Source organism: Prunus dulcis, chromosome 2 (genome assembly GCF_902201215.1).
Source record: "Prunus dulcis chromosome 2, ALMONDv2, whole genome shotgun sequence".
NCBI classification, from domain to species: Eukaryota; Viridiplantae; Streptophyta; class Magnoliopsida; order Rosales; family Rosaceae; genus Prunus; species Prunus dulcis.
Genome location: NC_047651.1, coordinates 1,394,134 through 1,456,018, shown reverse-complemented (window position 1 = coordinate 1,456,018; position 61,885 = coordinate 1,394,134). Strand labels below are relative to the sequence as shown.

The window sequence follows — 61,885 nt, the reverse complement described above, 5'->3', positions numbered from 1 at the left end:
TTCGTCCTCAGCTTGCCGAAGCATATACAAGTCGTCGGCAGAGTATAAGCGATCAGTCTGGATCATGAAATGGTCCAGGAACGTCTGCTTGAGACTATCAAAAGAGTTGATGGTGCGGGGGTGGAGCCTGTAGAACCAATTCAGGGCCGCGCCGCTGAGGGTGGAAGGGAAGAGGAGGCACATGCCTTCATCAGTGAGGCCTTTGCACCCAAGGGCAGACTGGAAGGAGTGGATGTGGGTGAGAGGATCCTCCGTGCCAGTGTAGAAAGCGATGCGGAGTGGCTGGATATCTTTCTCCTGGTGGTAGTGGAGGATACGCTCAGTAAAGGGCCCTGGCCGTGGTTTCGCCCAGAGGGGTTGATGGCTGCGATGTTGCTCGCTTTCCAGGCGCCGGACCTTTTCGAAGAGAAGCCTCATAGCCGGGTCGGCATGAGGAAGAGTTTCAAGTGCCAAAGGCCCGGGGGTGGGATAGACAGGGGCTGGGGATTGTTCCCAATCTTCCAGCGTCTCAGTGTGGCGAGTTGGCCAGTTCTCTGAATTATAGAATTCCCAACTATCTGAGTCCCCGACACCTTCTCCGTTAGGTACGCGGACGGGGGCTGGCGATGGGCCCAGGTGTGCCACCCTTGGGTCCTCGAGGTTGACAGGGATAGGGATCGGCCTTGGCTGACGGTCCGAGATGCGATCCCGGCAATCTTGGTAGATCCTGACTGGCTCATGAGGCCGGTCCTTTGGTGGGGGAACGCAAAGGGGTCGTGACGGGGGTTGCTCCGGATGAAGGTGGTCTTTTCCCTTGCGGAGCCTAGAGTTGGCCGGGGAGCTGTGGCTGGAATGTGCTGGCTGGTTCGGCTGAGGATTCCCAACGTTCTGGGTCAGGTTTTGTTGGGCATCCTGGGCATGAGCCCTCTCCTGGTTCCGCTTTAGAACACGAAAGTCATGCTCTAGCTCAGCATTCCGGGTATGAAGATGCTCGTACTTCTCCGACATCTTAGTCATACTATCACGGAGGCGCTCCACTTCTGCCTGGAGAGAGGCGTCTCCCGGAGATTTCCTTCGGGAAGTACCCTCGCGGGGGGTCTGGTGCTGGGTATCGTGGCTATCCTCGGTCGGCATAGCAGGATGTGGGGTGAAGAAGAGGCGACGGGGCCTGAGGGGTGAAGGAGCCAGCTGGGCTGATAGAGAAAGAAGGGATTCAAGTGTCGAATTCCCACAGACGGCGCCAAACTGTTGATGCTCAAAATGGCTCGGCCACTATTTGAGTCCAACTTAGTGATTAGAGGTACTAGGTCTTCAGCAGGGAAGAGGGCTGAAGCCCTTGGGTGAAATGGATTGGTAAGACCTGCAGAAGGTAAAAAGAGGAGAAGCAACCGTTAAGCTTCGGACACCGGTGTGGTGCCGGCCGAAGGCTCTCCGATGCCTAAGTCAGTTACAGGTAGTAATTCTGGCAGAGTAACAGTGAAAGTAGGGGAATGGTCTCTCCGTTTTACCTGGGTACTGTTCCCTATTTATAGGGAAGTGAAAGTGGGAGCTTTGCACAAAGTTCCAATGTGGGACTTTGTGCAAGCCGTTGTGGTGGCGACACGTGTCCTGGAGATTAGGTTTGGCATTTGGGAGCTTCGGCAGGTGTCTGGCACCTCGGAAGTGTGTCTTCCTTCGGCATGGGAGAAGGCGTGGTTGCCTTGGTGCTAGTCGCTTTGATGCTGGGTCTGCTCGACCTTGGAAGTGTGTCTTCCTTCGGCATGGGAGAAGGCGTGGTTGCCTTGGTGCTAGTCGCTTTGATGCTGGGACTGCTCGGTTCATTATGGTGTAAACATATAGTTGACCTATTTGAGTGGAATTAAGAGTTCAGTACCTTTGAATACATATCAAAAAATTACAAATTACTATAGTTTGATAGTATAGAGCCCGGGTAATGGAGAAATTTTTATATGTTCCGTTCCGGATACACCAACTAGTTAGTGTACCATTCAATACACATGGAACATGTGAAAATATTTTATTTTATATCCTATGTGTATTGGACAATATTTCCACGTGTCTATGTTTTTCAGAAATTGAATGCTCCACGTGTCTTTTTTCCAAGTCATAAAAATCAAGTTTGGCAAAAAGACTCAATAAGAAAACTCAGCTCCCAAGGAATATTTGCATTCATTTCTGCAACTGGGAAGCATGAAGCGATATAACTAAGAAACTAATGGGTAAGTGTAAGAGTAATTTCATTTTAATGCTTTCGACTGATTTAACTATACAGGTGGGGGTGGCAAGTCTAGTAGAAGCCAAAATCCAACACAATCATCCGAATCCAAGTCACCCTGGATGGCAAGGAAGTGCAAGCCTCCACAATACTTTTTTGCTGCTTCCCAAGCTTCAGCTTCACTACTTGTTGCAGGGGTTTTATTGTAGGTAGCATAAATATGTTGCCCAGAAATTCCAACACAGAAAGAATCAACCGAGCCTGTGCCAAATCGACTTCAATTGAACAAACTTCCAACCCATTCATCCAAGCTGCAACAGTTTATAGAAAAATGTGGTCATCATCCTTTATGGTTAGAGGAAGGCCAGAAAATTGTATAAGACACAACAAGAATAAGATAACAGATTCAAGGAGAATGTATCACAATATCCCATGAATGAAGGAACCAAGTTTCTCTTATAAAAAGATTTGGTCTATGTCCATTGTGGAGGGACCATTTCATACATGTAGGATAGTGTTACCTAGTCAAAGGACCTGACATGGTGTATATTAACAATCTGGACCACGTGTTCAATTTAGAATTTTATATTAACAATTTAGCTATTTGCATGTGATGCTTTCTGTACACAGAAGAGAACATCTATATATATATATATATATATATATATTCGCAGTGTATTGAATAATCGTAAGGAGAAAGAAATTGCCATGATATAAGATGGTATTGGAGAGAATATATGCACCTGCTAGTGGTTTAGCACGTGAAGATGCACAGATAAAGTCTTACCACTAATGTAGTCCAACATACCTCAACACAATACAAAGGGCATTTCTTTCTGGTGAAATTTGGGCATTTCTTTTGTTTTTAAACAAAAGAAAACAAGCAACATCAATTTTTCCAAAAGAGATAGCTGGCTAAATGCCAATAGAGGATTATGTTAGGTACCAATCACCAGATAAAATTCATGCAAATCTTCAGTATATTTCGCCAGCGGAGAAGGAAATAACAAGTGTATTTGAACATTTCAAAACAAAACAAAAGAATAAAGAAGAACCTTCAACTCTGTACCGGCCCTTTAAATTCTCTAGGCTATTATCAGCTGAACTTTCTAATTATTCATTAAATAAAACATATATGATAATTAATATAATTAAATAAGTCTAAGAAATTACTTAATTGCAAACATTAAACTAAAGAAACTGATTTTATATAAAACAAATAAAAAACAAAGTCCATAAAGTAATTTAAAATAATTAATTTAACAGGACCCTAACCAAATTCCGCTTTGGAATTCGAGTCGAACCCTGTGCATGTCCGACACTTGGCGAAGGTCGGACACAAATGACCTATTTACCCTTCTATTTGAAATTTTAACCTTGACTCCTACCGAAATTTCGGCAGAGTCTCCCCTGTATTTCGTTCAATCCCAAAATTTCCACCTGTCAGAACGAACAAAAATAACCACACAACCAACTGCCATCACTTCAATATACAAGCCAATAATTCCAGTCCCACTCTAGGGCAATATCAGAGCAGTCTAATAGTATATAGGTAAGTTAATCGTTTTACACACCATCGCTTTTGTACCAAGAAGGTGCGGATGTCAAGATGGCCCGGTGGTGGATATCATGTGCATGCTACAGCCTGGGGGCCCAAAACATTTGAAAATGTGAGTGGACAAAAATAAGGGTTCATAAAATATCTAAGAATATATTAACCCTCATTGTAAAAAATATATAGTTGAGTAAAACTAAATCTCTAAACTACCTTGAAGCAGATTAAAACCAACGCGATTACATATCTATATATAAATATGTGCAATCGTATTCAAGAACAATAAAACTTGCATGAAAGTATTGAAATTCAAAACTTGCATAAAAACACTGAATTCAAACCTGCATAAAAGCAATGTACTCAGAACTTGAATCAAAGCACTGCAATCAATCAAAACTACCACTCGGATGTGCCCCTGTAATTCCATCAATTCCCCTGGCAGGTCTCGGCGACACACAGTCTATCCGAGCCTCAAACTGGCAGGATACAGGGGACTATAGTCAGCCTGATCCGCTGGCAAGTCTCGGTGACACAAAGTCAACTCGAGCTGCTCTGGCAGGATTCAGGGGACCGTAGTCAGCATGATCCGCAATCCTGGCAGGTCTCGGCGACACACAGTCAGCCGAACTGCAAATCCTGGCAGGTCTCGGGACACCAAGTCAGCCGAGCCGCAAATCCTGGCACTCATGGTCCGAGCGTCCCCGAAACTCGTGAGGCAATGTCAAGTACACTGACAAAACTGAAAATAGACTAGATGTCCGTAGACATCGGTCTAACTGACGGTAATCACCATAACTGGGTACATGGTGGTCTTAAAATAAACTATTTTTAGAAAAGTCTGAAAAATAACTGAAATATGCAAATATGCTGCTATCTTATCTGATACAAGACTTAAACTCTGTTTTCCATATTCTTTTCGCATGTGCAACTAAGCAGCATAGAAATACCGAAATGTTACTGCACAAATTATGCTCGGAAAACATTAAATAAAACTTATTCAAGATCAAATAATGAAATTCATTCATATAAACTCATTTATAAAATCATTTATATAAACTTATTTACAGAAAATCATTTCTGAAAGAAAGTCCACTCACTCCTGGTCCGAGTTAGTTAGACCTCCTGAAAGTCTCTCCTGCGGGCCTGCCTAGTCCAGGGTGCCTGGGTAAACCATCATGAATATTTAATTAATAAAACTGTTCGGTATAAGATTTTTAAGTAAAATCCTGACCCCAGACTTCTAAAAGTGCGTGCACTAACTTTAAAGTTATTTTCCTGCCCACTTAGGCATTTCAGATATTTAAAATTGTCTGAAAAGACTCGAGACTTTACTAAGCGATAAACTTCCACATTGGTCGATACGGAACCCCGTGGGGTCCACGACCTCCAATTACCAATCTGAGAGTTCCTTTAAGTTCCTCACATTTAGGGAATCATATCCTGCAAGTTTGGTCTGAATCTGACGATCGGATTGTCCCCGATCGTGAAATCATAAAATTTCTAAATCCTAACCCCAGGGTTCGCAATTTCGGAGTATCCGGGACTCCGATTCACAATCCGTCGAATCCTACACGATTCTTAAATTATTTGGGACAACATATCCGAAATTGAGCGTGATCCAACGGTTCACCAATACTGAACCCGGAAGTCGCATAATATGGAAAAACCGTTCGGGGCTCAAACGGTATCCAAATTGAGATCCGCGAAATTCTACGCGCTCGTGACAACATAAGGATCGCAATAAGATACAGTGCCACTGCACCACCCTCACCCACGCGCCCCAGCACGCTCCGGCAGCGATGGGTGTCTAAAGCGATTTTGGCTCGCCGGAAAAACTTCAAACCACGGGTCCAAACTCCTACCCTAGGTAAAACACCATATTTGGAGCCAATTTTGTTCTTGGACCTACCCCAAAAAGTGGTCGGAAGTGGCCGAAAACGGAGGCTGAAAATCGGCTGAAACTTCAATTCGAAAACTGGGTTATCTACGGTCAAAATTAATGCAAACCCATCCAACCATCAGCTAGAGCATGGAAAATATGTAGGAATCCATACCTTACTCGACAAATTTGGAGAAGAATTGAGGGAGAACGAGCGACTTGAAGTTCACGTGAGCACCGTCGGTTCCGGCGCGATTTCCGGCCAGCGCAGGTCACGTCGCCGGTGGGGAATGGTCGGGGAAGGAAGAGGACGTCGTCCCGGTCGTTTTGGTACCAGCCCCGTCCACAGCCGTGGTCGGTGGCCGGAGATATGAAGGAGAGAAGGAGGAGGGGCGGAGAGAGAGGGAGGTCGGCGCGAGGAGAGAGAGAGGGCTGATCTGCTTTTATAATTCTAACTTCGAAATATTTACAGTTATGCCACTGAGACTCTTTTGACCATAACTTTCTCGTTACAACTCCGATTCGGGCCCACTACGTGTCTATGAACTTATTTCACCGTGCTCTACGCAACGGTGTAAGTGGAATTGTCAAATTCCTTCTCGATCAAAAAGTCACCTTTTTCTTAATAAAATATTTCGAGGGCGAAATTGTCTTTTCGCAAAATAAAATAGTCCTTAATTATGAATTTTTGGTTTGGATTATTACATAATTACTATGTATTAAGTAATTTATGAAATTAGTTAAATATTTAAATACTAATTAATTAATATAGAAAAAAATTAAAACATAATTACTAATTTAAGTAATTAAAAAAGGCTAAGATATTACTTAATTACAAAAAGAAACCATTTTGTGCTGTATAGCCGCGCGGCTATACTGTTAAAATATTTGTATATAGCCGTGTAGCTATACTATTAAAATATTCGTACCCACCCTGCTGTACTATTAAAATATTTGCATATTTGTGAGAATAATGATTTAATTTGTATATGTTATGATTCAAAATTTCTTTTCTATAACATCTTATAGCCCTTTTTTATAATTCTTTTCTGGGTTTTGTATATCTTGAACGTGTCTATTCAGCCTCCAGAGGCTGGCATTCGGGTCGGATTCGCAACGAATCCGCTGGAACTAAAAGCCAAGGACAGCACCCCTGGAACTAAAAGCCAAGGACTTTTAGCTCTAGCTATGAAAAAGTAAGAAATTAGCTTTATTGATTCATACCTCTCCTTCAACCAATTTTCAGCTGATTTTGAGAAAGTTAGTCCTTTGAACAGTTTATATGTTTGGACTATCTACCTAATTTGGTGTTTAACAATAACAGTTACCTGACATTTCTCATCTCTTGCTCTATTCCGTATTTTTTTATGCCATGTAGTTGTTTAATTAAGAAAGCTGAAAGAATAATAACTAGCCAACTGTATGTGAAATTCATTGGCTACTGATCTTTGTTCTGATTTGGGACCTTTTGTTATTACTGTGTGGCCATGTTTGGTGCCTAGGATTTGATTGGATTGGATAACTCACGAGATTCAAGGTATTTTGAAGGAAGAAATGGAGGCCATCTTTCAAACTTGGTCCAAGTTGGATGTAGAATATGGATTAGTTATGAAGAAAACCTTTTAACTTACCACACGATGAAAAATCCTTCAGCTCTACCGTCATTTCTTATTTCAACATACCTTGAATCTAATAAGGTATCCAATCCAATCTTAGGCAACAAACGTGGCCTACGCCTCTGAACTTTTTGTAGTGCACTATGTACCAGGTCACTTTTAGGTTCTTTGATATTATGGCATCGTGAATTTCTCATGTAATTTTCCAGAATTATCATTTGTGTCGTAACTTGTTATTGTCAACTGTGCCTCTGCAGGATCGCTAAGATCTTCAACTTGTGACAAAAGCTGGCACGTTAGACTCAAAATAGCTTGCCTGAGAAAAAGAAGATTCAACCTTGTAGATGGCATTTCTTAGGATCTCATGTTGTTTTGAGGAGCATTCCAATTTTGATTACAAAAATTAAATTTATAGGTAGTGTTTACTATAGGGAACTATAGGGATCTAATGCATGGGGCTAGTGGCGAGTCCTTCTGTGGTGCATCAGCTGTACGGGTACAGCCACTCACATCATAGGCACGTGATGTTTTTTACACACGCTCGTTCTTCAACTTGCTCTGAACTGTCGCTCGTCCTACTCCTCTGTATTGTGGAGCTGGATAGTCTCGACGACGCAAACCGGTGGCAGAGGACGGGTCGGACTCGCTTGAATCGTCTCAGAGCTGCGTCGGCCTTTCGGACCTGCGATCGTTGTGTGGTCATGTGAAGATGCGTTAGAGTTGTTGGGTGGTGCTGCGTTCACGGCAGCAGCGGCGGCGGTGCTGATATTGTTGGAAAACGTCATCGTCGTGGAGGCTTCGACTTCGCCTTCGGCGTTCGTACAAAACGTCATCTACTCAACAAGATTGCCATCTTCTCCAATTCCTACTGCCCGTATGTTATTATCTCTCTATTGCTTGTTCATTTTGGCTTTTGTGATAAATTTAAGGTATTGGGATTGGAAATTCATAAAGCAATCAAATGGAATTTGAGAATTGTGAGTTGGTCAATTTGATAATTATGAGAAATATTTAGAGTGTTCATGTTGAGGAAAATATGAATCCATCATCTCAAATGGGACCTTTTTACTAATTTATAGATTACTTTTCATTTTCATGGATTTATTGCATTGTTTTCTAATTCTGGGAACTAAATTGCTGCGTTTCATCTACTAAATCTTCAGCTTTCTGTTATTGAAATAGTTCGCAAGTTGAGTAGAAATGTTTAGAAAAAGAACTCTGTGCATGCCTGTGTGTGAATTTAAGTAATGTGGAAATGAGGGGTTGTGGATTCTTCTTTGAGGGTCTCTTGCTTGGTGAGAATTGTAGAGACAGGGAAAGGGGAAGTGGGTAGACAGAGCCAAACTCTCACCCAGAAGCAGCTCCTCATCACTTTCATGTGGTACAACAAAATTTCAGGGCAAAGCTTGACCATCAACGTTGGGGACAAAGACAATACCCTTTCACCATTCAAATTCAACTTCAATTCACATGCATCTGGCTGGGAGATTTTAGTTCCCACGCATCTGGCTTCTCTTGGTTGTTGTTTCTTTGTTTTTTCTCTCTTATTTTTATGTTTATTTAGAGCAACAAGTTTGGGTTTTGTGAATTTTTCTTCCTTCAAACAGACGTTACGAAATTGCATACATATATATATGCAATTGCATATTATAAAATGAGAATTGTACATAGATACTACAAGATTGCATACAGGATTGTATACAGGTATATGAACGAAAAAAGTTAAAAACAAAAAGAAGAGTGGAATGCAATTGCATATTGTAAACTAAGAATTGCAAACAGATGTTACGAAATTGCATACATATATATGCAATTGCATATTGTAAAATGGGATTGCACATAGATGCTACGAGATTGCATACAGGTATATGCATATGGATACTGTGAATGGAGAATTGCACACATGTGCTATCAAATATGCGATATATGCCCACAAAAACCATTAACATGGCTAAATTGATCATTTAATCATTGAACTTAAAATAGGTTGCCTGAGGAAAAGAAGATTCAACCTTGTTGATGGCATTTCTTAGGATCTCATGCAGTTTTGAGAAGCGTTCCAATTTTGATTACGGAAATTAAATTTATCGATAGTGTTTAGTATGGGGATCTCATGCATGGGGCTAGTGTGGTCCCAGTCACCTTTTTTTTTTTTTTTTTTTCTCTTCCTCTTTTGTTTAAAGCTCTGTGAATTTTTTTACTTTTCACATTTTTTTCATTTATGAGTTGAATACCTTAATATTGTACTTTATTAACTCTTTTTTTTGTATTTCTTTTCTCAGTTGGAATATAAATTATTAAGTTCTAAATCTTTAATAGTGTAGATGATGAAATTAGTATTTAATTAATTTAAAACATGAAAAACCCCGTTGGCAATTCAGGTAAATTTGAATTTTAGATTTTAGCAATTTGAGGAGCTATTATATACCATCCTTCCACTGCTTTGTTCTTGATTTTTTTTTTATATTTCTAAAAGTCATTTTTGATCCCTATAGTTTGCTACTTTTATCACTTTGGTCTCTGTCGTTTCAATTTTATCAATTTTATTCCTATAATTTTAATTTAAAGCAATTTAATAACAATCATCAATTTCTGTAAATTAAAAAAAATATTAACTTCTGTTAGTTGTAGATGAGCAATTCGGTCAACAACCTATTAAAAAATTCATTCATTTAAATAAAATAAAAACTCTCTCTACCTCTCTCAACAACGAAAAAATCAATTAATATGTTTAATTAGAAAAACAAAAAACAAAAAAAACAAACAAAAAACAAAAAACAAAAAACAAAAATCTTCTTGTACTAGCCCGCATCCTCACACCCCCACCTCTCCACACCCACCTACCCCAAAATTCAGAATTTACAGAGCCCTCAGATTTAGTAACAAACGCACACTGAGTTAGTGAAAGAGAGAGAGAGAGTAACAAACCCCCACCCCAAAATTCTTAAAATTACTAACTTTTCCCGTTATCTTAGAGCATTTCCACCAGTTGCCTCTTGTCATGGCAAGATTAGCCCTAGGATAGGCACTATTCACGTGAATATATTTCCAGCAGTTGGGGCTTGCCATGGCAAATACTATTCATTTTTTTGTTTTTTTCACAACTTTGTTTACTTAAACAATTAATTTGGATAATATTTTCGGATAAGATTTTTTGGTTCCTACGTGTCAATACTATTCATATCGGATAAGATTTTCGGTTTCAAATTTCAGATAAATTTCAAATTTCAGATACATTTCAAAATTCAAATTTCATATAAATTCAAAATGTCAAATTTCAGATACATTTCGGAATTCAAATTTCAGATAAATTTGAAATTTGAAATTTCATTTGAATTTCAAATTTCAGATAAGATTTTCACCCTCTAAGATTGCGCCACGTGTCATATCTATCTGTGTACATTTTTCTATAAAATCAGAGGTTCAGCTCATACCTCCCACACCAGTTCTTCTCTACATTTCCATTTCTCAAATTTTAGATTTCATTCTCCATTCTCAATGGCAGACATGGAAGAGGTTTTGGAGAGGCAAGAGAGAGAAACTAGAGAAAGAATGCGTAGACGAGCTGCAAGCAAAAGGGCGCAGAGAGAACTAGATGAGCAACTTGGCATAGCAGTTGCTTTGCTGGAGGAAGAAAACCAGGGTCGCCGTGGTTCACGAGAAGGCCGTCGCCCAAATGTGGACAGACATAGACATTCCCGGGGTAAGAATCTTATGGAAGATTATTTTATCCCACAATCTCTGTATTCTGATGTTCATTTTCGAGGGAGATATAGAATGCAACCCCATTTGTTCAAAAAAATCATGCATGATATTTGCAATTATGATGAATATTTTGTTCAAAAGAGAAATTGTGCTTGAAATTTGGGACTTCTTCCAGAGCAGAAGTTCACAGCTGTGATACGAATGTTGGCGTATGGGTCATCTGCTGATCAGGTGGATGAGATTGCTCGGATGGGGAAGTCCACTGTTTTGGAGAGCTTGGTGCGATTTTGTGATGCAGTGGAAACTCTGTACACCAGAGACTACCTCCGCAGACCTACGCCCAGGGACCTGCAACGGCTTCTCCAAAAAGCTGAGTCTCGAGAATTTCCTGGCATGATTGGTAGCATTGACTGCATGCACTGGCAGTGGAAAAATTGTCCAACCGCTTGGCAAGCGGACTACGGAAATAGAAAAGGGCAGAAAAGTATCATCCTGGAAGCAGTTGCTGGTTTTGATACATGGGTTTGGCACGCCTTCTTCGGAGTTTCCGGATCTCAAAACGATTTGAATGTCCTAGGTCAATCCCCGGTGTTCAATGATGTTTTGAGAGGTGAAGCCCCAAATATCACATATGAAATTAACAATACCATCTACCAGACCAGGTATTATCTAGCTGATGGCATATACCCGAGGTGGACAACATTTGTGAAAACAATTCCACATCCCCGATCCCATAAGCAAAAATTTTTTGCTCGCTATCAAGAGGGGTACAGAAAAGATGTTGAGAGGTGCTTTGGTATCCTTCAAGCTAGGTGGGCTATTATCAGAGGCGCGGCACGTCTATTTGACGAAGAGGTGCTTAGGAGTATAATGATGACTTGTATCATCCTCCATAACATGATTGTGGAAGATGAATATGATTACGATGCTGATGACGTGTATGAACCAAATCCCATGGACACGGCCCTAACACGAATTTATGAAAAACCAGTGGGGCCAAATGGAGAACCAATGCAGCATGAACCGTTGGTTAGAGATGGTAGTTTCATGCCCCGTATGATTGATCGCTACACGGAGATGCAATCGTCCTATATTCATGAACACCGTCAAGTTGACTTGATGGAGCATTTATGGGCGGTGAAAGGCAATGAAGGAAATGAAGGTGAATGAAGTGAAGTGAAGAAGTTGTTTTTAATTTATTATGTTTATGTTGTATTTTTAGTTATGGTTTGTTTTTTTTATACTTTATTATTTTTAGTTGTGGGTTGTTTATTTTTTATGCTTTGGTTGTGGGTTGTTTATTTTTTATGCTTTGGTTGTGGTTTGTTTATTTTTTTTTTGCTTTGGTTGTGGTTTGTTTATTTTTTTTATGCTTTGGTTGTGGTTTGTTTTTTATGTATGGAATGTTTTGAATAAAAAGGAATTTTGTTGAATATTTTCTTTATTGACTAAAAGAAAAGCAATACAACTAATAATAAAATAAAATACGTGAATTAAACAAAACAAAAAATACAATGAAATCAAAGGTACATGAATTAAACAAAACAAAAAATACAATGAAATCAAAGGTACATGAATTAAACAAAACAAAAAATACAATGAAATCAAAGGCAAGTAAACTAAGACAGAAAGGCAAACAAACTATTTTAATGGTTTCCATCATTTAACCAATCCGTGTTGCTAGGTCCATCGTCACGAAAAAGTCTTCGTCTCATAACATCCCTTCGTTCTAGCTTCCAAAATTGTTTTGTTTCAGGAGACATATGGCTTGTATCCATGGCCATGGTTTCCCGATCTTTTTTTTTCAATGTTTTGTTCGCGTACATACTCCCTTTCTTTGCGTACATACTCCTTTTCTTTTGCATATTCTACTTGAATAGCCATATCGTGCTCTTGTTGTTTCAAGTCCATTTCAATTCTCATGGCTTGGAGCTTTGAAAGTTCCTCCAAAAATTTAGATGCATTCTTGCTAGAATTACTCCCTCTCTTCGCCTTTGCCGCCTTCCTCCCAATAGGCCTTGGCTCCTTTTCAATGGGTGAGTCTTGACTCATCGGGGAATCCATAGGTAAATCCGATGCCCGCGTCTCATGGAGTGGAGTCTCGTTCAAGACTACCGTTGGACCCGTTGGAATAATTTGGAATCTGTTACAAGTCTTCATCACCTCCCAACAATGGGTATGGTTGAAACTTTTCTTTCCCTTGCCCAGTAGCACCAAACCACATTTGTGCTTGTATAATCTATCAAAAAAAAAAAAAAGAATTTAATGGTAATGGAAATGCAAGAAACATATTGTATTTGAAAAAAAAAAGAGACATATTAACAAAATATATAAATTGCAAGAAACATTTAAATAAAAATTAATATGACATAGAAATTAATAGAAGAAAAATGGCAAATAATTTACCTCACTGCTAAGATTTTCTCCGCTTCGATGGTTGTCAATCGCTTTTGCTAAAGCATTTCTCCATTTCCTCAACTCTTTATTAAGAACTTTCCACCTACTGGATAATGTCATTTCTGTACGTGTAGAACCAATTGCCCTTTCACAAAATGCTTGATGAATTTTTTTTTTCCATATATGAGAAAATTTAATCTCATTGCCCGTTACTAGACAATGACTAACTTGGACCCAAGCCTCACACAAGCTAACATCTTCCATCATGCTCCATGCCCCTCCATTTTCATTAGAAGAACCCATAATATGCTAGAAAAAAATTACAACTTCAAAGTGAAAAAATATTGAATAGAAAGTGAATAAATTTTGAGGAGAAAGTGAATAATAGTAGAAGGAGAAGAAAATATATGAGGATTTGGTGTTAAAAGTGAAGAGTATTGGTTGGTATTTATACACAAAAAATTCTGTAATTTTTGTGTATTTTTTTAAAAAAATTTCGATTTTTTTTCAATTTTTTTTGGCAGAAAAATTGGCTGCCGTTGGATTGAAGAAAAAATTCCAATCGGAGCGACCAAAGGCCGCCACGTGTCAAGGAGCCGTTGGCGGCTACTGTAGCACTGATTTGAAATTTTTTTTAACGTTGGCGAGTGCAATGCACGCGCCAACGGTAAAAAAAATTCAAATCCTTCAGGGCTGACGCCAGCATGGCGTCAGCTATTTTGTTCGTGTCCTCGGGCCAGAGATCGGGCCGAAATCGCCTTCGTTCCTGCCCGTTTTGGTGGCCCCCACGCTCGCCCGGGCTGAGCCTTTGCTGCTGGACTTCGTTTTTCACCCCAAACCCCCCTAGCCCGAGTCCAAGGTTGCTGTTGGACTTGCTCTTATCGAGTCCTCACAGACCTCAAACCGTCTCTCTTCTTCACCACCTCGTCTAATTGCTTCGGAATCTCATCCCTCTACTACAAAGCCTCCGCGGAGATTTCATCTGGCCATGGAGCCTTAATCGTGACAGGCATTGGATCGTCGCCCTCGGTGTCACTGGGCACCGCATCGTTGTCTTGGGCGCTCGCGCTTCTAGTTATGTTCCCGCTCCCGAAGTCTGACTGTGCGACACCCACTCAAATAACGGACGGATCGTCTTCGTCATCGCCGACTCACGTTGAGATCTGGTGCAGAGGGAGGGTGGGGTGGGGTTGATGGAGGGACCAAAAAAATTTGACATAATTGAGGATTCTTGGAATTGAAACGCGAAATTGACCAAATTGAAATTAACCAAATTAAAACGACGGAAACAAAATAGTGAAAGTGGTAAACTACATGAATCAAAAGCAGCTTTTTGACTCTTTTTTAATCAATTTCAGGTAACTCTATGCTAAAACAACCCTCTCTTCTCTCTCTACCCTCAGACCCTACTCTCCGCTGACCACCATCCCCCAGCACCTTCATCCCTCCCGCAACAACACCAACCCCATCGCCTAAAAGCTGCAGCTCCACACCCTTACCAAATCCATGTTTTGTTTTGAGCTTTTTTTCATAACTTTTGAGGGGTCAACATCATACATTGAATTAAATTTAAGAAGCCGTGGTTCAGATGCTGGAAATCAGATTGAAACCCCGAACCCAAGTTTGCACGACACGTCGAACCCCGAACCTCAGACCCACCGCAACATACAGACCCCGAATAATGAAGCTTGATTTCCCGTTTTCAGCTTTTCTTAGAAATAGAATGATGCATATGTGATCTGAGACCAAGTCATAAAAATCAAGAACGGCAAAAAACCTTAATGAGAAAACTCAGCTCTAAAGGAATATTTGCAATAATTTCTGCAACTAGAAAGCATGAAGCTATATAACTGAGAAATTAATGTGTAAAAGTAAGTTCTTTTTAAAATTTGTTTGGACTGATTACACTCTATACGGGTGGAGGTGGCAAGTCTAGTAGAAGCCAAAATCCAACACAATCATCCGAATCCAAGTCCCCCTGGATTGCAAGGAAGTGCAAACCTCCACATTCCTTCTTTGCTGCTTCCCAAGCTTCAGCTTCACTTGTTGTTTCAGGAGTTTTGTTGTAGGTAGCATAAATATATCGCCCAGAAATTCCAACAGAAAGAATCAAGCGAGCCCGTGACAAATCGGCTTCAATTGAACAAACTTCCAACCCATTCATCCAAGCTGCAACAGTTTATAGAAAGATGTGATTATGATCTCTTACGGTTAGAGGAACACCAGAAAATTGTATAAGACACAACAGGAATAAGATAGCAGATTCAAGGAGAACGTATCACAATATCCCATGAAGGAACCAAGTTTATCACTGCCACTCTTAAGGGTAGAATATCACTGGCTTGATAAAAAAAACTATGTCCATGTAGGATACTGTGATCTCGTCAAAGAACTTCACATGGTAAGTTGGTTGACGATCAATCTGGACTACAAATTCAAATTACAGTCCACTCGACCAACGGTTTATATTAACAATCTAGCAACATAATATGTTAGGCTATCTGTACGAAGAACATCTATCCAAAAATATTTGCAGTGTATAGATAAAGTGAAAATGCATAAGAAGAAAGAAATAATTATCTGGATATAGAAAGACCGGAAGATGATATTGGAGAGAATGTACACCTGCTAGAGGTTTAGCGCGTGAAGATGCAACAGCCAATCCTGGAATCAATGTCTTGTCATCAATTTCAATCCCCAACAAATCCAAATCTAGACTCGCACCAAACACGAGGTTTGAGTCCAAGGATGAGATTTCCTCTTGAACAGCTGAAAACAGGAGTTAGATTTAGTGTGGAAACAGGAAATGTTAAAAAGAAATATTGGATGGTTAGGGCAGGTGACAGGATGTGAGTTGTTATGTCTGTCAAGACCCAGAAATCTTCATTAGCAAGTCCTTTACCTGAAAAGGGCAATTGGACAAAGGCCCATTTCTCCCCAACAAGATTTTCTGGAAGTTCCATTGGGAATGGGTTATCTACTGCAAGGAGTGGCTTAGATCCTTTCTGGAAACCAGGATGGCGTGTGTATACAGTCTCGTAGCGTTCTTCCAACCATAAAAGTAACGAGAGACACTGAAAGAAGCAAAGTTCCAAGACAATAAGTAGACAGAGCATAGCAGTTTTACGAGAAAACCAAAGCCAGCTCCATTACTACACTAATGTACACTAGTTCAAAAGACATGCAAGTTCTGCATCTGTGTTGTAGTATCACCACAATTGAACGTTACATATGATTTGAACGTCCATTGTAGTGTCTTGTTAACATAGGCTCCAAAAAAGGTGTGAACAATCATCGGTAATAATCTGTGTTTTATATCATTAAGTGGAACGAAATACTCGGATTAAGGGATTTCAACTACTTGGGATTGGAGAAAAAATCCATGTCAATAAGTGATGCAAAACGGAAGAGAAACTAGAAGAATAGAGCCTCCACAAGGAGAAAGGACACTATCAGTGAGACAAACATATACTAAATTTATCTAATGCTTACTACATTTAACCTCATCCTCCATTCTCATGCTCCATCATTATAGAGCCTACATTAGAGTTCACGAAAATATCTACTTAGACCGCTGAGCAAGAGTGTTAAGCACAGATAAGTCTTACCACTAATGTAGTCCAACATACATCAACACAATACAAAGGGCATTTCTTTCTGGTTATAGTTTTTAAACAAAAGAAAACAATCAACATCAATTTTTCCAAAAGAGAGAGCTGGCTAAATGCCAATAGACGATTATGTTACGTACCAATCACCAGATAAAATTCATGCAAATCTTCAGTATATTTCTGTAGCAGAGAAGGAAATAACAAGCGTATTTGAACATTTCAAAACAAAACAAAAGAATAAAGAAGAACCTTCAACTCTGTACCGGCCCTTTAAATTCTCTAGGCTATTATCAGCTGAACTTTCTTAAGTTACTTGATTGGTAAAAATGTCCTCAGACTTAGTTGTGTGATTGAAAAAATGCTTTCGCTATCCATACAAGTTCCGAAAATTATACAATTGATAAGGAAAAAACATACTAACCCGTTTACTGGGAATGGGTTTTATACCAAGCTCGTTGCACGCTTTTGTTATAATTGTCTGCATCTGTGACCTATAATCCATTGAACAAAACGCAATCATACGAATTGAACCATTCCCAAGTGACATGGTTTCAAGTATGCACAATCCAAGAAAGCACACATAATGCAAAAACAAATTTTACCGGAAATAGCGGATTTTATCTGGGAGAGGGACCCCTAATTCTTCACTAACGGTCACAATAGCATCCTTCAAAGTAATGCTATTGATGACATTGTTGGGGAAGTACTTGGTGTGCTGCAGAGAAAGAGATTCATCACAAACTACAAGTTCCCAAACCTTCTTTCCCCTGATATCCAAAATGGGTCTGGAGCAGAAATCGAGCTCCCACTCCGAAATGCTCTCCGGGTCGGTTTCCGGGTCAAGATAGCTCATTTCAGCAGTTGGGTCATCGTCTTCTTCATCAATTGCTTCGTCTACTTGATCTTGTGTTGTTGAAACTGAGCTTTCTGATGACACAGAATTTGCACGAAGACAGAGCAACTTTGGTCGGTTTTTTGAAGGATTGGTGGAGAGATTACACGGGATTTTGATGGGTTTAGTGCCAGAGATGAACTTGGAGATGGGTTTGTGAGATTGAAGCGTAGGGGTTCTGATTCTGGTGGTGAAGCTGAAGCTCGCCATGGAAGTATAGTAGCAGAGCAGTTTGATGGAGTTCGCAAGAAACTGTTATTAGCAGTTATTTCTCCACCACTCATATCTGTCTGAGGATCTGGATGGCATGCAAAGCATGGGCCACCAGATGCTTTGGGCTCCCATCCTTTCAACAAAGGATTCTATAGACACCCTAACACGTGTCTTGGACACCCATGGTTATTGTTACATTAATGAATGCCTATAAACTGCTCATTAATATACAGCAAAGTGAATATGATTAATCAGATTGCGTGAAGATCAAAATGGGACATGAGTCCAGGATATAAACCGTGGTGTTTTTGTCACATGACGAGAGAGATGAGATATAAACCGGGACATGCAAGTTTTTCTCTTCACTCTACTGTCAAAAAAAATAATAATAAAGGAGCTGCTAGAATTTTCGGGTTTTTGGATTGGGTCTTGAAAGAACACCCTTTTCATAAGTCCATTGAAGACTGGGCTGGGCTACTTTTGCCATGACAATCAATATTCTCCACGCCAAGTCCAATAGATACCAACCTCTCCTTTTCCTTTGGTCCTTGTTGTCTTCCTCAGCCAGAAGTGCCCTATCAAGCTATCAGCCTCCCGCCCGAGTTCATGGAAGCCAGACCCTAAACCCTAAGCTCAACTAGGTCAAGCAGGAGGAGGCTGTGGTTCTGTGAACGTGAGTTAATTAATAGAGCGAAAAAAATGAAGTTAGCAACGTCATCATATTCATATTCCTCAGTTACTCCTATTCATTCTGTTTTTCTTCACAAAAACCGTCGCAAATTGTCATTTAATATATTTCAGGGTACTTCTTCTTCAACAACCGCATCCAATTCCACATCCACTTCTTCTTCCACTCAAACCCATCAACTACTAAGCACACCCGCCGCAATGGTTTCTTCCCTCCGGACCCGCCGCCATGCCCACTATCCTCCTCCGTGGTTTAGGTTCATCTCTCTCTCTCTCTCTCTCTCTCTCTCTCTCTCTCTCTACTTTTCTGTTTATTTGAATTTATTATCTTTATTGTTGCATTCAATTTGTAATTGCTGCTGATTTCTGTGGACTTGGGTTGTTTGGTTTTCAAATTTGCAGTGTTGCTCCTATGATGGAATGGACTGATAATCACTACAGGACTCTGGCCAGGCTCATTTCAAAGAACGCATGGCTCTACACTGAGATGCTTGCTGCTGAAACAATTGTCTATCAAAAGGACAATCTGGTAAGCCATATTTATCTAACCGTATTTTCTGTTCAAGTTTAACTTGGGGGCAGGACGGGGAGGCTTATTGTTTTATGTACTGTGTACGTAGTAGGCTTCTCTTTTTTCTGTTTGCTCTTTTTTTCCCTAGGAAAATACCCTGCTAGAATTGCTTTTGGTGGCCGCAAGTGAGATATTGGACTTCATTTTGTATCAAACTAGAAAGAATTGTGAAATGTCACCTCAGAATCGAAAAGCTTTCAAATAGTTTCAACCAAGAACATAATTAGGTGGAAAATGTGAAGTTTATTTTCACAAGATACCATTTGACGTCTTTTTGATTGATCCTCATCCAATAGAAGGAAACGTTTGACAAAATATCTTCCATGTGTTTAGTTGAAATAAATCCCTTTAATTTTTTCAAACCACTTGTGTACTGACTGACGCTGGGATAGGAAGAAAAGAGAGATAGAGTAGGCCAGAAGACTAGAAAGGGAACTCTTAATTAGTGAGCCTACCACCTTAGATAGGTAATTATGGCTGGAAATTTTTTTATTGTGGCGGTTTCAAGTTTTCAACAATTTCAGACAAAATGGACAAACTAGAGAAACTTTGTGAGTTTCAAAGTTCAAAATTGGAGTTGAGTGGGGCTAAATGTCCCAAGTAGAATTCTTAAAATGTTTTTTGTAGGTACTGGTTGATGTTGAGTGGCCTGGGTGGTAATGTATACACAATGATGGAACTGTTTGGAATTTCAATTTTAATGCTTTTGTCTCTTGAGTGTACACATATCACAAAAGAATGTATAGATTTTTATATTTTCTTTTCTTTGTATTTCCATCTTCTTCAATTTAGTATATGTTTTATTTTCTGAAGGGTAGCTGGCTGGAATGCGAATTAAAGTTCTGTTTGTTTTTTATTTATTTATTTTAAATCTCTGAACTGCCATTAACAGTTACTGTCATTTCTTGAATCTTTTGTGCATCTGATTAGTTGGGATTGAGACAACTGATAGTGTGACTCTTTATCAGGACAGATTCTTGGAATATTCTCCAGAACAACATCCTATTGTTCTTCAAATTGGCGGGAATAATTTGGAAAACCTGGCCAAAGCGACTGAGCTTGCTGAACCTTACAAATATGATGAGATCAATTTTAAGTTTGTGCACTTACTATTGCCTATCTTTTTATTCACCAAATTTTCTTCACTTTCTTTTTCTTTTTCCTTGATCCCTTACGTGGCCTTCTATGTTTACCAGTTGTGGATGTCCAAGTCCAAGAGTAGCTGGACATGGGTGCTTTGGTGCTCGCCTTATGCTTGATCCAAAGGTTTGATAACATTTCTCATTATATTGTTAATTGCAATATATATATATATATATATATGTTTGTTTTCTGTGCACTGTGTTCTGATAAAGACATTTGGTCTTTACAAGGAAAGTTTGTTGCTGAGGCTATGTCAGTGATTGCTGCGCACACAGATGCCCCTGTCAGTGTTAAGTGTCGAATTGGTGTTGATGATCACGATTCATATAATGAGCTCTGTAAGGTCCTTTTGTCCGAATATTTTATCTATATAGTCAACAAATTTTCAATATTTCTTATGGTAGAAAAGAAAAGGAAATTGGAAGAGCCAGTGAATGATAAACTATGGACAAATAGGTTTTTGCATCTTACAAATATATTATGCTTTAATTTTGGATGGATAAAAAGAATGTTAAACACAATTTGAACAGTCAAATGTAAGAGCTTTTTAAGGGTATGTGGATGGATAGTTAGCAAACTGAAAAGAGAGTATGAAAATTAGAGAGATAAGGTAAATGCAAGGGCTTTTTAAGATTTTCCTATATAGGGAAGCATTGTATTACTATTTTGGAGCAGTCAGAAACAGAAGCAGGAAAGAAAGTATAGCTTTGCAGTAAAAGTTAACAGGAACCGCATGTTGCAATATTTTGTTGCGTACACTCTTTCCACACTTTTGTTTTATATGCCTGTTGAATGATAACTGTAGAACATTATTTATTGGTTTAATGCTTGTTGCTGAGCAAATCTAATTCTATATTGTTGCCTATCTAAATTTGAAAGACTGTAGCTATGGTTATGTTAGTTTCAGGAGTTGCATCCTTATTTTATTGTGCCACCACCTGTCTGCTTTTCAGGTGACTTTATTTACAAGGTTTCTTCTCAATCACCAACTAGGCATTTCATAATACATTCACGGAAGGCACTACTCAATGGAATTAGCCCAGCTGAAAATCGAAGTATTCCACCTCTTAAGTATGTATTGTGTGATTTCATATTTTGTCAACTTATAATTAAATCAGCTGACCTATGTTTATTAGAGAAATGTTATACTGGTATGCTTATCCCAAAATTGCTATCCTAAAAATGCTTAGATATTTGTATACATATGTAGATCACATTCACAGCTAACATGCTGCTTCTTATTATTAACCGCATCTTACTTTTTTGCAGATACGAGTACTTTTATGGCCTTTTGCGTGACTTTCCAGACTTAAGATTTACGATAAATGGGGGCATAAACACTGTTGATGAGGTGAACCTTGTCGATTGAACTGTTATTTTGGCCTTCAGAGGATATCATTTTTCTAGCTACATTTTGTTCAATTCTTTGTTGTATTTTTTCTTTTTTATGAAAATTTCCCACATTCCAATGGTACATCAGTTGGAACTTGGACTTTTGTGTCTGTGCTAACATTTCCTTATTGTTGAGAAAGGTTATCCCAAAATTGTATTTTCTGAATCTTTCTGTCATTATATTTGCTGAATTTTAAAGTTACTATCTTGATGCTTATATATGACAATTTTTGCATGTTTTAATTTTGTGATTATATATGAACTGAGTAGTTGTTTAGCATTTCATTCTGGTTTCCAACATGACTTGGGAATGCATACAACAAAGCTGTAGCTTGTCCTTTATGTTAATTGATACAGATACTTTATGTTGATTCCATTCGCCTATTTCACATGTCTTTTTCCTCCCTCTGATTTTAGGTCAATGCAGCTAGAAGGGCAGGAGCTCATGGTGTAATGGTTGGACGTGCTGCATTTCAAAAGTATGTAAATACTCATAATTTGGATTTTCTTTTCCTTTTCGGTATGCTTATTGTTGCAAGAACCTTTAAGTTGGTTATATGTAGTTCGAGTCTTAGTCTTATCCTCTCGGATGATTATCTGCTTCTGTTTCATTTTTTGTGTCTGGGTGCACATGTAATTCTAGCTCTTCAAATGAAACTAGAATTCTTTCAATATAATTTTTGTTTCCTATCAAAGACAAAAATTTGAAAGAACCAAATGCACTTCATGTGCAAGGGATTAAGTAGACAGGGTACAACTTTAAAGAATGAAATTTGAGTATGGAGTGTCAGAAGGTGGGGAGAATGAAACCTCTTCAGTTAAGCTTTCTGCTTGAAGAGTGTTGTCCAAGATAAGAAAACATGTTTTCCACACAATATTAAAATCTCATAACTTCTTGCTTCACATGTAAGTCTGTACACTACCTTAGAACCAAATGTGGGTCTAGCATGTGCGAAAGAGGAAAGTTACTGGAAAAAAGGTCAAAACTTGTATAAGACTAACTAACGACTAGCTTTAATAATTACACCATATAAAAATGTCCCTATAAGTTTGAGTTTGGATATTCTATTTAACTTTAATTTCTAAATATTTGGATTTCTGATAATCCTCTCTATTGTAATGCTACTACTTTGTGACTCAAAAGTTAACTGACAACTGTTGTACATTTTCCACAGGCCCTGGCATACTTTGGGACATGTTGATACTGCCATTTACGGTGCACCAAGCAGTGGTGTAACACGGCGTCAGGTTCAGTTGCAAACTTGGCTGTGAAATGGGTGTATTTTTTGTTTTACCTACAGCTCATATTTTCTTTCCTTTTTTTTTTCCTCCACTTTTAGATACTTGAGAAGTTTCAAGTGTATGGTGATTCTGCTGTGGGAAAATATGGACGCAAACCAACCGTGCGAGATGTGGCAAGGGTGGGTTACACTATCATCCTCATGATATTATGTTGCAGTCTGGAAAATGTGCCACATACCCTTATATATTACGAGTCATAGAAGAAGGAATAGAATATGCCAAGAACCGTTTTTTCTGCAAACTCTAAAACGTGGAGCTGACAATTTTATGCTATTGTTTGCCATATTTTCATGAGTCATAAATGACTTCTTTCTAAAGAAAAAATAGAAGGAACAAAAATTGGGAAGCTGTCAACTGATTTTTTGTTGACGTCATTTTGCATTCAATAACATGGGTCTCTTTTCATGTGTCTCTCTCCCCATATCTGAGGGCTATGTTGCATTGATCCTGTCATACCGGAAGCGCATCATGGATTATGAATTTTGACATGAGTTGGTCATCTGACTCATTCTGACAGCCTTGTTCAATGTAGTTGTTACCTTATGGGTCTACTCTGGGATATGTGATTATGAAAATAGGTCTAAATACTTTTGCAATATGGATCAATCCATGAAATGCCAAGTTATCCTGTTGTTTCTATCATTCCGTCTTTCACCACTTATTTTTTTGGTTGACTGCGGTACAATATCTTAAGCTAGTCTGTTATGACCTCAGTTTCTCCTACCATAATTACTATTGGTTCAGTTACATTATCCTCGTTTTGTTCTGCTGCAGCCTTTGCTTGGTCTCTTCCATTCAGAACCTGGGAATGGTGTGTGGAAGCGAAAAGCTGATGCTGCTTTCCTGCATTGCACGGTATTATTATCATCATTTTACACCTATATAGTTCCATTCTTAGTATTTAATCTATTATCAAAATTTAAGGGAAGTTTCCCAAACACAGGACCTTAAAGTTCTAATCACAAAAAAACAAAAAAAACAAAACAAAAAACAAAACAAAAAACAAAAACAAAAAACAAAAAAACAAAAAAAAATATTCATTTACATAATTTGCTTTCACTTTCCACCCCATGTAAACTATCAACCATTTTCATTAGTTCTGGTCAAGGCAGTAATCGTCTTTATTATTTACTTCCACTTTCATGCCTAAGTTTTTATGAATAATGCTTCTCAGCTTGAAATGTTTTTAAAGTTAATGTCAATCAAAGAAACAGCACACTACATTTTTCTTATTAAAAAATACATATGTAAGCAGCCAACATCATCAGAATTCGGTTTGGATAAATATTTATTGCAGAGGTTTGATTGGCACGAGTGTGTAGAGGAAATAATGAGTCCCCATAAACACAACATTGCATCATTAATGTGTCTTTATGCTGCATTCTTTGAGAATCTTTTTAGGGGAGCAGTCTATGTTATACTATTATACATGATACATATGTCTCTAACTCTCTAATTGAAGCTCTGCTAGGATAAAAAGCCAGCCTTTCTCCAAACCCTCCTAGCTATTCAATGCTGCGTCATTGGCAATGTATATTGATAAAGTGTTTTAAGAAGATTTTAAAAGCAATCTCCAAACCCGATCATATTGCCGTTGTGATATGTAGGTTGTACTCAATAATAATCAATAAAAGTGCAGCACAAATGAAATGTCATCTAGTATATAATATATTGATTTTACCTAACAAGATCAGTATTGGTGTTTTTGGTTGACATTTATCAACATGTCATAATGAAGTATAGAAGAGATCCTCTTTTCTATTTTGAAAAGGAGCTGTATAGAGAGCAATCTTTTACAGCATGCATGACAAGCATGATGAAGGTTATGAGAAGAAAGGATAATACAGTAATTCCACAAAAACTTAAGTTGTCTTGTTTGTACCTCAATGGCATTCATTACTGTCATTCATTCTTTTCTGGTAGCTTTTTTGTCTGATCTTCCCGGACTCGTCTTATTGTCTCTTTTCAAAATTGCTCAAGCTTCTGAGACAGCTCTTGAACCTTGCAGACTATGAAATCATTTTTTGAGGAAACGCTTGTGGCAATTCCTGACCATGTTCTAGATTCACCTATTGGAGAGCCATCATCAGGAGGTGAAGATCCTTTTGCCAATATTCATACTTTGCTGCCTCCAGCGTACGAATCAAGGGAGCAAGAACTACTATATGCCTAGTCTGTGTCTGTTCAAAATATCAAGTTTAGGCTATTCTTTACATTTTTGGAATTTAACCTGATTGATCCCATGTAGCAATATGTACTAATATATGTCAGTGCACAGTCAGAAATTTTTTGTTGTGAAGCAGTGAGTCCATCATAAAAATCTTCTGGATGGTGACTAGCAATTTTTCTTTTGGGTGCTACATGTCCTCTATAATGAGAACCTCTTAACTTCACGAATCTGTTACACTGAATTTTTTAAATATATGATATGGTCTATTATTGCAATCATTGTAAACGCATTTTTGATTGAGCCCTTGGAATTTTGTCATGTATAACTTGATCTTTTATCTGAATTCTATAGTTCTAATTACTGTCAATTTGATATCCACTTCCATAGCTCTTAGTTAAATGGTGGATCTCTCTTTTCTTTTCTTTTTTCCCTTTTAATAGCTTTGCCAGGTGTGAAATGAGAAATTAGAACTGAAATTGTTGCTCCTGCCTCTTGGATAAGAGATTATGTGTATGCTCATTGTACACTTTCCCTCTAATCTTGTATTGTTGCGTTGTATTGTATTGCTCCTCTTCTTTTGACTTGTTTCAATTCAACCTTAAGAAAACAAACTACAATAGGCAATGGCCTCAGTAACCATGACTGCATCATTTCTTGGTGGCGCAACCCTCTCCAGCTGTTCTCCTATCACGGCACGTCCGTTTGTTGGCCAAGGCTGCAGGAGCAGCTGAAGAGCAAAAGGTGAAGATAAACTGTGACACCAAGAAAGAGGACAAGAATGGGAGTTGCTCTGCTGCTGGGATTGCATTGGCTGATGGGCCAAAACCGGGTACCCCCCCAGAGAAGCTAGGAAAGCATTTGCTTCAGTTTGTGTTACCATGCCCGCAGCTAAGATCTGTCGCAGATGAAGCTCTATAATTTGTTGTGTTTTATGCTGAATTAGTTTCAGCCAAATGTAATGGTGCCCTATTTATGTGCTGGTCATCTTCTCTTGGGGAGAAACATAGTTTGCTCTAATGCTTCTATGAGATGTTAATCTGAGCATTCTAGTTGTCTTTGATGATTTTTGTAAGCAAGAACATGCTCTATGAAGTTAATCAAAAAGCAATTATGGGCCACCAAATGGAGCTAACACTACCCCTTTCAATTCTCAGAATCACCAACTCTGCTTTAATCGAATACCTCCTCTTATTAAGATGAAACATACCATTTCAGAGTTGGAAGATTTTCTAACTCCCAAATTCGAATTTCCCATCCACATTAGTCAAATAAAGTATAACAAGTGCTAATTCTAAGGCATGACCCAATTAGAGAATAGATTGTCAACATTATTGCACGAAAATCAAAAGATACAGTTTAGGAATAAAAGAAAGGTAATTTGTGCAACCCGGATTGGTGAGTTAAACTAGTTAATCAATGCATTGCGTCAGTCCTTTTGCACCTGAGTTTGATTCATATTCCCGTGATGTAGTAGTTTAGAATATTATTTTGTCAAAACCTCAAAAAAAAGAAAAAAAGGCAATTTGTCCAACCCCACTTCCCTATATATCAAAAAATATTTGTTTTTAAATGAGATCGGAAATTCCCATTCATGTTCCCGCACCATATTTCCTGTTTATATTTGTAGATATAAAAAAAATAAAACATAAAAAGTTATATGCACATATATTTTTCTAATTAATTCACAATTTTAAATTTAAATTAGTGTCTATATTGACAACTCCCTTTCGTAAATTCTCCAAACATGTGATGTTTCCCTTTTTTCCCGGGCAACCCGAACCGTACCAAAACTCTAACGGCCGATTTTGAGCAGCCTAAAACCCTAAACCTTAAGCCCCTGATCGAACCTCCAAAATAAAAAAAGAAAAGAAAAAAAACCGAAACTTTTTTTTTTTTTGAAAACCCAAAAGAGGGCAAGCAGAGTCCTCGCCTACGTGCGGGGGATGCCCTGGATTCATCCAAGAGAAAAGAAAACACCGAAAATTACAATTACACAGCAAAAGAAGAGGAAGAGAAAGCTCTTTCCCGTTGTAATCAATCTTCACAGAGCACACAAAGCAGAGATTCTTAGCTGCTTCGTAAAACCCGATTCCAGGTACGACATAAACCCTAAAACCCTAATCTAGTCATCCATCCCCAATCCCTAACCCTGAAATCTCTTTTGTTTCAATTTCTCAACCTTTGATTTCAAATCCAGGTTTTGAAAAGGGAGAGAACTCTGTTAACTCGACTGGTGTGGTCTCTTCAACCAACCCTTCACTAGGCCTGCGTCGTTGCTTCCTCCGCCATCGCCTTTAGCGGTATCTCTATCTATCTACCTTCTTTATTGAATTCATGTTGAGATTCACGACTATATCCTGTTTACCCAATGGTTAGAGTTGGTTAGAGCTGTTAGAATTGTTAGGAGGTTGGTTTGCTTAGCTGTCAGCTGTTAGCACGGTTATTTACTCATTAAGCAAAGAGACTAAGTAGATGTATATATATATATACTGTACTGTACAACGATTCAGTAAGCAATACATCATTCAGTTTTCTCATCTGCTCTTAGAAACTTCCAGTAAACTCTTTTCTTCCTCTGTCTCTACTACCATGGTTAGCATATCCTTCATTCAGTAATTTTTGTAGTTAATTATTAGTTTCTGTCATGCTGGTTTAGCTTGGCAAAATCACAGCATCTTCTCTTCTATTCTCTCCCATTTTTTATTGTTTAATGAAACAAGGAAAATATTGAAACCAACCATGTTTATCACATACTTGATCTATGGAGTTCGTATAAAAACTAGTTTTTGTTTTATTTATTTAAATTTATGCTGCGCTTAGGCCAGCATGATTTTACTTTTATTTGTATTTGATGTAATTAAATAAATAAATTGTCAGAGTTGTTATGCTGCGGATTGTGTGAACCAACCATACAAAAACTTGTTTAATTTGATTAGAACATGGCTGTAGTAAATCTTTATGACTTGAGGGCTGTTTATATGTTCATATAATTTTCTGTTTATATGTTCATATAATTTTTTATGTTTTAAAATTTTGATAATAATCTCATGGAATAGCTGGTTTGGTCATGGAAATCATTGCTTTTTATTTTTTCAGTTCCTGTAAGATCACTGACATGGAAGCTGAAGCTGAGAAGAGCTTAGTTAAGAGAAATTTTCTCAGAGACAATGAAGTAAAGAATCAAATGTTGTGGAAAGAGCATGATGTTTACAGGGCTGAATCTTGTGAAAAGCCTCCTGAACCAGGGGAGAAGTTCTTTGGAAACTTCCCATTCCCTTACATGAATGGTACTTTGCATCTTGGACATGCATTCTCACTCTCAAAGCTAGAGTTTTCTGCACGTTATCATAGGTTAAGAGGCGCCAATGTTCTCTTGCCTTTTGCTTTTCACGGCACTGGCATGCCCATCAATGCCTCAGCTGATAAGCTTGCACGAGAGATCAAACAGTTTGGGAACCCACCAGTGTTTCCCCAAAGTGACGAAGAGGAGCAAGGGAACCAGCAGGAAGCAGAAGATGAAAAAGCAGGTGCACCTCCAGATAATAAGTTAAAGGGAAAGAAGTCCAAGGCTGCATCAAAATAAAGTGGACAAGCATTCCAATGGCAAATTATGCGTAGTCTTGGCCTCTCTGACAGTGAGATACCTGAATTCCAAGAACCGTCTAAGTGGTTGAACTATTTCCCTCCATTGGCAGTGAAAGGCTTTTGGCTTGGGATGTGACTGGAGCCGCTCCTTTGTTACTACAGACTTGAATCCATATTTTGATAAGTTTGTGAGTTGGCAGATGTGGAAATTGAAAGAAATAGGTAAGATTGTGAAAGATAAACGTTACACAATCTACTCTCCATTGGATGGACAGCCATGTGCAGATCATGATAGGGCAACTGGTGAAGGAGTTCAGCCCCAAGAATACACAATCATCAAAATGGAGGTAGTGGCACCTTTTCCTGCTAAGTTGGGAGTATTGGAAGGGAGGAAAGTTTTCCTTGCTGCAGCAACTTTGAGACCAGAAACCATGTGTGGACAAACAAATGCATGGGTTTTGCCCGATGGAAAGTATGGAGCCTTTGAAATCAACGACACTGATGTATTTGTTCTTACTCAGAGAGCAGCACTTTACCTCGCCTATCAGGAGTATTCTAGAGTCCCTGATAAGCCTACTTGCTTGGTTGATCTCACTGGTTATGATTTGATTGGTCTTCCATTGAAATCACCACTTGCACTCAATCAGATCATTTACGCCCTTCCAATGTTGACAATCCTAACAGACAAAGGTACTGGGATTGTGACCAGTGTCCCTTCTGATGCTCCTGATGATTTTATGGCCTTGCATGATTTAAAATTGAAGCCAGCTTTCAGGTCAAAATATGGTGTGAGGGATGAATGGGTCATGCCTTTTGATATTATCCCAATCATTGACATTCCCGAATTTGGAGATAAGGCTGCAGAAAAGGTGTGTGTAGATCTCAAAATCAAAAGCCAGAATGACAGAGAGAAGCTGGCAGAAGCCAAGAGGTTGACCTACTTGAAAGGATTTACAGAAGGAACAATGCTTGTGGGAGAATTCAACGGAAGGAAAGTTCAGGAGGCGAAAGCACTGTTAAGGAGCAAGCTGATAGAGGCAGGTGATGCAATTATGTATAGTGAACCTGAGAAGCGCGTAGTGTCAAGGTCGGGTGATGAATGTGTTGTGGCATGTACAGAGCAATGGTACATCACATATGGCGAAGCAGAATGGAAAAAACAGGCTCAGGAGTACTTATCCAGCATGAACTTTTATTCTGACATGACACGGCATGGATTTGAACATACATTGACTTGGTTGAATCAGTGGGCTTGCTCACGATCATTTGGGCTTGGGACGCGCATTCCCTGGGATGAAAAGTACTTTGCTGATTCCACCATTTACATGGCTTATTACACCATTGCTCACTTGTTGCACAATGAAGACATGTATGGGGGTTCCAGCACATCTGGGGTTACACCTGAGCAAATGACCAATGAAGTTTGGGATTTTATTTTCTGTGATGGCCCATTTCCAAAATCATCTGAGGTGTCACAATTAATTCTGAATAAGATGAAGCAGGAGTTTGAGTACTGGTATCCTTTTGATCTTCGAGTGTCTGGTAAGGATCTAATCCAGAATCATTTAACCTTTTGCATTTACAACCACACAGCAATTATGTCCAAGAATCACTGGCCTCTTGGATTTAGATGCAATGGGCACCTCATGCTTGATTCAATGAAGATGTCCAAGTCCACAGGGAACTTTATGACATTGCGTGAGGCAATTGCAGAATATTCTGCTGATGCCACACGGTTCTCTTTGGCTGATGCTGGTGATGGTGTTGATGATGCAAATTTTGTTTCTAGTACTGCAAATAAGGCCATCCTAGATCTCAGTAAAGAGATCTCATGGATGGAAGAACAATTGGGTGCAGACACATTGAGAATAGGTCCCCCTTCTACTTTTGCTGACAGGGTCTTTGTGAATGAGATGAATATTGCTGTGAAGATGACTGAGCAGAATTACCAGGCTTGCAAGTTCCGAGAGGCCCTTATTACTGGCTTTGTTGGTCTTCAAGCTGCCAGGAAGTGGTACTGGATTTCATGTGGCTCTCAAGAAATGAACCATGATTTGGTGTGGCGCTTTATGGATGTACAGACACGTTTGATTGCTCCAATCTGTCCACATTATGCAGAATATGTCTGGAGGGAGCTTTTGAAGAAGGATGGGTTTGTGGCAAATGCAGGCTGGCCTGCAGCTGATGCTCCAGACTTAACCCTCCAGAGTGCCAAAAAGTATGTGGAAGACTTGATTGGTTCAATGATGAAGCTGTACAACAAGCAAAAGGCAAATTTGACCAATAAGAAGGTGATAGGCTTGATATATGTTAAGGAACAATTTGATGAATGGAAGATAGAGTGCTTGAGGATACTCCAGAATAACTTCAACAGAGAGACTCGTTGTTTTGCTGCAGTCAGTGTCATATTGGAGGCATTGCAAAGTAGTTCTGTCAATCAGGGTAAAGATTTTAGACAAACCCAAAAGCTTTGTATGCCCTTCTTGAAGTCAAAGAAGAAGGATGCAGTTGAACTTGGGGCTCGGGCCTTAGACTTAAAGCTACCATTTGGAGAGATTGAGGTCCTTCAACAGAACTTGGACTTGGTTAAGAGACAAGTCAAACTTGAAGAGGTGGAAGTTTTGTCTGCTACCAACCCAGATGATCGTGCTAAAGCGGGCTCTCATGTGAAACAGATAGAGCAAAATCCTCCATCCCCTGGAAGTCCAACGACCATCTTCTTGACCTGTTAATTAGCTATAATCTTTTTGGTTGATATCTACAATTTACGTACAGAACTCTCTTTGTCAGATTAGTTTGCTCACCTAACTTGTGTGGGTTTTTCTTTTATTTATTATTTATTATTATTAAAGTTCAAGCGTGGATTGCTTCTGTTTTCAACAATTTCAGACAAATGAAGAAACTAGATCAACTTTTTGAGTTCCAAAGTTCAAAATTGGAGTTGAGTGGGGCTAACAATCAAAGTAACAGTTCAAAATTGTCTTTTTATTTATTTATTTAAATTTCTGAACTTCCATTAACGGTTACTGTCAATCTATTGTGCATCTGATTAGTTGGGATTGAGACAACTGATAGCTTGACTTTTTATCAGGACAGATTCTTGGAATATTCTCCAGAACATCATATTGTTCTTCAAATTGTGAAAATAATTTGGAAAACCTGGCCAAAGTGACTGAGCTTGCTGAACCTTATAAATATGATGAGATCAATTTTAAGTTTGTGCACTTGCTATTACCTATCTTTTTATTCACTGAATTTACTTAACTTTCATTTTTTTTTCCTTGACCCCTTATTTGACCTTCTATGTTTTACCAGTTGTGGATGTCCAAGTCCAAGAGTGGCTGGACATGGGTGCTTTGGTGCTCACCTTATACTTGATCCAAAGGTTTGATCACATTTCTCATTATATTGTTAATTGCAACAAATATATATATATGTTATAAAATGAACTGGAATATGTGCGAATATTGAGCTGCACGTAAAGTAGATGAGACACAGCATTTAACGAGGTTCGGCTATGCCTACGTCCTCGGAGAGCAGCAGCAGTAACTTTTCCACTATATAAAATAATAGGGCTACAACTTTAGTGTTTACAATATGTGTGGCTCACTGAATTTTCTCTCTTGGAGAATTTCTCTCTGCTCTCTTTCCTATCCACTCACTCACCTTCTTTCTTCCTTCTCTTCCTCTTCTCTGCCTGACTCTCATTCTTCTCTCAATTGGAGGTGTACATGCAAAGGCACAATAATGTCTTATTTATAGGCTAAGGAAATGATGCCCGTGAATGTGCAATAAACTCATGCACCAAAGTCTACAAACAAATAGTAAGTGGGCTCCACTACTTTATACTTTACAACACTCCTCCCTTGGAGACCACAAATAATATGTCAGTTGCTTCATCAGACTTTGCTTGGAGAAAACCTAGTGAGGTAGAAAACTGATGGAAGGAAGAAAGAAGAGTACAACAATCTGTATAGCATACTTCTGGATGCTCCCCCTCCCCCTGATGTCTTCATGACTATCTTTTGGAGTGAGAATCTTTCGGAGTGAGTGAATGATGTAGCCACCAACAATTCATGTAGTAAATATATTTCCAGTGAGCTATCTCTATGTAAATCATAGAAATTTTTAGATTCTGCATATCTAACAACACTTGGGCTATTTGTAAGTTTACTTGAAAAGAATATGCCCGTATATGGTTTTATGCAGAGATAGCATCAAATATGTCTTACATCAACCTAATGTGGTGATGAGGAGCTGAGATTATCTGGAAAATACAATGTCCAGTCTAGTATAAGCAAAAATCTCATTGGCATAATGCTCAATTTTCAAGTCGAGACAAATATTTCTTCAGGAGTTTTAATATGTTGCAAACATATTAATGTACTCACTGAGGCAATTTATGCATATTAGTATTGAGTACAGATTTTGTGCTTCAGGCACATGTCCACAGACTTGCTTCATGCAATTTCAATCCTTCAATGATTTTATTTAAGGGATTATACTTTATGACACATTATATAGCTTTAACCTAGCTATTTATACATCTTTAGGGAATCGCCTCTGGCAATATGCTCCGTGCATTTAATAACCCTTAAAGATAACATGTTGGTCTCCGTAAATGTGCAATAAAGGGGCACAATTGAATCTATAAATATGGAGAAAACCCAACATTCCTTGTTTATGCCAAAAACATTGTGTCATACAAAGTAGGTATATTCCCTTTTATTCCGAACACCCAAGTATAACTTTCAATATTAACATCTTTTGGGGTTCGTACTGTGGGTTTGTTCTTTCACGTTCATTCTCATCTATAATGGAATTGCCTCATTCCATTTTGGCCAATGATATTGTCGACATTTAATAATTGAACGTGGTTCCAATCAACACAGCCCATTGATGATTTGAGTAGCTACTCCAAAATCAAAATTTGTCATTCATCAATTCATGATCCCACCATTCTCATGTGCATGCGCATACATCAATTATAAGCATTTCTTTGCTTTTGGGTACCCAAGCCACTTCAGGGGCTTTTATTATGTGAGAATGTGGATTATAACCTCCAATGGAGCGTTATTTATAGTAGGGCGTGGATAATCTCCATTTAGGGAGTTGGAACATTTAGAACCCATATATCTGTCATGCTGCAGGCATGCCACAGATTAATACATACATGTCAATTAATTTCTTTAACCCATATTATGGGACTTTAACCCATACAATTTGCTACGCATTAGGCGTGCACAATATCAATATTGACATGTCAAAGGATTGTCCTTTCGGGACTTCAATCCACATCATTTGCTACGCAACAGGCGTGCATCATATTGATCACTGCTATACCCATATTTTGTTCTTATGGGACTTTAATCTGTGCAGTGTATTATCAATGTATCCAACTTGCAATCTGTAAAATTTGCATTAATAATTCATGGATACATACAAGCCATTCTTTTGGAACGGACTTATCTCCCCATTTGGTTACCTTTCAAGATAAAATATCAAATAAGTATATAAGCATAAAATAACACAAGTATTGCTTACATCCTTAGGTGGGAGAAACTTTTCTCAAGTATCATTCAAGCTCATATCGGCCCAGTAAATATAATGTAGCGCTTGATGATCTAGTTATATCCTGCAAGAGCAAAATCACAATTCTTTTGCCTCTGTCAAAACAAATAACCCTCAGAGTTAGGATCACTTCATGGATTCTTTCTTCGGATGTTCATTCTAAAGAAATAAAATCCCTTATGAACAGAGAGTTATAAAAAGAAAGAAAAGATACAAAAATTGTGATATTGATTGCAAGGTAAGGTAAGCAATCAAGGAAGGAAGCTGGTGGGAGCAGACAACAAGCTCTCATTTCTCCTAGTCTAGAAGGACCTCAGGAGATTAGAGCATAAGGTCGCCTTCACAGTTCCCTAATGCAGCGGAAACGTGATCAGGGATAGTCTCGCTTCCTGAATGGATGATCAGAGATAGTCTTGCTTCTCGGGCATATTGAGTGCTTACTAATAAGAAAAACAAGTAGATATCGCATCACTAGGTATGGGGAAAACTGGATGTCTTCTGCAAAGAAAATTTCGTTAGTAACACATTTATACACAAATAAGAGGAATAGGTAGAACCGGTGAATTTCAAATTAACCATAGGAAAATTGCGAGATTCTCGGGGTGCTTTTGAAAAAATAGCTCCGTGAAATCCGCAAAGCAAGATCGGCTTTGACGAAAATAATACTTGAAAACGCCGAAAGTGCCGACAGACATTATTAGAGGCCGCGTGAAGTTTTGGAATCTGGGAAAGAAAAAGATAATATGGGGATCCGAGAAGATATTGGGATCCTGGAAATGTTGCCACATTTTCGTCTATAGATATTGCCTTTGCAAAACTTGATTGGAGCAACTGCGTTTCAACTCAACTTCCTTCATTTTCTGAAACTTTAGTTTTTCTAAGACTTTCTTCGAAACCTTCTTAAAATGGCTTCCTCTTCTTCCTGCCCAAATTATTTCAATTTAAATGATGCTCCCACAACAACCAGTGACGCCAAAGTTTGGCGTCCATCCTTTGTATCCCAAAATCGTCATCTCACAGTTAATGATTCTGTGATGATGAATGATGCTACTGCTGTCATAGTAGCTAGGAATTTCATTACTCCAATGGATGAAATATTGTTAACAGGGAGGTCTGAGGAAGAGGCTATTGATGACTCAATGGCTTTTAGCATTCAGAGTGCTGCTTCTGTTTCTAACATGGCTGATCGTTTGCGTGCTAGAGCAAACGAGGTTCAGAAGCTAACAACTGAAAATTCGTCTCTTCAAAGAATGCTTCATGAGTCTCAACAGGAGGTTGAGAAACTTAAAGGAGAGAATAATGCCTTGTTGAAACTGGTGAGTTCGTACTCCGTTGATACACTGAGAAGGCTAGACATGCTGCAGGTCTCCAATGAAAGAATTTTGGGAGACCACGAGAGGCTCATGGCTAAGCTTAAGAGGCGTCGTCCTCTTCCTTCAGAGGCTTCCAGAACATAATGTAATTTTATAGATTTTACAGGGCCTGCACCTTCATTGCAGGTGGAAAAAATCTATCTGTTGTATGCTCCTTTCCTGTTATAATAATTGCGCACATTCTTAAACTTGCACCTGTGGTTTTTACGTCTTTTCAAAATGACGGTTTGGAACCTTGTGCCTTATAGGTTCAAATAACCACATCGATCCCAAATTTCATATTTCAATGCATGTGAGCCCGAACTTTTGGCCTGGGCTAAACACAAACTCAGAATTTATTTGCCCTTTTCAAATGGACATGAAATATGGATTGAGTAAAAGCCACGATAATATCGCAATATAGTAGTGAAGAGCATTAACTACTATATACCCACAACTTCAAGTTCAGGATCTCTCATATATTTGGATCCATGGGCTTCCGGCCCAGATATAACAAAATATGTGGGGAGCCTCAATTCATCATTTGAGGTTTATACTGATATTATCCATTTCACGGTGTATTCTTAACAACCGGAATTCACAAAATATATTTCTTCCTTGAGGTGTCGATTATAACAAAATCGAACTTTATTAAATTCATCATTCTCTTATGCCAAAGAAATATGTGGTGTACCACAATTTGCAATAATACCTCAAGGGTTGTCCATTTAACTGTTGGAACTTTAGGTTCTCAACACTGTTAGATTTTGAACTTCAGGCCAAAATCACATATTCTCATGGTATGGATATTCAATCCCCTTAGATTTTGAACTTCGGGCCAAAATCACATATTCTCATGGTATGGACATTTTTACAATTTTTTGTACATATTTCGGGACTTCAAGTCCTTACATAATTGTCCATATTTTGAGAAACTTAGGCATCTCATTTAATTGCTCATCCATGAGTTTAAGGAACTGCAGGTTCCCTTTTGTATATAGTGACGGTTTACCCAAAATGGTCAATATTTATGCATACGTCACTATTCATATGTATAGTACTATTCATCAAGTCATGAATACATATCTATTCATGTGTGCAGTACATTTGCCAGTACAGTTATTATTCATGTGTACGGCACTTTTAACCAATACGGTACTGTTACATCATCAAGGAACTCTAGGTCCTTATTTACATGTCAAGGATCAAGGATCAAGGATCTTCAAGTCCGATCTCTTGTTTACAAGTATAGTACCGGAGAGACTGCCAGCTCTCATATCAATATCATCATCAAGGATCTTCAAGTCCTGATGTAATTGTATGATGAGGATCAAGGAACTTCTGGTCCTGATCTGCATACTATAAAAACTCATCATACAGCACAATTGATCCATAAAATAAATTGCTGGTAAATAAATTACTGGTATGGACGATAAACCCGCACCATACTTTAAATAAATGTAAATGTGCGGTAAAATAAATTCATAAATTAAATTGCTTGATGTATGGACGTTAATCCCGCACCATACTTTAAATAAAATTAAATGTGCGGTAAAATAAATTCATAAAGTATGAGGGTTAATTCCACATCATACTTTAAGTAAAAGTAAATTTGCGATAAAGTAAACGTGCTTGTATGGGCACTAATTCTGCTCCATACATTTAAATAAAAATAAAGGCGTGGACGATAAACCCGCACCACCCTTTTAAATAAATACTGTTGTATGAATAATAAACCTACATTATACAGTAAATAAATTGTATGGGTAATGAACTTGCACCATACAGTAAATAAAATAGTTGTGGGGATAAAAACCACCACTGAAAATATAGAAGGTGAAACCGTCCATTAAAGCTAATAATAGAATTATTGTATATATAAATTAAAGGCAATTGTTGGTGGGTTATTATCAACACCACGATCAGATAATATTATATTATATTGTTATCGTTTGTGGAAGATAGCACGCTTGTCTCCCCAAATCGAATGTTTTTCTCCTGTAATCTGCACACACATGCACCAATATTGATATTAAATAGTATAAAATAATAATAATTGAAAAGATAGGGAGCTTATTTGCTAGCTTCCTTATTTGTCATACGGGGGCTTTTCAAATGGGGAAATGATGGCACATGCCACTTTGTCAAAAGGCTAGAGATAAAAAGATGAAGTAGGTGCCAACACTTGAGTGACCTACACCTAAAGCAATTTGGAATCTAACTTGGTGGGCATGTGCAGCTATCTTTGTGAAAAAAAAAAAAAAACTTTGGGCATCTACATCCACAAACATTATCTTCTTTCCCTGCCACCCCCTTATAAAATTCAAACCATCAAACCTGGGCAAGTCATAAGAGTCGGCCTCCAGAGCATACTTGAGGAACTACTTATCTGATGGGCCATAATAGATGCAGTCAAACTCAGGATCTATGAAGGGATAGATATGTTGAGCATGATGAATAGTAATAATAATAAATAAACAATATAAAGAAAACAGAGTGCTTATCTCCTGGGTTCATCAAAACATATCCCACGTTGAGAGCTTTTCGTGCTGATAACGTGTTATAAAATGAACTGGAATATGTGCGAATATTGAGCTGCACGTAAAGTAGATGAGACACAGCATTTAACGAGGTTCGGCTATGCCTACGTCCTCGGAGAGCAGCAGCAGTAACTTTTTCACTATATAAAATAATAGGGCTATAACTTTAGTGTTTACAATATGTGTGGCTCACTGAATTTCCTCTCTTGGAGAATTTCTCTCTGCTCTCTTTCCTATCCACTCACTCACCTTCTTTCTTCCTTCTCTTCCTCTTCTCTGCCTGACTCTCATTCTTCTCTCAATTGGAGGTGTACATGCAAAGGCACAATAATGTCTTAGTTATAGGCTAAGGAAATGATGCCCGTGAATGTGCAATAAACTCATGCACCAAAGTCTACAAACAAATAATAAGTGGGCTCCACTCACTGGCGGATCCACAGAGGTGCAAGGAGGTGCAGTTGCACCTCCCCTCGCCGGAAACTTCCTTAGGGATGCCAGAATTTGCCCCTTTGCTATTGCGCACCAATTGTTCAACTAAATGCCTCTAAGACGTTGTATTGTTTGCTGCATTGTGAGACCCTGAATATTTACCTTATATTGTTGGGCTCGATCTCACGAGCATGTAGGAGAAAATGGCTCATCAATCGGAGCTCCACAACCAAAGTTATGAATTTTCGAAGTTTTTCTACAATATTTGAAGTTAAGTTGCAGAGGCAGTTCAAGGAAGAAGAAGACTCCGCGTGCGTCAGACATCAGCGCTTTTGATTTTGATTTTTTTAAAATTGTTCAATAGCAAGTCGACACATGTCTATTTCTAATTGGCCTAAATTAAAAAATTCATTAAAAACTCATATGTGTGCCAAAAAAATCACCAAAAATTACCCCAAACTTTTAATCATGTGTACTTTTGTTTCATGACCTCCAATTTACATGTGCTTTTGGTTAGATTAATTGGTATTGACTTTTGTTAGATTAAATAGATAATCGACATGGATTTTGTTCATATTTGATATGAATTTTAGTAAACTAATTGTGTCAATGATAAGGATTTTGTTCATATTAATTGATATCCATATAGACTATAATCAATTAGTTGTAGATGTAAAACTCTTATTGTTTTAATTATGAATGACATTAGTATTGGTTAAATTCTAAGAGCATTTGCTTGTATATATATCTTTTTTTAATTTTTAGCCTTATTTTTTTTAACACACTACACGTATGTTAGGACTTGAACCCATGGACTTGCTTGAGTCCTTTGTAAATTTTTAGCCTTTTAAAATTTGCACCTCCCCTGAAAAATTCCTGCATCCGCCACTGGCTCCACTACTTTATACTTTACAACAATACATATGATTATTTTCTGTATACTGTGTTCTGGTAAAGACATTTGGTCTTTACAAGGAAAGTTTGTTGCTGAGTCTGTCAGTGATTGCCGCGTACACAGATGCCCCTGTCGCTGTTAAGTGTCAAATTGGTGTTGATGGTCACGATTCGTATAATGAGCTCTGTATGGCCCTTCTGTCTGAATACCGTCTATATAGTCAATAAACTAGTCAATATTTCTATGATAGAACAAAAAAGGACGTTGGAAGAGCCAGTGAATGATAAACTATGGACAAATAGTTTTTTGCATTCTACAAAAATATTATGCTTTAATTTTGCATTCCGTGATTGAGTTTACCTTTCTAAATATTTTCATTGTTTGGTTCTTTATGATTGTGCTGTTATACCATGGAAATATGAAGGCATTCAGTTCTACAGAATCTATAAATTATTGTGAGTCTGTTTTGGGCTTCTCTTTGGGCATTGGTTTCTGGGCAGTTCAAGGATTATGACTACGGTATCATCATGAGAGATATGGCGGCAGTCTTAAGATGATTTTACATAAGTTGTTTTCTAGTTACAGATACATTTTCAGGTGCAGTAGGTTAGTTGTTTTTTTATTAGGTATTCTGGTGCTTAATGAGTCTGTTTTCCTTTTGTTGTATGATCAAGGATAATTTTTCCTCTTGATTATCAATACAAATGTTTCTATTAAAAAAAAAAAAAAATTGTGAGTTTAGATCTACTCACAGTCTGGTGCTTCTTCTTAGTTTTCTTATCATAGAATCCAAATTATCTGAGTTATTCGAAAATGAAATTAAAAAGAATAGGTCCAAAAAGAAAAAGAGGACATGGTTTACGGTACAAAACTTCATCAGTCGGATAAAAGAATATTAAACACAAATTTAACTGTCAAATGTAATGTAGGCAGAAGGATGGTCAGCAAGCTGAAAAGAGAGTATAAAAAATAAGAGCGATAAGGTAAATGCAAGAGCTTTCTAGATTTTCCTATATTGGGAAAAGCATTTTATTACTAATTTGGAGCAGTCTCATAAATAGAAGCAGGAAAGAAAATGTAGCTTTGTGGTAAAAGTTAAACAGGAACCACATATTGCAATATTTTGTTGCGTACACTCTTTCCACATACTACAATATGGATTGCTTCTGTTTTCTGTTTGCTTCTGCATGAATATGTTCTAAGGCATTAGACTTAACAGGTTATATAATACTCTCTCTCCCCAAAAAAAAAAAAAAAAAAGAGAAGGAAGAACAGGTGTTTTGTTTCTACTTTGATTAATTCTCCTCCTTGCCGTGTCTTCTTTCGTTTTGTGTTCTTCTGTTTAATTTGGTTAGTTTCATTTTTGCATATGCATTAGTTGAGGTTTTATTCTTTTTTAGGCTTCTATTGTCAGTCTTTTTTGTTTATTCAAAGCTTCTTTCATTTTAGTTTTTTGCTGTTTTGTTGGTGCTACTTTTGCATTAATTTTTCTACGTTTCTTTGCAGTTTTGAGTACTTTGATCTATGTTCATTGGCCATTTTTTGTAGGTTTTCTGATCTATTGTTTGTGTTTAAGTTTTATAACTTTATATGCTGTTTTGCAAAAACAACAACAAAAATTGTGCATTTTATTATTTTATTTTGTAGGCCTTTCTTTGTTCCTGGTTTACACATTTCTATTTGAGATATTTAGTGATATACCCATTTCTAGCATTAATATTATAAATAAACCCTACACAATTGAATTCCTATAAACAAACCCAAAAAAAACCCAAAAAATGATAGCTAGCATTATTGAATTTAATATTGATTATTAAATTACTTTGATGCCCTATTGAGTGCTTTGGGTATTTTTATGAGATTTTGGGGTTGGGCTTGTTTTAAGAAATTGATGGCAGTTTTTTAATTTATAAGAAGTTAAAAGCTTTTTTGTTATGTTGTAAATGGGCTTTGGGTGTGTTTCTAAAGTCCATTTTATATAGAGTATTTTTATAATTTGGGCCCCCATATTGGGTATAATAGTGAATCTCCCTTTTTATTTCTCAAAGTTTTTTTCTATTGTGTTTGTTTTGTGTGCTACAAAGCTTCTGGAGTCTTTGTTCTTCCCTTTTGCTGGTTTTCTAGGATAGGAAAGTGTTGTTTTTTCAGTTGGTACTGGTCCTTACGTTAGTTTGTTTTGTTTCAAGTTCTTTGGTCCTCTAGCTGGGTTGTGTTAGGTTTTAGATTGCATCAGGTTTTTTAGTTTTCTTTTTTTGTCTTCGTACTTTTGTTGTGGTCTGTCTTCTTTCTGGTTCTTTTGGCCAAGTTTTTCCATTGATTTTCCATTTGGCTAAGTTCTTTTAATTGGTTAGTTTTTTGCTTTAGAACTTTTTGTAGGGATTTTGATTTTGGGTTGCCGAGGTAAGTTTTCACTGACAGCTTCTGTTGCAATCTTCAGTTTTTTTTTTTTTTTTTTGGTTTTCTTACATGTGCTTAAGTTTGTTCCAATTTGTATTTGGTTTCTTCTTGCCACTTTTATAAGTTTTGCTTTTTTTTATATCTTTTTATACAAGCGATATTCTACTTTAATGTAATCTAAACTATGGGAAGGGGGATTCAAACTCGGGTGTAGAGTGGGGAGCACAACCGCTCTAGCCAACTTGGCTAAGCCCGTGTCTTGCAGCTTTGCTTTCTTTGTTGTAGTTTTTTAACTTTCTCTTGTTTAGATGTTGAGCAGGTTATCAACAGGTTTCCTTTTCTGCTGTTCTTCATTGACACCGAATCTAGCCCATCTGATTAATGCATTTTGGTGCATTGATCTTATTTAATTTAAAGTCTAGTTCGATGCTTTTGATTTGATTCATGGTCCATTTACCCGGTGTCATTCATTGTTGTCTATTTTGAGAGTATCTTTGAGAGGCCTAAAGTCAATTTGTTTTTCCTCTCACTTTTTGTTGTTTATGTTTTATTTTTCTGTTTTGTTTTTTATTTTTCATGATAATTTTCTGTTGCAGGGTGATGATTTCTACTACTGGCATGGCCATTTTGGCTGTAGATCTGTCCAAGCTTTCTCTTCTTTCATTTTTGTTTTTTCGTTTTTTCGTTTCCCCGTGACTGTAAGCCACTAATCTTTTTTTAAGATTAGCTTTTTGATTCTCAGTGTGGGTTTAGGATGGTTCATTGTTATCCTTTGTATTTTCTTAAAGGTGCTTCTATTGTTTTGAATATAACATCTCTTTTCAAACCAAAAAAGTTCACTTGTGTTTGGATTGAGAAAATAACAATGTAAGTTGAACTAGACTCAGAAATTTCTGAACATGTGCCAATTTTCTTGTTTGACTTAATAAACAAAGAAATTTATCATTTGTAAGAGGAAAAGAACTATTAAATTCCACATAAATGGATGTTATTTCTAAAATCTCAAAACTGAGCTTTAGACCCAAAGAAAGAAACTACAACCATATCATTAACGCAACCTTATCCTCACCATCGTCTCTACTATGATCACTTTTGCGATAGTCTAAATTAGAGGGGAGAAGAATTTCTCACATACACACAAATGATGTTGTGGGGTTCGAACATGAATCTCTAGTTTGCAAGTCAAAGCCCTTTTTCACTCCTAAAGATTCCGTTTATACCATCACTATTAATTATCTAGAAGTTGATACATTCACCAATATTAGTTGTAAACTCCATACTTATCTTGCTTATAGGTTAATACCTCAATCAAAATTAACTGTACACATAGTATGCAAAGCTGATGAACAGATTTTAAAATCCCAATTTTTTTTTTTTTTTTTTTGGTTGTTGTAAACTTTCTTAAAACCCAAGTCTTATAACAAATATTATAAAACTAATATTTTTTATTTTTTATTTTGGGAAATGACCAAAAATAATTCCCTTTGATAAACGAGTTACAAACGCCACACGTGCATTTGAGAATGTGATTCAATTTGATAAAATGCCATTAAAAGTCCAAAATTTACGACTCTACCTCACACTTCTTCTCTCTCCATAAGCAGCTCTCTGTAACCAATAAGATCACACAGGAGAACAAACCCAAAACCAAAGCCATGGAAACGCAAGACAACGAGATCGAAAACCTCAACAGCACCTCTTCATGGAGTTCCGCCGCAAACTGGACCATCGCCGGTGGCTCTCTCGTAAATTGCGTCTCTTTCGAGTCGTCTTTTTCTCCGATCGACGACGAGACTCTAAAGTCCACCTCTGAATCCTCTCTTATTCTGCACCCTCCATCACCCGATTCTGTCCCTTGCGAGATCACTAGTATGTTCCGGAACTTATTTTTCTCTGAAAATTTTGCATTTTCGCCAGATATTTTATGCGTTAATTTCTTTGTTGAAATGTTGTGATTAAAACGATTATGTGCATTGTTTACTTTTTCAGTTTATGGTAAAAAATGTAAGGTTTAACTCACTGTTTGGGGTGCGAGAAAATGAAGGAAAACAATATTATATCAATTGCGGTCCTTTACATCCTTATTGTAGGTTAAGAATTTGAAATGGTAACATTAAGATCTTGATTAACAGTTTGGTAACATAGTCTGTAGGCACCTATTTTCAACTTTTGGAGCAAGTGTATTAGAGAAACTGTATATATGTATTTGTCTGGTTTTCTTTTTTAGGATTAAGATTTTATGTTAATAACATTTGATGCTAAAGTAGATTTCAATTAGGATGCGGATTGCCTAGTTATTAAAATAGCGAATATGTAGATGGAGCTGAAAGTAGGAGCTGCATCTGGTATGTTGAAAACAGAGGATAAACCGGAACTCTGCGGAATAGTGCCTAAGATGAGTTCAACAAGAACATTTTAGTAGCTTAAAGTAGAAAGAACATTTGTTGGAGCACATGATGTTATTAGGGTTGTGCAAAATGCATGAAGAATGTCTGACTCAACTGTTTCGACAGAGTAATTAGTTAAAAAACCTTCAATGATGTACTCAGACTTTTTTTTTCTCCACACAACTATTGATTTTATTAAGGATGGATTTCTCGGTTCATATGACTAGTGATATTTGAAGACGCTATGTAGCTCAATCTAATTCAAATTAGTTGATTCTTGGAAAAGATCCTAGAGTGTTAAGGCAAGGTAAATATGGCATGGTCAATTCACCTAGCTATGAAAAAGAAGAAGGATAATAGAAATATTGTACATGAAACAATGCACTTGAACCTTCTGGTTTAAGTTTTGGTATGGCTTACATATATCTAAACCTATAAGGTAGAGTTGTGAATGCAGCTTTTTGTTTTGTTAAGATTGTTGTCCCCTGATGTACAGTTCATCACTTAGTACATGCTACAAGCATTTTAATCATAAAACAGTCTGCGTTGCTGTTGAAAATATATATTTTGCTCCCGTTACCCCCTTTTGGTCAGTTTTTTGGGCTAGTTTCTTGGTTTTCTTATAATAGTGTTTATTCTTCTTTTGCACAAAAACTTCTCAACACCTGTATTTCTTTCTGTACATTATGCATCAATGTCCTTGTGGGAAAAAGAAAAAGAAAAAAGAAGAATCAAAATGGTCAAAGTTCAAGTGACTCGACTTACTTTTATAGTCTCCTTGCAAATGACCAACAAATTTTTCTGCAGTTAATTTCACGCAGAAACATGAGGTCCAGCAGGTTTATGTTCGGAGTACTGCCCGAGTCTATGAGATATACTATGCACCTGATTTGCAGAGTGGCAATGAGTATCTCTGTACAGTTCGCTGTGGAATTGCTGACAGAGATGAAGAAGTGCTTCATACAGGTGATAATGAAGAAGTACGTTCTACAAATTCAAATGGGTCTCTTAAGGACCCATCTGAAGAAAACTCAAGAAATGGAAATGGTCTGAACACCAGTGAAGATGACTGGATTGAAGTGAAAGTCCCAGATACTCATGTGCTTGATAATAAAATCAAATCCTTGCCATTAAAGTTGGGTTCTGCACAGGTATGTTGCTTAGGTGTCCATTTTTATTAATCCCAGTGAACCCCCTCCGACTTTTTTTGTTCTTCTGTTTCTTTTTTCCCCCGTCTAGTCAATTTCGTCAAATGGTACCCCTCATGCTTGTGGCCACTTGTATTGATGTGTTTGTCCATCCTCCCTTTTCAAAGAGAAACTAAGAAACAGGTTTGGAAATTCTGAAGAAGCCTGTGATCTGGACTCTGTGCCGTTGCAGCTGAGAGGATAAAACTAATTTGTATTTATGAGTGCAGACTATCTAAGTTTTAAATCAGCTTATTGGTGTGTTCTTTGGCCAATTTCTATTGCACTTTGCCAAATTTAGGGTATATTATTACTGGTTCAAGACCTTTTTAGGCACTTCTTGCCACTGGTAGTGCCCCTTTAGTGGAGGGAGAGGGGGGGAGGGGGAAGGAGAGAGAGGTTTTGTGATAATGGGCTGGGTATGAGTGACCAAACATCAGAGTCCTAATCTATATTGATTATTATCTTTGCTGATCAAGGTAATTTTTTCAGGCTTTTTATGAAGCTACAGCACAGATTAGTGATGCAAGTCCTTGTGTATCGCTCACACTTCGTCTACTGTCGCTTGAGAGGAAAGATTGTGTTTGCGTTGATGAGGTCTATGTGTTTGCTGACCCTGTTGATTCAGCTGATTCAGAAAATCAAGTAAGTACAGTGGAAAGCTCAGCTGGGAGTTCCCTCATGGCCATGCTTGTGCCTACTCTTTTACAATTTTCTAAAACAAGCGGTGCTCACCGAACACAAGACAGGCACAATTCTGATACATGGGAAAAACAGAACTCCCTAAAGATTGGGTCACAAACAGTTGGTTCTACCAGTGCTGCAACTAAGATTCAGGAGGAAGGAAAAGCCAGCATACCTGATCACCAAGAACTAAAGGTGAATAGGGCTACTGTGGGTACAGCCCAATTACAGATCCCGCCACTAGTTCCTTTTAGAGAAAGCAAACCTGATTCCCCTCCATATAGTAATGTAGAAAGAGCTGTGGACCAGCTTTGTTCTCGAATGGGTAGAATAGAGGATCTAGTTTTGAGGTTTGAAGAAAATATGCTAAAACCAATAAGCAGTATTGAGGCAAGGCTTGAAAGGGTAGAGCAGCAACTTGAAGTACTCACAAGAAAATCACAGAATTCCGGGTTGCCAACATGCTCAAGATTCTGTGCACCTTCTTTCTCATGCATTGAGTCTGAATCCAACTCTTTCTACAATAGTGGAAATGATTATCGCCGTTGGGAGGCTTTTGAATCAGGTAAGAATGACGTTCAATTGGATGCACTCCCGACCACACCTTATGACATGTCTGGTTCAGTAAATTCCCCTCATTTGTTCCCAAGTCTAGTAGTAACAGCTCCTGAATTTTCAAATGGTGATGATGAGGAGGAGGAAGAAGAAGAAGATCATGAATCAGATGTAGTGGTAACTCCTTCAGAAAATAAACCAAGACCTGCTTTGACAATTGATGACGCTTTAGCATCTGCACTAGCTGGATTCATTTCTTTGACTTCAACCCAGCCTGAGAAATATACCCAAACCCTTTCGGTTAAAGCTCCTGATTTTTTAAATGAGGAAGATGATAGTGTTGACAGAAAATCTCCAGCAAGTGTTGAAAATGATGTAGGCGCAGATCCTTCCATGTGCTCTGGTGCAATTAATGAGACAAAGAGCATAAAAGATTCAGTTGGTGATTCAGAGAAAAGTTCTTCAGAGAGTGAGGGGAATGTGATAAGATCTCCTAATGATGAGCACACTGATAAAACACTTGGAGTTGATGGACTGCACCAGCGTTATGAGGATGAAGAAGAAGGCAAACTTGTTGATGGCAAGAGCATTGGGAATGCAGTTGATCTAGCCTATCGTGGCATGATGTCTAGAACTGATTTTTGTGAGATAACAGAAGAGATTGAAAATGGAGAAGTCAGCACGGAGATAAGCAACATCCTGGATCTTGATAAAACTGATATACCAAACTCGTTGCCTCAAGATCAGACTGATGATGGACACGGTAACACCCAGGAAGATACTTATACAGAGTCTGATTTAACTACTCCAAAGGAAGCGACAGAAGAGAATCCTGACAAAGATATTCTGAAGAATATCCTTGAACTTTCATGCGCTGCTTCCGTGGTGGATTTTGGGACTCCAGTTCTGGATGTGAAATTCACTTCTCAGGATAGTTATGAGAGCCCCTATTTTTCTCTTGAAGCTCTTTTAGCTGAGTTGCCAGAATCAAAGACCGAAGCTCCTTCCGTCAAGGAAACTGATGATGCGGCCCCGGTTGGTGAGGGTTGTAAGTTGATTTTGGTGGAGGATGAGGAGCCAGTTGGTCCTGCCCCAGATGGTAAATTCTCTGTGGATATGGATTTCTATAGTGTAGGAGAACCTTTGGGCATGTGGGATGACGATACATGCAATAGCCATGAGACATTTGCAGCAAGTCTTATTTGATGACTCTGTGTCTCTTCAGAACTTTGTTAATCTTCTGTACATAAATCTGGGCTAGACACTAAGACGAGTTGGTTGTGTAATACTGATTGTAGTCCGTTTCTTCTCTTCGACATTACTCGTATAAACCAATTCGTATTGAGGTATTTTGAATCCTCAATTGTGAATCGTAGATGTGCGCACCCTGAAATTAAGATATAAAATAGGAATTCTAGAGTTTATATGACAAGCTGAGAGAGTCAACAGTAAACAACGTTGAATTGAAGAAAGTGTGAATTGAGTTTATTTGGAAATGAGCCATAAGAACCAACTAGCTATCTGTGTGAATCAGTTGAGGCAATTGTTATTGCTACTTTAAGGTCATCTACTCTTACAAGTGCTTAACGTGATAACTTGTCTAGAATACCAATGACAACTTCTAAGTTACTGTTGACTTATCTAATATAATTAGCAATTAATTAATTAAATGGAAAATTAGTGTTGACTCTAGTTAGTAAATTTGCGTATAGAACAACTAGTATACAAGTATGTTAATATATATTTTTTCAAATACTTCCTTTTTAGAACACTTTTTTATGATACGGAGAAATATGCATTTTTAAAACCAAACGTGTTATAGATGCATGCATGTTTTTTCACGTATTTTCAAATAAATAGGGTATATATTTGAAGTACAGCCCCGCGGCTATACTCGTGAAACACATCCGAATACATTCAAGGCGTATTGCCGCGCGGCTATTCCTTAATATTATAGCCGCGCAGCTGTACTATTTAAATATCCGGCTATACGAATAGATTCAAACAGTACAGCCGAGCGGCTATACTGTTTAAATATTCAAATATTATTCAAAAGGTATAGCCGCCCGACTATACTATTAAATATTCTAATATATTCAAAGAGTATATTATTTAACATATTTTCATATGTGAAAAAACGAAGGGCGCCTCAGGAACAGTGAGAGATTATTGCAAGTCATCATCAACCACAATAAAATTGGGTTACTCGCTCACATCGCATGTTGAAAAATGTAGCACAAGCATTCCGGAAGGAATCTGACACTGGCTGCTTCACCCCAGATCAGAAAGTACACTGAAATATATAGTAACTTTTTTTTCTTGCTAACTACCTCCAAACTGCACAAAATTGAGTTATTCAATAAGTCTCCATCATCAAACTCCATTTTGTATGAATACTAAAATCAAGGAACACCCACGTCTAGAATTCCGTACTTGCTCCAAATTGGCTGAATGCATAAGTAGTCACACCCAGGTCTATATGTTAATGAACAAAATGTTAATATTATCGCAAAACAGAATATAAATATAAAAAAATTAATTATTAGAATATATTTAATAAGTATAGCCATACGTCTTTATTATTTAAATATTTGAACATATTCAAATGGTATAGCCACGCGACTTTACTACTAAATATTCATCAAATAACCCCTTTTTTAAAGACTTTAAAATTCACCCTTAGAAATATATTGTATTGCTCACGTATTACCTTTTTAACAATTTTTTTTTCTCTTGATCGCATAAATTCGTCTTCCTTGTTCACTTCTTCTTCTTCTTCTTCTTCTTCTTTGCTCTCTTTGAAATTTCAGAAAAGATGAGGAGTTCTCTATCACGCACCCTGACTCGCTCTATCTATGACTCTCTATCTGACTCGCTCTCTTCCAACCTCCCTTCCTCCTTTCCCTATTCATCACTGTTAACCTACCCCTTACACAAAAAATTAGTTCAAAGTGTAAAAACCTTTAATAATAAGCATATGGTAAAAAGATTTTGAAAAATACGCATATGCATATACGTGTACATAATTTTCACGTATAATATTTTTGTCCCGTATCAATGAGGATCCACCACCACCTGACGCAGCTGGGACTTCTGTGTCATTTGCTAACTTTTGGTAACACGTGTCAATATCCTAAAAGCCCAATCGACGTAGGTCCTACATACAGCGTTTCTCCTTCCGTCAGATCCAAAAAAAAAAAAAGACAGGAAGAAAAAGACAAAAAAGGAGAGAGCTGATATTTGAATTTCCTTTAATCTTGTGAAATTTGAAAAGACAGCCCCCGCTTGGGGTTTAGTGCTGTGTGTAGAACATATTTACTCCTCAAATGCTCAGCTGAATCCTTTGTCCATTGAACACTGCAGAAACTGAACTCTAGGGTTAGGGTTTTGTGGTAAAGAGCAAGATGGAGGCTGCGGTGGTCGACCCCGGCTCGAAGCTCCTCAAAGCAGGACCTGCTATTCCCGATCAAGCTCCTTCCATGGTAAATTTTCCATCTTTTTGCTTTCACTTTCTATTCTCCGTTTCGTTGCTCATAAAAGTTTTTGGTTTTTTGGGAAATGGACAACTCCAACTGAGATAAGCTACGGCTGGGGTTGTCGGGGAAATGAAAATCCAATTTATCTTAGTTGGGTAAGCAAGGCTTTCTTTTGATTTCTTAAAGTGGGAACTTTAAAGGGACAAGTCAACCTGTTGTTTGAGGTCAGTTTAGTGGCAAAGATTTCGCGGTAGAGTGTGCTTGGTTTCTGGGGGAGTTGTGGACAAGACAAGAATAAATATGGTTTGTTGTGGGCCCAGTGAAAATTTTAGCAAAATAATGGCCGAATTATGAGGGTTTCTTTTTTGTTTACCCCTGTGGCATGGATATCCTCTTGTTGGTCGTCAATTATGAGGAAAAACAAAAGAGTCTCTCAGTATGTTGAGTGGATGATTTTTTGCCTCCAAATTTCATTTCCAATTGGTTCTTGTTCTTACTTCCATTTTCCTTCTTCCAACCAATCTTCTCTTATCACATATATCTCACTCCTCCCATCCTGCTATAATTCTTATCAAGTTACACTTGCATTGCTTTGTGATCCTTTTAGTTCTTAGAAACTAAACAAGCAATTGACTGTTTCTGTCATAAATGATGACTTTGTAAAACATTTTGAGAAAGTATAAAATATTCTTTTCAAAATGTGTGTATATTATTCCGAAAAAAAGTATTTTTTTGGTTCTCAATGAACCCAAATTTGTGTGTTTTACAACCATTTCTAGAAATTGCATATTAGGAAAAGAAGATTTTCATTTATACTGAAGGTTATCATGGGCTTGCATTCAACATAATGACAATTCAATTCGACTAATCTAAGCGGATGAGATAGCTGTGGTCTAAACCTCATGTTTCTTTTTTTAGTTTTTCCTCTTAACTTTTATTTTCTGTCCATATGTTTCAGATAATTCCTAACCAAATGAAGCGCATGCTTGATGATGGATCAATTAATGATAATTCATCATCTGAAGATACCATTGTTGATCCAGTTGTGCGAGGTCTTATTAGAGATTGGGATGCCATGGAAGATCTGTTGCATCATGTTCTATATACTGGCCTTGGATGGGAAATGGGCAACGAAGGGCAGATATTATTTACTGATCCACTATGTACCCCCAAGGTTAGCTAATCTGCTTTTCGTTGAACACATTAAATGAATATGGAATAGAATGGTGTCATTGTGCAAGTCTTTGCTGAAAACCTGAGTATTGTTGTTATTTTTGCTGTTTTATCATTCTTATATAGTTTAACTTGGAAAAGCAATGAATTATGTTGAAAGACTTGTGATCTAGACTGATGGCATTGTGCAAACTCTCTTAGTGTCACTATCATGATTATAATCATTACTATTCTTGTTTAAGTAACTTTAAAGAAGAAATTCTGTGGCCTCAAGTTTTATGCTTTGAATCAGTTTGTTGTCAGTGCATGGTGGTGAGAGTTGCCTTTCTAACATTATTTCACTGTTTGTTGCTTGTTGCTTGTTGCTTGTCTTTGTGCATGAATGTAAGCATGCTACCTTATTTTGTGGGTGTGAAAACTCTTGTACAGGAGGGATAGGGAAGGCTTGGGTGGTTTTGAAGTGCCATAAAGTGATTGGTGACCATATATTGAAGTTGTCAATCTATCTGTCTGGAAAGAAAAAGCCTAGGAATAGAACTTTCTGCTGCTACATAATTCCATTTTTTGTTAGTGTAGTTAATATATTTCCTTTTTTTTTTAAAAAAATGAAATACAATTTTTCTACCAGGCTGTTAGAGAGCAGTTGGTGCAACTGATGTTTGAAACGTTTAACATTTCGGGCTTCTATGCATCAGAGCAAGCAGTATTGTCACTTTATGCTGTAGGGCGTATCTCGGGATGCACTGTTGATATTGGCCATGGAAAGATAGGTATATATACCTTGCAGAAGGGAACCTATGAAATCTTGTTTATTGAATACATAGTGATGTTTGAACTGTTCTTACGTCTTCTTTACTGCAGGCTAAGTTATGTGTATTTTAAATATAATAAATCTATCTCATCAAAATTCAATTTATCCTGTCTAGCATACAATCAATCAATTCATTTGCACTTCAAAATTTGTATTTTTTTAAATGCACAAATCTAGGAATAGAAGATATTGTGTTGCTATGCCAAGCTATAAATCTTTCTCATCAAAATTTATGTTTTAAGTATATTATTGATAGTTAATATTGTGTTGCTATGCCAAGCTATAACAATCCATTAAGCAATTCAGTGCATTAGGTGACCCTACGACAATAATGGTCATAAAGATGTATTGGTGACTGAACTAAGGCTGGCAAGTTTTGGTTCACCAGCATGACCTGTTAATGTCATTTGATTCATCTTTATGTGCAAGCTAGTGGTCAATATTAATTCAATGGAATGTTACTCTGGGTTATGTAAAAGGAAGAAAAACGATTGTCTTTTAACTGTGCCTTTTTGTATCTTTGGCCATTTTTCACAGATATTGCACCAGTAATTGAAGGTGCTGTTCAGCACATTGCCTCAAGAAGGTTTGAAATTGGAGGTATGGATTTGACGAAGTTACTTGCTGAAGAGCTTGGGAAATCCAATCCTTTGGTGAATATCAAGATGTCTGATATTGAGAAAATAAAAGAGCAATATTCATGTTGTGCTGAAGATGAACTTGCTTATGAAAAGACCAAAAATGCATGCCAGACAGAGCAACATACTCTTCCTGATGGACAGGTCTGGTTAATTTTATGAAATTTTGATTTGGATAGATGGAAAATATACAGATGTAGGCATGTAGCTTATTTGGGTTAAGGATATGTTAACCTGAGTACATCATAGTATGCCTATAAGTCACCATTATATATGTTGTAACTGGCTTGCACTTGTCATAATTAGTTGGTTTTGTTTAATTTTCATCCAGGATCTGTTCATTATGTTTTACATGTATAAAGAGTTTTAACACAAAATTATCCACACTGAGATCTTCTCTAATATTGTTGTATCCTGAAGAAAGATCTAACGAATGATGTTTAAAGTTCAAAACACTTCTTTCTTTTTCTACTTAAAAGAGGTGGAATTTTGCTTTGTTTAGACACAACAATGATAGTGATCCCATCTCAAGGCAGGTCATGGTTAAGTTGACTCCAAGCATAACCATCTATGTCACTTCCCCAAATCCTCCTTTTCCCTGTTTTCATCACTCTGCTTTTTGCCAACGTTCTGAATGTAATACTGGTTATTATTTAGGTCATTACGATTGGAAGAGAAAAATATACTGTTGGTGAGGCTTTATTCCAACCATCTATATTGGGGTTAGAGGCTCATGGGATTGTTGAGCAGCTTGTTCGTTGTATTTCAACAGTGTCGTCTGATAATCACCGTCAATTGCTGGAAAATACTGTACTGTGTGGTGGCACTGCTTCTATGACTGGTGAGTTTTATAGTCACTGATGCTTGTGCGTTTCAGATGCAGTAATTAGTATGATATATTTTCTTTATCTTTTATCCTTTTTTTCTTTCCCTGAATAATTGGTTCTTGTTAGAATACATTGGACTTTTTTATATTTAGATATCTGCAATGCAAGGCCCTTTCTTTGGACGCTTTCATTATCCTTATCATCTATATCGATTTAATAAATGGATTCATGAAGTTGTAGGGATCCGTGGGTTTAGAGTTCCTTTTACATTTTTCTTGTTTGACATATTTTACAATACAATTGTTATAAGAGCATTACCAAATTTGAGTTTGACTTTCTTGTTTCAGAAGAAATAGAAACTTGGCTCTGTCATTGCTGATTGGCAGTTTGGTTGCTTTTTATTCCAGGTTTTGAAGAAAGGTTTCAGAAAGAAGCTGGTCTATGCTCATCTGCTGTCCGTCCTGCTTTAATTAAGGTAATTTGTTTTATCATTAAAAACTGCAATTTGGTTTTAGCTTGAGATAGGGTGGGGTAGATCTAAAGTTCAAATGTGGCCTTGGTTTTAGCTTGAGATAGGGTGGGGTAGATCTAAAGTTCAAATGTGGCCGGGCACATCTGAAAATTGATCAGCTAAAAATTGTCAACATTCTTCCATATGATGTCATCTTCATGGGTCATGACATCGCACCTATTGTTTACTGTCACTAGGACCCTGTCTAAAAACCACAAATTCTTGATAATTATGATGAAATAACCTTTTGAATTTCAAATTTGAGGTCCACATACTAAAAATGTAAGTATGGCTAGTTTTCATTTTTGTTTCTGAGGCCATCTATATTTCACAGCCCACACTGATGGTTGTGACAGTTTCTGTTGTATGTTATTTCCCTATCTTTTTTGTTACATGTTAATGAGCGATGATGCTATATATTTCATAATTCTTTACAGACAGTTGGCAGTTTGTTGTTTCTGATATTTCCTATAGAATGTATGTCTAATATCTTGTTTAAAAAAATAAACATGTTCATTGATTTGGAATTGGTTTTTGACATGAAGGGTTTATGCGAGAAGAATACTTCATGGTTATGCATAACATTTTCCCAACACTGTTTTCTTTGTACTAGCTGCATTGCCAAATTCTTGTTCTAATCCTTTGGTGTGGGTTACAGCCTCCAGAATATATGCCGGAGAATTTGTCAATGTATTCAGCATGGGTGGGAGGTGCCATACTAGCCAAAGTTGTGTTCCCCCAAAATCAGCATGTAACCAAAGCAGACTATGATGAAACTGGACCTTCCGTTGTTCATCGGAAATGCTTCTGAGGATTCTTTGTCGGTATGAATGAGTCCTTGGAAGTCTAGTTTAGTTTGACTAATATACTTGTATTATAATGCATGATAATGGTAACGGATAATTATTGGCTAGGATTCTAATTTCAGAATTATAGTGCTTTGGTGGCTCCGTCAATTATCTAGTCCACCTTTAGCCTTTTTGTGCATGAATTGAAAGGTTCAATCAACTTTTGGGTCGAACATAATTGCCGGACTCATGCAACCTGCACATGCTCTTGATTTGTGGAACGTAATTTCAGTGACATCTCTTCAATTGTAGGGAAAAGTGTTTCTTCATATCCAAACATTTGACCACTATATATATATATATATGCAGACCCCAAATACTTCCACCAACTAGTTTCTGAGGGAATTGGGGATGCTGCTGGGGGTTTTCCTTTGTTTGTTTGTTTGTTTTTTTTTTAAAATTTTTAATTTAATGTTATAGGTTTTTTTTTTTTTTTTTTTTTTCCCCCTTTTTAAATGTTAGGGTCTATAGAGAGATTGCAGAATTCTGGCCATTTCTTCCGTCTCTTCATCTCCATTTGCTGAAGATATTTCGTAGTGTGCTCACCCTTAGAGGGCTCATGTCTTTTAAGCCTAAGATCACCACCAATTCCTGACCTTATTGGAGAGCAAGGACGAGAGATTTGCATCAAGGAAATTATAGGAGCTTATGAAGCAAGGATAGGGTGGAAAACTAGGAGCTTGAGGTTTACTTCATATGCACGGAGGTTTTGGAAACCTTTCAAGCTTCACATTATATTACTTTTGAAATTATTGCCATGCTTAAGAGCATTTACCCCTCCACCAAAGTCCTAGGTTCAATTTCCCCCGCCCCCAATATTGTTTGTATCAGAAATTATTGCCATGCTTGGCTTTATTTTTCTTCGTAACAAATTTTAGTTAAACACAAAGAATTCTGCATAGCATAGATTTATTTTTCTTTGCTATTTACAGTAAAAGCTACAATTTGGCTTCATTTATATTGTGACTGAGAAATCAAAGTATAATGAATGTGTAAATAATAAAGAAACTTTTTAAATTGTTGAAGAGCACTTTGGAGAAACCCTCCCTCTATGGACTAGGCTAACATTCTCACAGGAAGCTTCGACCGTTCCTTCGCCAAGAGGTTTTATGTTAACGTTCCGTAACAAGATTCCTTGGCATCCAAAGCGCTTGCTGCAGTCGAATTTCACTGCCACTTTTGAAGCACTCGTGCCTTTTACATTGTCATACACCACATTGTTTATTTTCACAGCTGAATTCTGCATGCATGCGAAGACACCTCAAATGATCAATATTATATATTTATAAATGGTCAACTTTTACATCGTGTACATAGCGGCAAATATAAAAACAGTCTAGTATGTTATGTTGTCAGATTGTAAACTGTGCGTTTTGACAAAAGTGAGTCTATACTAAACCGTACCTGTTCTTGGCATGGCTCGTCCTGATCACAGTAATATTGGTTTATGATTATTGGATTGCTCACGTTGTACATCATAATATTTTTGAATACAATGTTGCTGGCATATCCAGAACCGCCCTATATGCATGAAGAAAAATAGACATGTTTGTCATTGAAGTGATCTATGTACGTGAAATTAAATGACAAAGTTGGAGATGCCCAAAATTGCACATGTATATTTGAAAATGAAGTCTTACCTGCCAAGTCTTTATTCTTAATCCATTGGTGGTGCCCATCATTTTCGCTCTAGAAACCATCACATCTGAAACCTCTGCTTCTGAATTCCCAGCACCTAAGCTTCCAATGCTGCAATTAAATCACCAGAATATGTATCAAAATTAGTACAATAAATTTATATTTAAAAAATTAAAAAAAGTTGTCGTGTAGAAGGTGTCTAATGGAAGACCTGATTCCATGGCCTGGTCCGCAGATTATATCCGTAGCTCGAACATTTCGTGACCCACTTACTATTGAAATACAATCATCCCCTTCAATAAGATTAAAAAAGAAAAAGAAAAAAACATTAGTTCTGGTGAATTGATATTTCTTTCATTCATTTTATTAGCTCAGATAATTTTTCCAAGCAAGTATTTATGTTGTTCTCAAATATTGGTTCTTTATTAATAGTAAGTATATTTTTAATTACGCCCTAATCAAGAGAGTCGAACATATTATTTTACTAGATTATTATTTGAAAACACATTGACCCGTACCTGTCCTAATAAGACAGTTCTTTATCTGAATATTTTGTGTTCCGGTGACATGGATTCCATCTGTGTTGGGGCTATCCTCTGGTGCAGTTACTATGAGATTCGAAGCCTTCACATTCACACATTCGTGAAACGAAAGATGCATTTTTTGGGGATTTTGGAACCTTATATTGTCAACTTGCAAGTTGATGCACCCGAAGAAAGTCATGGCCTTTGAACAAGAAAAAGAAAAAAGATAAGTAAACACATTTCAGTAATTAAATAATAGAGTGCTTTAAAAAAATTATAATAATCTAATCTCAGTGCTGTCGGTATGATGATTAGTTCTTGGAAATAAATAGGACCCATAGACTTACATTTGGTGCTATCGTGCAAGGCTGTGACATAATGAAAATAAACTGCAGTTAGTCTTTGCATCTAGAATCGGGTAATTAAAAAAATCAACATCAAAATTAAAGTATGCACAAGAACTTGATTAGTTTATCCAATTACTTACAAGGGACTCCTTAACCTTGCAAGAGTTTTGCCACCATATCCTTCCATTTCCATCGATGGTGCCACCACCTTCGACTCTAAAGTTTGTCACATTTTCAAACACAATCCAGTGCCGTCTATCATTTTTGTAATCTGATCGGTTGGGAGAGGCTTTGATTGTTCCATAGATCTGGCGAAATGGATCCAATTAAGAGCATATTATTTTACCTTGTAAAACATACGGATAATGTTTTTTTTTTTAAATATAAACGATAGTCTAAATTATAAGGAGAGAGATTTCTCACACATAGATACACTACCAAAATGTCATGAGCTAACAAAGTCTAGCTCAGTAAAAAAAGGCATTGTCTTAACACCCTGATAATTTAGTTGACTATCGGTTTTATTTTTAAAAAAAAAATATCAAAATCAAAATATGTGATTAAGTTACGTAACACTCCTATAAAAGATGTGATCAACCAATCATATTAGTCGTAAGTCGACAAGTATATTAGACAAAGATTCCCACGCCACTCGAATGACGTTTCTTTTTTCTATTTTCTATTTCATCTTCGAAACGAAAGGTGTGGGTCCCACATGAAGCAACTCAGGGGGTAAATAAATTTACTTGTGAATGAGTAGTCCAAGTTAATACAAGCATGCATCATGCATGTTATGAGTGTTGTATATGTAATGTATGTATAACTAATAATGTAGGCATGTATGTGCTTCAATTAATTTATGAACTCACCTTGAGGGTGATAGGAGATTTGCAAGGACCAGAGAAATTGATTGGTTTCAGGTGATAGTTTCCGTTCTTAGGAATCACGAGATCAACGCCCCTTTGAGAAGAACAAGCCTTCTTCCAAGCTTTTCTAAACGCCTAATAAAACACAAAAATAAAAAATAAAATCGCCAACCTTTCAACAAACCCCATGCTACTCATTAATCCCTCATATGATTTAAAACAAGACCATCCAAAATAACTGATCCCTTAAAAAAGTAAAAAAGAATGAATAAGGACATTTAAAATATATATATATATATATTAAATAATTAAAGAGAAAATATTAACTTTTGCCAACAAAAATAATTAAAAAAAGAGAAAAATAAATAAATAATTTACATGGGTTACCTGGCTATCATCCCCTCCATCTCCTTTAGCTCCAAAACTATCCACATTAACAACAATATTCTTTGCTGAAGCTGAATGATGAGCAGCAGTTGCCCAGCTGAGAATGGCTAGCCTGCTTGTCCTTGATATTGTAGGGGAGGGTTTTATGTATTCATCATGATCACCACTAGAATTAGTTTGATGGTGATGATGATCAAGTACAACTGGGTCCTCCGGGACGTTACTGCTAAAAGAGAAGGAAAAAGAGGCTAAGAAAACTACCAGAAGTATGGAGAGAAAATGGCTTTGTGAATTCATCTGAGCTTTCAAAAGTTTTGGATACATAAACAATTGCATGTCCAAATTCAAAAAGGTTCAAGACAGACGCTTGGAGGATATGGGATGTGATCATGAAAGACCTGATCCATATTTATAGAAGAGCAGTCAAAGTTTCTATAGAGAGAGAGAGAGAGAGAGAGAGAGAGAGAGAGAAGCAAAGAGTGCTTGAGTCAGAGAAGTATGGAGATTGAGAAGCATGAAATTGAGACGAAAGAATTACTTGGCGGGCTGGTAGCCGACTCTCTGGTCTCACATTAGTTTTCTCTCCACTGAAGAAAATGTGAACGTAATATATTAATTGGATGCATTGAGTTTAGTTGGTTACTGGTGTTTGTGCTTGTTTACCAACACACAAACATACATGTGAATACAAATTACTCGCGTGACTCTTGTTCCCCTCACAAAAAAATCAAAAACTTTGCTAAAGAACCATATTCAATAGGAATATTGCAAAACCCAAAATAAGAAATGAATCAATCCCATATAGAAGAATCTGATATATATATTCTAATAATAAATTCCAAACGAACGTTTTAAAATTTGAGTAGATTTGTAACACTATGTCAGCATGTTATTGGTTTTTTTTTTTTTGGTCATTCTACATTTGACACATATACCAACTTTCGTATATTAAATAAAATTTTCCAACATAAAGATACAAATGCAAGTGCATAAATACGTTTAAAAAACCATATATTGCTTTTCTTTATATTATTACAAGTCATGAAATGTAATACTATATTCTTAAGGTATTTTTAGTAGAAGCGATAATCTAAACTATAGGGGTATGGTTTTTATTAGAATCGTGATTGCAAAACAAAGAAAGAAATCATCTAAAGTTACTACCACGTTGGAACATTTTCTATCTAAAAAATCGGAATTTATACTTATTTCCCTTCTAAAAAGTTAATTAAATAGATATCAAATGATAGATTTACCAAAGTTTCTCTTCTCTTCCTTTCCTTTTAGTTGATAGTTATACTGATGACGTTTCACAAGAATGGACAGAACCATTCTGAATCAAGAGAAAGTTTGTCTGTTCATTGCTATAGTCTTCTTGCCTAAAGTGTCACTTGCTGTCCTTGAGCTAGTACAAAGGGTGCCTTGAGTGCTTTGCGAGGCGTAACTTTGGATGCCTTCAGTAGATTGAGGGTACTTTGTTGATTTTGCTCTGTGTTAGGTATAATTTGACATTTGTTGAATGCTAATAGGTATTTTTCCACTTTTAGGATTGTTTTGAAATTCCCGTGGACATGCATTCAACTAATTATGATTCTGAATAGGAAATCTAATTTCCCACTTTTAGTGCCGAAATATGAGGCGTTGGTTGGCAAGTCTCTGAAAATGTTGTCAACTCATTTACCCATATCATGCGTGATTATAGAATACTGTATGGTTGTAGGGTCATGCGATATATTTTTACTACTAAAAAAGTCGTTTATAAACTACAGCTTAATTTACTTTTGGCCATGGCAAACAGTGTTCGTGGCCTATAAATGGTGGATCCCACCATGCCTTTTCACTCTTGCAAATATTAATATTGTTTGTGAGCCAATACTTTAAAACTATGGCGAACTAATACCTTTTTAAGTAGTGTTTTTACACAAGTTATAATATAAGTGAATAGTTATTGATATTATTCCCTAAAATGGAAGAAAATAACTCATATTATAACACGTGTATAAAATGTACCACGTAACCATATGAACGGAGAGCTTTCCCCTATTTCCCACCCGACTCTTTAGTTTTAAGAATGCTGATTTTAAGAATGAGTGATTGCCCTCCTCCGACTCAATTTCATATTATTTAGATATTTCGATTAAAAAAAAGGAAGATATTAGAAACTTGAAAAACAAACATTGGGTTGCGCCATATATATGAAAGTGTATACAATAATGATGTATTTGGCGAATCAAATACCACGGTCTAATAAAGAATCGCTTCTGCTAGACCAACATATTTTCCTAGGAAACCGGCAAATACTTCTGCTACGAAAAAAAGTTGTTATAAGAAACGCTAAATTTCTACCATATAGAAAACACAAACATATATTTGAGCTCATCACAAATAAAACATAATATTTTTTAGAATATTTTAGATCTTGTCTGGACCTTGAAGTTTGATTGATAATTTTTTAAAATATACTAACATCCTTTTTTTTGCTCAATCTTCTCTTTCTTCCTTCCTTCCTCTTAGTTGTTTCTTCCTCTTCTTCTGTTAAATTTCCTCTAGATCCTACATATTAATCTATATAGATTCACAATTCCACTTTTGGACGAAATGAAGTATTCTTCATTCTTCAGTCAGCCATCCACTTTGGAACCCGTTCAGCCTTCTTGATCTTCAGTCATAATACCCTTCACAACCCACTCAAACCTATATTATAATTAATATTAGAATTCCCGTTTGTACAAATAACTTTTCTATAATATTAGATATACAAAAAAAAAAAAAATCTTTATACAATTTAGTCAACAAACAATGTAATAGATGATTTCGCAGTGTTTTTTTTTTTTTTTTTGGTGGTTGAAAATTTAGCGATAATATATTATTGAAAGGGGTTAGAAAAAGAAGACAGAGACCAAGAAGATTAGGCAAGTCTATCTGCCCAG

The 61,885-nt window shown here is 37.3% G+C and overlaps 5 protein-coding genes and 1 pseudogene across 9 annotated transcripts; 4 read left to right on the top strand and 2 right to left on the bottom strand.

Annotated features, from left to right (window-relative positions):
- Nucleotides 1-14,228: 14,228 nt before the first annotated feature.
- LOC117620388 (protein TAB2 homolog, chloroplastic) lies at nt 14,229-18,164 on the bottom strand. 2 transcript variants are annotated; one of them, XM_034350575.1, is made up of 6 exons: nt 17,560-18,164; nt 17,379-17,448; nt 16,249-16,420; nt 15,972-16,115; nt 15,253-15,515; nt 14,229-15,085 (listed from the first exon to the last, which is right to left on the bottom strand). In XM_034350575.1, exons 1-5 carry the CDS (start codon nt 18,057-18,059, stop codon nt 15,256-15,258), a joined length of 1,146 nt encoding a protein of 381 aa, XP_034206466.1. In that variant the 5' UTR covers nt 18,060-18,164; the 3' UTR covers nt 14,229-15,085; nt 15,253-15,255. The 2 variants fall into 2 exon arrangements, with proteins under 2 accessions (XP_034206466.1, XP_034206465.1); XM_034350574.1 differs by lacking the exon at nt 14,229-15,085 and having other exon boundaries at nt 15,133-15,515.
- A 421-nt stretch (nt 18,165-18,585) lies between these two features.
- LOC117620021 (tRNA-dihydrouridine(20/20a) synthase) lies at nt 18,586-25,605 on the top strand. 2 transcript variants are annotated; one of them, XM_034350111.1, is made up of 13 exons: nt 18,586-18,735; nt 18,864-19,006; nt 19,152-19,278; nt 20,289-20,416; nt 20,517-20,586; nt 20,699-20,801; nt 21,417-21,534; nt 21,733-21,814; nt 22,273-22,334; nt 23,031-23,103; nt 23,196-23,276; nt 23,932-24,012; nt 25,166-25,605. In XM_034350111.1, the coding sequence occupies exons 2-13, from the start codon at nt 18,951-18,953 to the stop codon at nt 25,328-25,330; spliced, it is 1,146 nt and encodes a 381-aa protein (XP_034206002.1). In that variant the 5' UTR covers nt 18,586-18,735; nt 18,864-18,950; the 3' UTR covers nt 25,331-25,605. The 2 variants fall into 2 exon arrangements, with proteins under 2 accessions (XP_034206002.1, XP_034206001.1); XM_034350110.1 differs by having other exon boundaries at nt 18,593-19,006.
- A 1,647-nt stretch (nt 25,606-27,252) lies between these two features.
- Nucleotides 27,253-31,807, top strand: LOC117617192 (annotated as a pseudogene). Its single transcript, XR_004584295.1, has 3 exons — nt 27,253-27,422; nt 27,525-27,627; nt 28,424-31,807. The product of XR_004584295.1 is annotated as a leucine--tRNA ligase, cytoplasmic-like (transcript).
- Nucleotides 31,808-43,630: 11,823 nt separating this feature from the next.
- LOC117619790 lies at nt 43,631-48,341 on the top strand. The gene is made up of 3 exons (XM_034349828.1): nt 43,631-43,965; nt 45,291-45,634; nt 46,163-48,341. Exons 1-3 carry the CDS (start codon nt 43,752-43,754, stop codon nt 48,113-48,115), a joined length of 2,511 nt encoding a protein of 836 aa, XP_034205719.1. The 5' UTR covers nt 43,631-43,751; the 3' UTR covers nt 48,116-48,341.
- A 1,832-nt stretch (nt 48,342-50,173) lies between these two features.
- LOC117618517 (actin-related protein 7) lies at nt 50,174-56,092 on the top strand. 2 transcript variants are annotated; one of them, XM_034348088.1, is made up of 8 exons: nt 50,174-50,391; nt 51,344-51,559; nt 52,187-52,328; nt 52,907-53,151; nt 53,665-53,848; nt 54,242-54,309; nt 55,004-55,169; nt 55,665-56,092. In XM_034348088.1, exons 1-7 carry the CDS (start codon nt 50,314-50,316, stop codon nt 55,154-55,156), a joined length of 1,086 nt encoding a protein of 361 aa, XP_034203979.1. In that variant the 5' UTR covers nt 50,174-50,313; the 3' UTR covers nt 55,157-55,169; nt 55,665-56,092. The 2 variants fall into 2 exon arrangements, with proteins under 2 accessions (XP_034203979.1, XP_034203978.1); XM_034348087.1 differs by having other exon boundaries at nt 55,656-56,092.
- LOC117618516 (polygalacturonase-like) lies at nt 56,086-59,370 on the bottom strand. Its single transcript, XM_034348086.1, has 9 exons — nt 58,956-59,370; nt 58,572-58,703; nt 57,843-58,010; nt 57,703-57,723; nt 57,350-57,557; nt 57,043-57,124; nt 56,834-56,942; nt 56,598-56,714; nt 56,086-56,433 (listed from the first exon to the last, which is right to left on the bottom strand). Exons 1-9 carry the CDS (start codon nt 59,289-59,291, stop codon nt 56,206-56,208), a joined length of 1,401 nt encoding a protein of 466 aa, XP_034203977.1. The 5' UTR covers nt 59,292-59,370; the 3' UTR covers nt 56,086-56,205.
- Between the last annotated feature and the right edge of the window lie 2,515 nt (nt 59,371-61,885).

Bases quoted from the DNA above. Each gene is read 5' to 3' on its own strand.
- LOC117620388 (XM_034350575.1), bottom strand. From the start codon at position 18,059: ATGGCGAGCTTCAGCTTCACCACCAGAATCAGAACCCCTACGCTTCAA. The intron at 17,449-17,559 runs GTAAAATTTGTT...AATGGATTATAG, and splicing joins GATAAAATCCGCTATTTCCG to GTCACAGATGCAGACAATTA. The intron at 16,421-17,378 runs GTTAGTATGTTT...TGCTTCTTTCAG, and splicing joins AACCCATTCCCAGTAAACGG to TGTCTCTCGTTACTTTTATG.
- LOC117620021 (XM_034350110.1), top strand. From the start codon at position 18,762: ATGAAGTTAGCAACGTCATCATATTCATATTCCTCAGTTACTCCTATT. The intron at 23,104-23,195 runs GTTCAGTTGCAA...CTCCACTTTTAG, and splicing joins GTGGTGTAACACGGCGTCAG to ATACTTGAGAAGTTTCAAGT. The intron at 23,277-23,931 runs GTGGGTTACACT...GTTCTGCTGCAG, and splicing joins CCGTGCGAGATGTGGCAAGG to CCTTTGCTTGGTCTCTTCCA.
- LOC117619790 (XM_034349828.1), top strand. From the start codon at position 43,752: ATGGAAACGCAAGACAACGAGATCGAAAACCTCAACAGCACCTCTTCA. The intron at 43,966-45,290 runs GTATGTTCCGGA...ATTTTTCTGCAG, and splicing joins TGTCCCTTGCGAGATCACTA to TTAATTTCACGCAGAAACAT. The intron at 45,635-46,162 runs GTATGTTGCTTA...TAATTTTTTCAG, and splicing joins TAAAGTTGGGTTCTGCACAG to GCTTTTTATGAAGCTACAGC.
- LOC117618517 (XM_034348088.1), top strand. From the start codon at position 50,314: ATGGAGGCTGCGGTGGTCGACCCCGGCTCGAAGCTCCTCAAAGCAGGA. The intron at 50,392-51,343 runs GTAAATTTTCCA...CATATGTTTCAG, and splicing joins CCGATCAAGCTCCTTCCATG to ATAATTCCTAACCAAATGAA. The intron at 52,329-52,906 runs GTATATATACCT...CATTTTTCACAG, and splicing joins TATTGGCCATGGAAAGATAG to ATATTGCACCAGTAATTGAA.
- LOC117618516 (XM_034348086.1), bottom strand. From the start codon at position 59,291: ATGCAATTGTTTATGTATCCAAAACTTTTGAAAGCTCAGATGAATTCA. The intron at 58,011-58,571 runs GTGAGTTCATAA...CCATTTCGCCAG, and splicing joins AATCTCCTATCACCCTCAAG to ATCTATGGAACAATCAAAGC. The intron at 56,715-56,833 runs GTAAGACTTCAT...TCATGCATATAG, and splicing joins TAAGAATAAAGACTTGGCAG to GGCGGTTCTGGATATGCCAG.